Raw genomic sequence first — 72,089 nt, forward strand, 5'->3', positions numbered from 1 at the left:
CATTGGCCTATGTGCCTGTTTTTATGCCAGTACCAGGCTGTTTTGATTACAGTGGCCTTGTACTAAAGTTTGGTACCAGGTATTGTAATCCTTCCTACTTTGCTCCTCTTTCTCAAAATTGCAGCAGCTATTCAGGGTCATTTATGGTTCCATATAAATTTTTGAAGTGTTTGTTCTATGTCCGTGAAATATGCCATTGGTACTTTAATATGTATTGCACTGGATCTGTAAATTGCTTTGGGTAGTATGGACATTTTGATGATGTTAATTCTTCTGATCCATGAACACCTTGTATGTTTCCATTTGTGTCTTCCTTGATTTCTTTCTTCACTATTGTGTAGTTTTCTGAATACATATGTTTTACCTCCTTTTTTTCTCCAAAATATATAAAGAACTCACATGACTCCACTCTAAGAAGACAAGCAACCCAATTAAAAAATGTGCAAAGGACTTGAACAGACACTTCTCCAAGGAGGACATTCAGAGAATCCAGAGATACATGAAAACATGCTCAATATTGCTAGCTATCATAGAGATGCACATTAAAACCACAATGAAATATCACTTCACACCAGTCAAAATGGCCATCATAAACAAAGCAACAAACAACAAGTGTTGGAGAGGTTGTGGAGAAAAGGGGACCCTAGTGCACTGTTGGTGGGACTGCAGACTGGTACAACCACTATGGAAAACAGTATGGAATTTCCTCACAAACTCAAATGGATCTGCTGCCTTTTGACCCAGCAATTCCACTGCTACGATTATATCCTAAGAACTCTGAAACACCGATCCAAAAGAACCTATGCACCCCAATGTTCATAGCAGCACAATTTACAATAGCCACGGGCTAAAAGCAACCTAGGTTCCCATCAGTAAATGAATGGGTCAAAAAGCCATGGTACATTTACACACTGGAATTCTATGCAGCAGAAAGAAAGTAGGAGCTCCTACCCTTTGTGACAGCATGGATAGAACTGGAAAGCATTATGCTGAGTGAAATAATCCAGGCAGTGAAAGACAAATACCATATGATCTCACCTTTAACAGGAACCTAATAAAGAAAACAAACACGCAAGAAAAATATAGCCAAAGTCACTGAAATAGAAAATAGGTTGATAGTGTCCAGAGGGCAGAAAGGAGGGAATTTCAAGAGAAAAGGGGAAAGGTTTCCAGGAACAAGTAAAAAGGACAAAAGGACAAAACCAAAGGCGGGGTAGAAATGGGAGGGAGTTGGGAAGGCTAGGGAAATGAGCTGGGATGGGAATAAAAGGCAGAAAACTGTACTTGAACAACAGTTAAAATTAGGGAAAGATATCACACTGTAATTAAATAAAAACAACAATCAGTGCCTTTTCAAAAAATCAATTGGATTCCATTAATGTGTGTTTCTTGTACAGTGTCCTTAAATTATGGAGGAATAAAATTCTCCAGAACCTGTTGCTTCACGGCAGGGGAGGTCAAGCCTCAGTACCTCAGAGGGAATGTGGTGTTGCCAGAAATTTGCTAGATCTCAGTGCTGACCTGAAGGATCTTGAGAACCATTTGACATACTGAAGTCTGTGTTTTAGCATTTGTGCACCTGGGTTATTTGTTGTGGAGTCACTGGGAAAATGTTCTTCATGCAGACTATTCATTCTTAGGAACAAGGGAAGTCTCTTGTTCCTAAGCTAAAAAAATGCCTTGAAAAGAAGGATCATCTACTTCCTCTTCATCAACTATCTCATGATAGCTCAATTAAAGATCAGAAATTGTTTCAGTTTGGGCACCCTGTCTTTATACATGTGTCCCTGAAGAAACTCTGAGTTCCTGTAGGAGCCATTGTCATTCTTTTAGTGGTTTTTGGTGATGTTGTTTTACATTGTGTCCCTCTTTGTTTAACTAAATATGAACGTGAAACCTGATTATCACCTTGAGGATCTTTTAGAATGCATAATACAGAGTATTTTAATAATGTCCATGATAGCAGCCTACTCCTATCAAAACAGTTTCAAGATGATGACCCACCTGTTCATTTGCTTAGTATTTAGTACAGTACAACATATCTTAGACCAGCTTTTTACTACATGAGCATTGGACACATCCTTGGTACCACATGACACTTTCCAACACCAGGTTGTGTCCAGGGAATATCCCTTATCTCTCCACTTATATACAAAGTGGGTATTAGAAAACAAACCTTGCATTACTTTGGTAGGATCAACTGGATCAGTCACAGCAAGTCTTACCTAGTACCTGGTCTTATAGTATATACTGGGGGACCTGCTGTGAGCTTTCATCTAAATAAATTTCACTCACCCATGAAAAGCTTTCTGCCTTCTTCCTACTGGCTTGTGGACCTTGTGAGTCTGAAAAAGAAGTAGAATTCAATTTTTAAGGAATCTGAAATGGTTTCTATCTGGTTTTGATTTTTGTCCTTTCTATGGCCAGATTAAAGATCTTTCAGGGCAGTAGGTAAGTATAATGTCCACTAAGATAACTGGTACTATTTTGGATGAGGTTCACTGATTCAACTATTTATGATACATCTGGTGTGTTGTGACCATTCAAGGCCCAACAGTTTCATGAGAATCAGGCAGATGGAAGAATATTCATGGAGCCATTGGGACGTCTGACATGTCTTTATCCAAGACAGTGAAAAGCACACCCACTTCAAGCTGTATGTCCCCCCAATTGTCACCTGTCCCCTTTGTGTGGCACTCCAGCATGTCACCCACTGTGCCCCACTGCATGTCTCTCATTACCCAGCATGTCACCCAGAAGGATCCACTACATTCTTAAATACTAGATTATAGACAAAGCCAGCAAGGTGCCAACAGAATTATGCAACAGAGCTTCATACTATGCATACAAGCCCACTAAAGGCTATGGGAACAGTTTACCGGACCCAGTCTCAAGGCTATGAGAACAATAGTTATCAGGGCCATTCTCAAGGTTATGGGAAACTGTTTTCTTTTGTTTTTTCTTCATTAGGAGAGAATTTTATTTTAAAAGTGTCATCTTAAATTGCAAGGATGTCTGTTAACATCATGATTAAACATGCCAAAGGAGAAGCTGTGTTGTCAAAATGCCCACTTAACCCACCCAAACATCTCAAACCCACCCTTTGCTGACCTTCTATAACTCCCCCTTTTTTAAAGTTTTTTTCTTTTTTTAAACAAGAGAAAGTAGACAGATACATGTTAGTAAATGCTAACTGTCCATATTCACATAGAGACACAGTGTAATCTCTGAGCCCAATATACAGAGAAAGGAGGAAAAAAGCTAGAATTCTATGCACGACTACACAGAGGACTAGCACCCTCCAGCTTCCAGCAGAGCTAAGGAGGTGGAAGGTTTTTCTTTTTTCCCACAGAGCACAGTGGTGTTGATTCCATAAAGTTTTTGTCAAGATAGGAAGGGATAAAAATGAATTTGGAGCAGAAAGGGGCAGAGATTCTTTTCCCACTGTATTCTGCTCAAGGTACACCCGCCCCCCCCCCCAAAATCAGGTGAGAACCAAGGTGTAAAGGAGAGAAAAGATACCTCAAAAACAGAAAGACTGAGCACAAGAAGGGGGAGGGGGGGGAAAGACGGCAACTTGCTCCCAGGGACTGGAGAAAATTAAAAAAGGTTGGAATCCATCAGTGTTCCATTAGTCATCTCCTTCATCTCCCTCTCCTTCCTCCCCCTCACCATCATCTTCATCACCTTCACCCTCATCCCCTTCTTCATCAATATCTTCCAACCCTTCTTCCTCTTCATCATCATCATCATCTTCTTCTCCTTCCCCTTCGTCATCCATATCAGGGACCAAGTAGTACTGTAATGGATTTGGCCAAATATCATCTTTGATGACTTCTCCTAACTCATCTGCACCTGCATCAGAATGGTCAGTAAACCAGGTAAAAAAGCTCTCCGGTTCCTCCTGTTGCCTCTTCCTGCTGGCTTTATTCTGCATTTGACTTGAACATTTCATCAAATCCTTTCCAGATTTCCATTTGATTTCAGTGGACTTTGAAGATGGATTGCCCCTCTCATTCAGATGAAATTCTTTGTAAAGAACTTTATTTTCGAAGTAAGGATTTTCATCAAAATAAAAATCTATTCTGTAACCTGATTTAATATCTTCAAACTCTGTCACTTCAACTCTTGTCAAATAATGCAGCACCTCTTCATCCTCTTCCCCAAGCAGTGCAGACACTTGTGGATGGTTGACAAATGTTGTTACCCCAAAATTTGGGATTTTGGCGATCAATTCTGATCTCTTCTGAAAAAATGGTTGGCGGAGTTTGTTATATTTCTGTTCTACTTTCAAAATCTCTTCACTGGCTTATTCATTAAGTCTATTTCATTTTGTACTTCATCAATCTGTTCAATTGCTTCTTGCTGTTCTTTTTCTTCCTTTGGCGAGCCCAGAGTGGTCGGCTTATTCCCCAGCTTGGGGGCAGGAGAGGGTCTCGGTTTCTTCACTAGAGGTGGGAGCAAAGATGGGTGTTTGGGAGCCATGCTGGGTGAAAAGTCAGAGAATCTGACCAGGAGGAAGTTGCACAGCTGGAAGAAGCTGGGCGAAAATCAGAAACTGCTTTCTTTAGTTGCCCAGGTACGTGGGTGAGGAAGCCAGACTGCCCTCCTTTACCCTGCAACTGGCCCAAGTTAAAACACAAGGAGACTTAAGCATACTTGACATCAGTTAAAAAGGAGGGAATATAGGTAGGAATGGAGTCAGTTGGAAGGCAAAAAGTGGTGGGTGGATCTAGAATTATCTGTGTATCAGGGAATGGTAGGGTGCTAACATCTATTGAAAGGCAAGCAGATGTGGGTAAGAAAGAACCAGGGCTGGCATCAGTTGAAAATGTAGAAAAGGTTGGCAAGGCTAGTATCAGTTTAAGCTTATTTTTTAATATGATGTAAGACAGTATCCTGTTTTTGTTCATTATGTGTATTTTGTTTAGCTGGTATGAGCTGTTGAAAAGTCTGTCAACTCAGCAGTGTATATCTTGACCTTCCCTGCCATGCATTAGTTGTTCATATAAGAGGGTTTAATCCTGGCCACTCTATACCGTTCCAATGTTTTAAGTGTCTGCTTTGTGCCAATACCTTTCTGTTTTCATTATTTTAGCTTTATAGTATTGTTTGAGAACATGGAGAGTGACATCTATAACTTTGTTCTTTCTTTTTTATTTTTTATTTAAGGTATTTGTTGTTCTATATAAATCTTAATATTTTCATTTCTGAGAAGAATGTGTGTAGTAGTTTGATAGGATTTTAGTTGAACCAATTAATTGTTTTGGGAGATATCATAATTATAACCATTTAATATTTCCAGTATAAAGGAATTGTTTATCCTTCCATTTTTTGAGTGTTAATTTCAATTTCTTTCTTCAATGTCCTATAATCTTGAGAGTATAGGTCTTTAACCTCTCTGTTGATGTCAATTCAGAGACAATTATTTCTTTTTCATGCAATTGTCAATGGGATTATTTTCTTTACCTCTTCTTCCTGTGTTTATTATTGTATATCAATGTGACAGATTTCTGTACATTTGCATTTTGTTTCTTAATGCATCATTTTAATAATTCAACTAATTGTGTTGAATTCTTTAAGAAATTCTATATGGAGTACCATATCATCTACAAATAGTGACAGTTTTAATTTTTTTCATTTAGAGATGTTTTAGGTATTTTCCCCTCTGATTGCTAGTGTAATTATTCCAATGCTATTTCAAATAATAGTAATGAAACTGGAAATTCTTCACTTGTTTTTGATTTTTAAGAGAACACTTTCATTATTTCACAATTGAGTATACAGTTTGTCATATACAAACTATATGAGTATATGAGGTGGTCACATACACTCTTTGTCAAGCTGAGACTGTTTCCTTCTAAAAGCCTTCTTTGAAATATTTTTATCAGTATTGCATATGGTATTTTATTTCTTTTTCTGTGTCTCTTGATTTTTTGAAGTGGCAAATCACATAATTGTTTCCTGGATGTTGAGCCATTCCTGCATCAATGGTATAATTAACACTTGATCAGGGTATATACTCTTTTTACTGTATCATTCAATTTGGTTTGGCACTATATCATTCAATTTGGTTTGGCACTATGTTGCTGAGAATTTGTGTGCACATTTACCAAGAATATAGATCTGTCAGTCTCTCTCTCTCTCTTTTTTTTTCTTTTGCAGTTTCTTGCATTAGTTTGGGTATCAAAGTAATTCTGGCCTCATAAGATAAATTTGTAAGTGAACTTAATAATTTATGGATTAATTGAGAAGAATATGTACTAATCGTTTTTACATTTGTTACAATTCCCCTGTAAATCTCTTTGGGCCTGGGAATTTATTTTTGTGTGTTTTATTTACTGATTCAAATATATTGCTAGTAATTGGTTTGTTCAGATAGTGTGATTTCTCATGATTTAGCCTTCAAAGGGAGTATGATTTAAAATGTTTCCATTTTATTAGATGGTCAAATGTGTTGTATAAAATTGTTGATGGTATTCTTTAAAATTTCTTTGTGTATTTGTAGTGTTGATTGTTGTTTCTCTTTTTTCTGGTTTTATTTTTGTTCTCTTTACAGCTTGATGGGTCTTTTTAGAGACTTTTCAAACTTATTTACCATTTCAAAGGAAGAACCATTAGTTTTATTAGTCTTTACATTGTTTCTTATTTCTCCACTTTCTTTGTTATGGCACTGATCTTTGTTTTACTTTTATTTCAACTTAGTTTTTTTGTTTAATCCTTTTTTCATGTATTTAGAAATTCAATGATTTTACTGAAATTTTTCTGGTCTTTATTTAGAAATGTACAGTTATAGTCTCCTCTTATAAGAGCTATTCATAAATGCAGATTTTCCAAGACCATATTTGAATTTATATTTGTTTCAGTGTAGTTGTGGAATTTCTGTGTCTTTTAATTTTTTTAAAGATTTTATTTACTTATTTATTTAGACTTGGGGAAGGGAGGGAGAAAGAAAGGGCAAAAAACATCAATGGGTGCTTGCCTCTCACATGCCCCCTACTGGGTCTGCAACCTAGGCATATGCCCTGATTGGGAATTGCACCAGCAACACTTTGGTTCAAAGGCTGGCACTAAATCCACAGAGCCACACCAGCCATCTCCATTTGTTTTAATTTTTTATTTATTAACTATTTTGTAGTGATTACAAATGTATGCTTGTTTTTGTTTTCTTTCCTGTATTTTATTCCTAGTTTCTCACCATTGTTCTAAGAAACTTTTGTTAACATAGTGCTGGCTGGTGTGGCTCAGGGGATCGAGCACTGACCTGTGATGAATGCATCACCAGCTTGATTCCCTGTCAGAGTACATGTCTGGGTTGTAGGACAGGTCCCCAGTTGGGAATGCAGGAGAAGCATTATGCCTTCTGGAGATTCCTCAATTTGCAAGCCTCATCCAGGGACAAACTGATGTCATCCTCAAAACAAATGATCTAAAATGGACATAACGTCAGCCACGTTACATTTAAAAAGCAGAAGAATAAACTTCCAGATGTCACCCAGGAACACTCAACACTTCAAAAATGTTTTTGTAGGGACAGGTATGCACAAGATCAAAAAACTCTAAGCTATAAATGTACAATTTGAGTTTAATGGTAAGGAAAATTATTCAATTATTGTTTTCAAGGCATGTAGTTAGCTGAGGAAAACTGGCCCCCCTTTATCAGTAGTCTGTATTTAGAGCATTGTCTCAGTGAGTCTGAAACCAACAACCTGGTCACAGACGTAAGAATGGAAGACAACTGTACTTGGAAAACAGTAAAAAAATGAATAAAATAAAATTAAAAATAAATAAATGAGTTCATAAAAAAGAAAGGCCTAGTGATTATTAAGAAGGAAAGAAAAGAAAGGTGATGCGGACCCTGGCTCGTGGGGTATGCCACACTGAGGATGAGACACGAGACATTCACACAGACTACCAAGTCCCGTGGAGGAAAAGGGCGAGAATGGCCTTTCTCTCAAATGGAGCAAAAGCCACGGCCCTTGCCATGACAGGCCTGTATTGGGTTTCTCAACACTTTACATGATGGTCCTCATTTACTATGCACAGGTTGGCTTTAGGTGGTTACCTTTATAGAAAACAAAGGAGCCAATGCCATTAATCACATCACAGAAGAAGGATATTTGCAAATGAAAAGGGAAAAGTAATTGAATCGGTTACACTCCATACTGGGGAGTTTTAGCATGGATTTTAGGAAGTTACAGTAAGCACTTGCTGTCTCAATTCAGGGTGAGGGAGTTTTAGCAAAAGCAAGTCTCAAAGCAGCCTAGGCACATTGCAGGCCTGATTCCCCACAAGAAAACCTATCCGTGGGTGTGGGTCCTGTGCATCTCTGTCTGAGTGGGAGCTGGGCCCATGCCAAGCAGAATGGTCTCCTACATTTCCCTCCTTGTTTTTAGTTAGGACCGCTATAGATCCCACAAAGCTTGCTACTTGCTGGTCTCTCACAGGACCCCAGGAAAACAAATCCCAAATACATCAAAGTACACAGAGCATTATTATAATCAGTAAGCAACCAGCAGTTCCAAAGACCCACATTCTCAGATTAAGCCCATCAGTCATTATCAGGCAGTAATGATCAAATAGATAATATTCAAAGAACTCTGAGGGCCTATTTGGAGTCAGGGTCAAATAGCTAAAGTGCCACAAAAATTTGGGGAAACAAACTCATTTCAGGCTTGGAATGCCCTTATCATTTAAATTGAGGGTATTAGCAAAGCGGAGTTCACAGGATTTTATGCTTTCTTTCTTAGGCCTGATTGCCCCAGAGATCCTACCCTTTCCAGCACAGGGCTGCACCCACCTCCGGCATAAACAAGGAGGATTCTTAATATTTCCTTAACACGTCACACTTAGAGCATGCTTTAGATTGACAAATTTATGATCATAACTTTTAGAAACAGTTTTTTCTCTACTGGCAAATACATTTACTTTTTGTTTTTGTTGTTGATTCTTATTGATTAGTGCATTCCTTGAGTGTGCTCAAAAGTGATCTATTTCATTGTCTAGTGCCCTTGACAACTTTAGAGAGGCTGGAGAAGAGGGAGGGAGGATGCTAAGCTCCACACGGCTTGTTTCTAGGACTAAAGCAGTCCCTGGTCCTCCATAAGAAGGATTCATAGTGGTTAAAAGACACATTTTCTTGTTATTTTTCTCCCTGCACTTTTTACTGTCTGAGGGAAATGAGATCTTATTCCTATCTTTAAACAATCAATTTAAATTCTTTCTGAGTAGAATCCTTATGATGTAACAACATTAGAAATCCTATTCTATTTACCAGACGTTTAGCAAAGTATTTTGAGACTCAGCCGTTCCTTTCAAAACAAAGACAACAACAACAAAAAAAATCCAAGCAAACCAGTATTTTCAAATTAAATCCTCTAAAGGAGAGAGTGAGACACTAACCTCGAGTCTTATCTGACACCATCTGGTGTTATTTCAACTACTGCTGAACCTTTTCCTAAATAACTAAGTCTAACGATCCCTTACCAGGGAGACATTCAAAAGCCCTAAAATGCTGAACTAGCTTAAAACATTGCTCTTGTTCCTTAGAGAGCCCATTCCCCATGGTTGAGGATTCGCAGAAACCTTTAAAGAAATTTCTTTAACAAATAAAAGACCCTTTTTCTGAAATTCCTCCCACTGTGGCAGGAAAAGAAAACCCCATGAAAAAAAGCTTCTATGCTCTGCAGCTTCATTGATAAGCAGTGCTCTCTGTAACACCTGCAAAATTTCACAGTGCTTTTTGTTTTAATGTGACAGGACATAGCTGAGCAGTAGCTATTCTTAGGTAGGAGCTGACCAGCGGCCGTTTCCAAGGCAACAGCCGGTTATCTCAAGGTCGGACACTAACCCCTCCACATCTGGCTTCTGTAACTTTGCTTCGCCACGTGGGCAGGAAGCCCACGTGGAAGTTTGTGCCTCGCCATCTCCCCCCTCCCCCGCGAGAGTTATTTTCCGCAACACCACCGCAAGCACAGCAATTACAAAACCAGTCTCAATTATGCCTTTTCGCCACCTGCACCTTTAAATCCTTATGCCAGCGGAAAGAGGCAAAAGGTAAAACTGAAGGGACTGCAAGAGGCAACTTAAAAAAAAAGAATTTGCTGAGATGCTTGTAAATTGTCCTGTAACTAGCTGATCTTTTTAAAGCTGATTAAAGGGAAAATCTTTGCTCTTTCTCCCAAGCCTAGACCTAGATGGGGGGTTGTGCCTCGGGGATCGGCTTGTGGGTGTTTTTACAATGTTGCAGTGAGCACCCTCAAGTTTGTGGCAAAAGCTTGGGAGAGAGGGCAAGGCTCCTACTTACTTAAGAAGGTACACTTGCAAAGTGGTTGCAAGAGAGGGCGACCTAGGAAGAAAACCCTTTTCCTCTGAAATCCAACACACCCTTACCACCTTATCAAAAGTGCTCAGTGTCATCTGCCCTTACATGAGCTCATGTGTGCACTATAACCAAGTTGGTGTGTTGTCCACAACGACAGCTTGTAACCCTGGATCTCTGTTTCTGGGTGCCAGCTGATGCAGACTCCGGATCAAGTCTGCAACATTGTGGATGAGACACAAGACAAATTCACACAGACTAGAGAGTCCTGAGGATGAAAAAGGAAGGCTCAGCTTTTCTCTTAAGAGGAGAAAAGCCTCGGAGTGCCACACCACTCTCTCAAGAGGGGAGCGCCTAGGCCCTTGCCTCGACAAGCTTTTACTGCTTTTCTGGGCACATTACATGATGGTCTTCATTTACTATGCAGAGGTTCCCTTTAGGTGGTTACCTTTACAGAAGTCAAAGGGGAGGATGCCGCTAATCACATCATAGAAGAAGGATATTTGCAAATGCAAAGGGAAAAGTGGTTGAACTGGTTACACTCATCTTTGGAAGGTAGCATGGATTTTAGGAAGTTACTTTAAAGATATGCAGTAAACACTTCAATTCAGGGTGAGGAAGTTTTAGCAAAAAACAAGCCTCAAAGTGGCCTAGGTACAGTGCAGGCCTGATTCCCCATGGGAGAACCTATCCATGAGTGTGGGTCCTGTGCATCTCTGAGTGGGAGCTAGGTGCATGCCATGCAGAATGGTCTCCAATAATCAATGAATGCAGGAGCTAGTTCTTTGAAAAGATAAACAACAAGCCTTTAAGCGAGCTCATCAAGAAAAAAAGACAGGACCCAAATAAACACAATCAGAAATGAAAGAGGAGAGATGACAACTGAGACCATAGAAATGCAAAGGACTGTAAGAAATTACTATGAAGAACTATATGCCAAGAAATTTCAAAACCTAGGTGAAATGGACAAAGTTCTAGAAAAATATGATCTTCCAAAACTCAATAAAGAAGAAGCAGAAAGCCTGAATAGACCAATAACAGCAGATGAAACTGAAGCAGTAATCAAAAAACTCCTGGCACACAAAAGCCCTGTACCAGACCAGTTCACAGGAGAATTCTACAAAGTATTTAAGGAAGAGCTAACCTCTATCCTTCACAGACTATTCCCAAAAATCTAAAATGATGGAAGACTCCCAAACACTTTTTATAAGGCCAGCATCATTCCCATCCAAAAACCAGATAAAGACACAACAAAGAAAGAAAACTTCAGGTCAATATGACTAAAGAACATAGACACTAAAATCTCTAACAAAATATTGGCAAACCGCATCCAGCAATACATTAAAAAGAACATATACCATGACCACTGGGATTCATCACAGGGATGCAAAGATGGTACAATATTTGCAACTCAATAAACATGATACATCACATAAACAAAACGAAAGACAAAAATGACATGATCATATCAATAGATGTGGAAAAAGCATTTCAAAGGTACAGCACACATTCATCATAAAAACACTTAGCAATGTGGGAATAGAGGGAGCATTCCTGAACACAATAAAGGCCATGTATGAGAGACCTACAGCCAACATCATACTCAATGGGCAAAAACTAAAATCTTTTCCACTAAGATCAGGAACAAGACAAGGTTGTCCACTTTCACCACTTCTATTCAATATAGTATTGGAAGTTTTAGGCACAGCAATCACACAAGAAAAGGAAACAACAGGAATCCAAATTGTAAGGAGGAAACAACCCTGTCAACCCTGTCTGCATTGTTTGCAGATGACATCATAGTGCACATAGAAAATCCTATAGACTCCACCAAAAAACTGCTCAACCTAATAAATGAATTTGGCAAAACAGTGGGATACATAGTCAATATCCAGAAATCAAAGGCATTTTTGTATAACAACAATCAGAAGCAGAAATCAAGAAAAAAATCCCCTTGGATATTGCAAGAAGAAAAATAAAATGGCTAGGAATAAGCCTAACCAAGGAGATAAAAGACCTGTTCTCAGAAAACTATACAACACCGAAGAAAGTAATCGAGGAAGGCACAAACAAATGTAAACATACACAGTGTTCATGAATTAGAAGAATTAACATCATCAAAATGTTCACACTACCCACAGTAATTTATAGATTCAATGCAATGCCTATTAAAGTACCAATGGCATATGACATAGACAGAGAACAAACACTTCAAAAATTTATATGGAACCATAAACAATCCCAAATAGCAGTTGCTATTTTGAGAAAGAAGAGCAAAGTAGGAGGGATCACAATACCTGATATCAAACTGTATTACAAGGCCACTGTAATCAAAACAGCCTGGTACTGGCATAAAAACAGACAGAGAGACCAATAGAACAGAACAGAGAGCTCAGAAATAAACCCAAGTCTCTATGGTCAATTAATATTTTACAAAGGGGGCAGCAGCATAAAATGTAGCAAAAATAGCCTCCTCAACAAATGGTGTTAGAAGAGCAGGACAGTTACATGCAAAAAAATGAAACTCGATAACCAACTTACACCATACACAAAAATAAATTCAAGGTGGATAAAAGACTTAAATATACATCATGACACCATAAAAGTCCTCGAAGAGAACATAGGCAGGTAAACCTCAGATATTCCTTGCAGCAATATTTTCACTGATATGTTGCCCTAGAGCAAGGGACATAAAGGAAAGAATAAACAAATGGGATCTCATCAAAATAAAAAGCCTCTGCACAGCTAAAGAAAACAGTATTAAAATAAAAAGAGAACCAACCATATGGGAAGACATATTTGCCAATGATACCTCAAACAAGGGTTTGGTCTCCAATACATATAAAGAACTCACACGACTCCACTCTAAGAAGTCAAGTAACCCAATTAAAAAATGGGCAAAGGACTTGAACAGACACTTCTTCAAGGAGGATATACAGAGGATCCAGAGACATATGAAAAGATGCTCAGTATCGCTAGCCATCAGAGAGATGCAAATTAAAACCACAATGAGATACCCCTTCACACCAGTGAGAATGGCCGTCATAAAAAAAATCAACAAACACCAAGCTTTGGGAGAAGCCGTGGATAAAAGGGACCTCTACTGCACTCTTGGTGGGATTGCAGGCTGGTGCAGCCACTATTGAAAACAGTATGGAATTTCCTTAGAAAACTAAAAATGGAACTGCCTTTTGACCTGGAAATTCCACTGCTAGGATTATATCCTAAGAACACTGAAACATCAGTCCAAAAGGACCTATGCACCCCAAAACAGCCTGGTACTGGCATAAAACAATGTTCACAGCAGCACAATTTACAATAGCCAAGTGCTGGAAGCAACCTAAGTCCCCATCAGTAAAGTAAATGAATCAAAAACTATGGTACATTTACATAATGGAATTCTACACAGCAGAAAGAAAGAAGGAACTCCTGCCCTTTGTGACAGCATGGATGGAACTGGAGAGCATTATGCTAAGTGAAATAAGCCAGGTGGTGAGGGACAAATACCATATGATTTTACCTTTAACTGAAACCTAATCAACAAAACAAACAAACAAGCAAAATATAAGCAAAGACAATGAAATTAAGAACAAACTGATAGTAACCAGAGGGAAGAGGGGAGGGGAAAATGGCTGGGTGAGAAAGGGTGAAGGTTTTATAGGAACTATAAAGGACACATGAACAAAAACAAGGGGGGTGGAAACAGGGGAGGGAGGTGGGGATGGCTAGGGTGGTGTGGAGGGGTGGGGAGAAAAGGCAGAAAACTGTACTTGAACAATAAAATTCAAAAGTTTTAATAAAAAAATCTTAGAGAAGATAAGCAGGAACATCTCAGATATTCCATGCACCAATATTTTCACTGATATGTCCCCCTGGGCAAGGGTTATAAAGGAAAGAAGAAATGGTACCTCATCAAAACAAAAAGCTTCTGCACAGCTAAGGAACACATCAGCTAAATGAAAGGGGAAGCAACCGTATAGGAAAATATGTTTGCCAATGATACCTCAGACAAGGGTTTGATCTCCAAAATATACGAAGAACTCACACAACTACAGTCCAGGAAGACAAACAATCCAATTAAAAAACGGGCAAAGGCCCTGAACAGACACTTCTCCAAGGATCACATAGAGAGGGACCAGAGACATATGAAAAGATGCTCAGCATCACTGCCATCACAGAGATACAAATTAAAACCACAATGAGATACCACTTCACACCAGTCAGAATGGCTATCATAAAAAAATCAACAAACAAGTGCTGGCATGGTTGTGGTAAAAAGGAAACCCTGGTACACTGTTGGTGGGTGCAACCACTATGGAAAATAGTCTGGAATTTCCTCAGAAAACTAAATATGGTACTGCCTTTCGATACAGCAATTCCAGTGCTGGGAGTATACCCTAAGAACAGTGCAACACCAATTCAAAAGAACCTACGAACCCCAATGTTCATAGCCACACAATTTATAATAGGCAAGTGGTAGAAGTAACCTAAGTGCCCATTAGTAAATGAGTGGATCAAAAAACTGGTACATTTACACAATGGAATACTACAGAGCAGAAAGAAAGAGCTACTACCCTTCAAAACAGCATGGATGGAACTGGAGAGCATTATGCTAAGTGAAATAAGCCTGGTGATGAAAGAGGAATAGCATATGGTCTAACCTGTAAGTGCAACCTAATCCACAAAACAAACAAGGAAGCAAAATAGAACCAGAGACTTGGAAATAAAGATCAAACTGACAGTAACCAGAAAGAGCAGGGAGATAATGGGGGAAAGATGGGGAAGGGTCATCAAGGAACATGTATGAAGGATCCATAGACAAAGCCAAAGGGGGAAGGATTGAGGTTGGTTGGTGGGTGTGGGAAGGGCCCAGAAAAGGGGTGATGGGAAAATGGAGACAACTGTACTTGAACTACAATTTAAAAAATTAAAAACATTTAAAAATAAAAATAACCTATATAAGACATTTGGGAATCACTTTGGGAAAATTTGAATATGAGTGAATTGTGAAATTATTGATTTCCTTGGGTCTGATCATGGAGTTGTATTTAGACATGCATAGGATGTGCTACTGTGTTTGCTGTTAAGTGTTAGAATTGTTTTGTGATAAGTGATGAAATATGTGTGTACCCTGTCTGTAGTGGTGTGTTTTGAGAAAAATGTCCTTTTTTTTTAGGAGCCACATGCTAACATATTTAGTATCATTACTTTATATTTAGAACATAAAGTATCATGATACTTATATTTATTTTAACAATTGGTGAATTCAGGTTATGGGCATTTATAAAAGTTCTTTTCACTATTCTTTTAGTGCATCTGAAAATTTGAAAAATTTCAAAATAAACAATTGAAGAAAATTTGCCTTTTAGGTGACTCTGGTCTATCATATGGAAGAAACAAATTTGGAGGGCACTGAGCCACTTGAGGAGGTACTAAAAGACCCCACTGAAACAGAAGAACTAAACAAGTAGAAGGTAGAAATAGTTTCTCAATTTGTTTCTGTAAGAGAAAGACTTTCAGAAGAGTGAATGCAGAGTATCCTGGTAGGATAGGTAACAGTGTCTCAGGAAGTAAAGCATAAGAACTAATTTACAAAGGACATGGCTCTCTGACGAATGACAGGTCATTCCATTCTCTTCCTTCTCGGTGGGCAGATTTCCTCCTCCAGAGATTGGGGTCAGAAGTCTGAAATGGCTCTTATAGGCTAAAATCAAGGTGTTGGCACAGCTGCATTCCTTCTGTAAGCTCTAGTGCAGAATCTATTTCCTTGCCTTTTCCACCTTCTAGAAGCTGCCTGTATTTCTTGGTTCAATGGTACTTTACTCCGTCTTCAGAGCACATCATTCGAACTTCAGATGCCTTCACTTCTCCTACCTGACTTTGACACTCCTACCTTCCTCTTATGAAGACCTTTGTAATCACATTAGGAAATCTTTTAATAAAATTCAGTGTACAAATTTTATACAACATTGTTGAAATAGCCTCTTAGATTTTTTCATCAATAATCAAACACAAATGTTGAAGTTATTAAGTAAGAAAGCCATTGGACCAAAGTGGCTGTAATGCCTTCTTTCCCTACAAAAGCAAACCAAACACTAATTCAGAGTCATTTCAGGGAAAATAAAATTTAAAAACTACCAATTGTTACAGGGTGCAGCCAAGAGGGGGGCCCCAAATAGGCATTTGAAATGCAGTCCAGAACTTAAGGTGTCCAGAAGATTTTAAGATGTCTCCATCCCCCACCCCAGGGTGTGGGTTGGGGGAAGGGACAAATGAAGCAGGGCCATTGAGAGCTGTTTTGCATAGCAACAGCCTTGCAGCTAACCTCTGGGTTGGTCATTTAACATATCTATAGCCTTTGGCTGGTTGCATAGATAGGTTAAGTAGCTGTGATCAGCTCTAAGACAGGGGAACAGAAGTAACTTCCCCACCTAGATGTAACTGGGTGGGCGGGTCCCCTGAGTTACAGCGCCTGCGTGGGAGCTCAGAGAGGATCAGCTCCAGGACATGGGGCCACACCTGCGCAGACTCATGATGGCAGCCCAGTAAAGCTGGAAGGATACGAGTTCTGGCATGTGAAGCCGAGTGTGGGAGGAGTCGGAAATGAGGCTGCAGAGGAAGATTGGCCTCGAGGATTTAAAACCCAGATTGGGCGGCCATTGAGAGGAGAGCCATGCCCATCCCAGAGAGAGAGAACCATGCTGCTTTAGGAAGGAGAACCTTGCACAGCCCCAAGGAGGAGAGCCATGCACAGCCCTGAGAGAAGGAGAACCATGCTGCTTTAGAAAGGAGAGCCATGTGCAGCCATGGGAGGAGAACCATGCTGCTTTAGGAGGGAGAACTGTGCTGCTTTAGGAAGGAGAGCCATGTGCAGCCCTGAGGAGGAGAACCAGGCTGCTTTAGGAAGAAGAAGCACGCGGACTTGACAGAGTGTAGACTCCTGCAGCCCTGAGAAGAGAACCACGCGGCCTGGCAGAGTGGGGACCCCCACAGCTTTAGAAGGGGGAACCACCACCTGGTTTTAGCAGAGATCCCGGTGACTCAGCCAAGGGTGCTGGGAACCCAGGGAGGTCTCCCAGTCGAGATCGAGTACTAACTGGGAAGAACCAGAGGACCACCTGAGCCATGGACTTCTATTTCCTTTCCTGAGACACAGTACTCTGGACTGGGCAAAGGGGAAAGGAAGGAAGGACTGTGTGTTTGTGGATGTTTTAAGGGACTTTGGAATTTTGGTAAAGACATTAGGTCACTACTTTAAGTTAGTATAGCATTAAATAAACATTTCCTTTCCTTTTCACGAATCTCTGGCATTGAGAGACGTCTTTCCTCTGGCGGCGGACATAATGGACCCGGGGCCTTCTTTCAATAATAGTATACCATCCCAGGCCCCCTTTGTTGTGTTCTGTAACACAATCACAAACTTAGCTTTCCCAAATAAAGCAAGTGTTTAAGCTATACCAAATAAATAATTTCTTTGCTTTGCTTGTCGTTCTTCTCTATAGAAATCTCTCTTCTAGTTGCCCTCCCTGGCATGGCTTAGTTGGTTGGAGCATCATTCCATATACCAACAGGTTGAGGGTATGATTCCTTGTCAGGGAACATGCCTAGGTTGTGGGTTCAATCCCCAGTTGAGGTGCACACAAAAAGAAATTGACTGATGTTTATCTCTCACATCGATGTTTCTCTCCCTCTTTCTCTTCCCGCCTTCCTGTCTCCCTAAAATCAATAAGCATGTCCTTCCATGAGGTTTTAAAAAACCAAAAACCTCTTCACTAGTTCCTTTTGATGGAGCACTCCTAACCATTTTGGTTTGATGCTGCCTAATTCAAATCTATGTATCCTCAGATAAACTCTTGAAAATTATAACATGCCTCAATTTGTCTTTTAATAGAAAATGGATAAGACTTTTCTTTTGGCCTGTCTTTATCAGATTTTACATTAGTTAGACAAAATTAATTAGAGAGCTTGTCATCTTTTCCTACGATCTGAATATACTGCACAATCATTATGAGTTCAAAAATTAGCTAAAACTCAGCTATAATCATTTGGAACCTTTTCACTATTATATATTTTAAGATATATTTAAATTTTATTATGGGTTCTGGCCAAGATAGAGGTGGAGGTAGAAATGCTTCGCTTCCTTGCAAAACCAAAAGAGGTATAACAACCAATTTAAAAACAATAAACTACATGGAACTCTGACAACCAAGGAGTTAAAGAAACATTCATGCAGACCAGTAGGAAGAGAGGAGATGGGCAGCTGGGTGAATGGAGAGGACCCATGGCAAGGCAGCAGACAGAGTGGGTGAGGTGGGGCTGGTTGGGAAACTCAAGATTCAAAACCTTTAGCTGTAAAACACTGTGGGGGTTGTGAAGGCAGGAGAAACTCCCAATTTCACAGGAGAGTTCATTGGAAAGTGGGGCTAGAGCAAACCAAGCAAGCAGCATTGTTTCCTCTGACCCTCGCCCACAGACTGCCACAATGCAGCAAAGTGAGTTGCCCTGCCCTGGCAAATACTTATGCTTCCGCCCCTTCCAACATAGCAGGTGCATGAAGACAATGAAATAAGGCCCAACTGAAAGAACAGATCAAAACTCAAAAAAAAGACCTAAGTGGTGAGGAGGTAGACAACCTATCTGATGCAGAATTCAAATCACTGGTAATCAGGATGCTCAGAGTATAGATTGAGCTCAGCAGCAAAATGAAGGAAGAAATGAAGGCTACACAAAGTAAAATAAAGGAAAATATACAGGGAACCAACAGTGAAGAGAAGGAAACCAGGAATCAAATCAATGATTTGGAATGAAAGGAAGAAATAAAAATCCAGTCAGAACAGTATGAAGAAACAAGAATTCAAAAAAATGAGGAGAGGCCAAGGAACCTCTGGGACAAATTTAAACGTTCCAACATCGGTACCACAGGGGTGCTGGAAGGAGAAGAGGAACAGCAAGAAATTGAAAACGTATTTTAACAAATAATGAAAGAGAACTCCTCCAATCTGGCAAAGGAAATAGACTTCCAGGAAGTCCAGGAAACCCAGAAAGTCTCAAAGTAATTGGACCCAAGAAGGAACACACCAAGGCACATCATAATTACATTAGCCAAGACAAAAATGAAGGAGAGAATCCTAGAAGCAGCAAGAGAAAAGGAGACAGTTGACTACAAAGGAGTTCTCATCAGACTGTCAGCTGATTTCTCAGAAGAAAACTTGCAGGCAAGAAGGGGCTGGAAAGAAGTATTCCAAGTCATGAAAGGCAAGGACCCACACTCAAGATTGCTCTATCCAGCAAAGCTATCATTTAGAATGAGAGGACAGATAAAGTGATTCCCAGATAAGATCAAGTTAAAGGAATCCATCATCACCAAGTCCTTATTATATGAAATGTTAAAGGGGCTTATCTAAGAAAAAGAAGATGATCAAAAACTGTGAACAGTAAAATGACAACTGACTCACAATTATCAACAACTGAACCTAAAAAATAAATCAAAACCGAAAATAAACTAAGCAAATAGAACAGGAACAAAATCACAGAAATGGAGATCACATGGAGGGTTATCAGTGGGGTGGGGGGATGTACAGGTAATAAGTAGCGTAAATGGCAGGTACAAAATAGACAGGGGGAGATTAAGAATAGTATAGGAAATGTAGAAGCCAAAAAACTTTTATGCGCCACTCATGGACTTGAACTAAAGGGTGGGGTGGAATGCAGGTGGGAGGTTAGGTGCAGAGCAGAGGGGGAAAAGGAGGGGAAATGGAATAACTGTAATAGCATAATCAATAAAATATATTTAAAAAAAAGAATATGGGAAACAGAGAAGCTAAAGAACTTATATGTACAACCTATGGACATGAACTAAGGGGGGGATAATGCTGGAGGATTGGGGGGTACAGGGCAGAGTGGCAATAAAGGGGAGGAAAAATGGAACAACTAACAGCATAATCAATAAAATACACTTGAAATATTAATAAATATTAATATTTATATGGACTATTATAAATATTAATATTTACACTTGAAAATATTAATAAAATACACTTAAAATAATAAAAATATTATTATGGTTATTGTTCTGTTCAGGTTTTACACTTCTTACTAAAATTAATCATTGAAATTTTACTAGAAAATCTACAATTACTTCTGCTGTGGTTGTCAAGTGGCACAGAACAGCCTCAAAATTCTTTTAAATTCTATGTGGTTTAACCTTTCTTATTTCTAATGTTTTAGTTATTATTTAATTTTTTGTTTTGTCATTGTTTATCAATATTGTGCTTCATTGATCTTTTAGAACCAAATTACAAATTTTTTAAATATAGTTCACTTTTTGTTTTCCAGTTCATCCATTTCAGAGTCTATATTTACTCATTTTATAACAAAATTTAGCAAGTAATGTTTCATAAGGACATGTTAATGGCCAAAATATGAGAATAATCTTTTTTTTAAAGATTTTATTTATTTATTTTTAGAGAGGGAAGAGGGAGAGAGAGAGAGAGAGAGAGAGAAACATCAATGTGCGGTTGCTGGGGGTTATGGCCTGCAACCCAGGCAGGTACCCTGGCTGGGAATCAAACCTGCGACACTTTGGTTCACAGCCTGCGCTCAATCCACTGAGCTACGCCAGCCTGGGCGAGAATAATCTTTTTTAAAATAAAGATTTTATTTATTTATTTTTAGAGAGGGAAGGGCGGGGAGAGAGAGAGAGAGAGAGAGAGAAATATCAATGTTCGGTTGCTGGGGGCCATGGTCTGCAACCCAGGCAAGTGCCCTGACTGGGAATCGAACCTGCGATGCTTTGGTTCGCAGCCCGCGCTCAATCCACTGAGCTACGCCAGCCAGGGCAATAAGAAAATAATCTTAAAGTAAAAAGAAAAAAAATATCACATCCTAGAAATTAACTACTGTTAATAAATGTTAGTGTTACTTTCCAGAGAGCTTATCAATGCCTTTCTATCTGTATTTACGTACTTATAAGAAGTCTGAAAACAGTGTTACCTGTTATGTAGTTTTGTTGGTACTCCATTATTTCCACTTTGGACTCAGGGGTGTCTTCCAACCCCAGGGCTCAATTTCTGCAGACTGTCGCGGCCAGAGCTCAATTTCTGCACTTCCACACTCTCAACTCCCAAGGCAGGAACTACATTTCCTGGATGCCTCCAGGGTGAACCCATCAGCCACCTGGTGCCTGCTAACCCCATCGCTCAAATTGCACTGAAAAGCCTGGACCTCTGACTGCGGCGTTATGGCTTTGCACACTGAGGACTACACTTCCCAGCGGCGCCCGGGACTGGAGTATAAATTCCTAGCGGAAAGTTCTGCATCCAGCAGAACCTGGACTGTGAGGCGCCAATGCTTGAACCGCCCAGCTCTCTGGGAGGACTCCTAGTTCCAGGCGTGGTGGGAAGTTGTGTTCTTCGGGTCCAGCGCTGAGAGCACGGCTCCCTGTGGAGAGGACTCTGAACAGTCGGCTTCCGGCTTTTAGTTACAGTTCCTTGAGGCCTCTGGGCATCTCCTAGGACGGTGGCAAACAAGTTAACTTCGGGGTCCTGGGACACTCTGGTGGAGGACCGCCCCGCCCTTTCCCAAACTGTGGGTTACAAATCCCAGAAGCCTCCACAGTCCGTAACCTGTTCTCAATTCCCAGCAGCCACCTATTTTTGCTGTCCGGACCTGTCGGTTCGCCCAGGTCCTCAGAGAAAGCTCAGGCGCACTGAGCTATCAAAACTGAGCTGCATCGAAGGCATGGAATGAGACGGCAAAGAAGACTGTCGAGCCGGCCAGACCCTAGCTGGAATTTTGCTCTTCTGGACTACATTTCCCTGACGGCCTCGCGGCATGAGCCATTTCCAGCTAGACTTGGCTGGCCGGTGGTGAGTTTAAAGGAGTTCGGACACAAAGCGTAGGTGTGTCCTGGGCGGCCTAGCTCACTAATTTGCTGCGGATCCGAAGAGACTGGCGTGCGAAGACTACGGAAAAGTGGACATTAAGGACCCCTGGGGCGGGACAGGGTCTGTCTGGGGTCTTAAATGTGTGTGTGGGAGGGGGGACTGTTGGGCGTGCCCAGGATGCGTGTCCACGCCTGGAAAATAAAGGACGTCGGGAAGGGCAGAGGTGTCGACGCTGCATGTCCTCCCTCCGAGTAGGGAGGTATCTGCCGCGCGACTGTACTGAGTGGGTGTAGTTTCAGGCTGGGGGTGTCGGGAGGTCAGGGGTATGGCAACGGTGTGATGTCTGGCCTGGGTGGAAAGACCATGCGATGCTCCCCGGACCAGCAGTACCTGCAGGGCCGCTGTGAGTGCACTGTCAGAGAGAGACTTTCTTCCGCCTTGTGCGTGAGTAGCCTACGTAGCCACGACCCTGCGTCCGCCTTTGGGGCTAGAACTGGGAAGGGTACCTTCCTTGTTTGTATGTTCTTGGTAAACGCCGGGCGGAGTCGGACGGTGGGTGGCTTCTGGGCCTCTACTTCAGACCCCGAGTGCATTTCGAGCCTCTAAGCTCCCTTTGAGCAGCCGAAACTGATAACCGTCGCCTTTTGCTCTCCAGCACTGTGACTGGCCTCCCAGGGGCTATTTTGTGCTGTCCAGCGGACTTGTAAAACTTGGGCCTGGGAACTCCTCTCATACTTTTTGTCCTTTCACCGTGTGTTCGCCAGGGATCCAGTCTCATAGAGGTTCCTCCAGCCTAGAAGACAGGGTTATGAGGACACTGACAGATGGGTCCACATAACTTTATCTTGGAGCCACATTTTTGACAGAAGAACACAAATATAATATATTGGGCTTACAAGAACCCAAAGTCAGGGTCTTATGGAAGAAGGCAGCCACAGTCTGGGACTTGTTTCCCGGTACTCCCATCTAGACCCCTAAGGTTACCTACTCTTTGCGCTGACCGGAGAGAATGGTGGAGTTGCAGGCTTCTTTGGCTTTGGGCTCCCTCTTAGTGCCTGGGGTGGGGCAGGGATTTATTCTGACTTGGCCTCCTCTGGGAACCAGGGAAGAACTCTTCTCTCCTAGTTCCTTAATCTTTTTCCCACCTTTTTTCTTCTTTCAGAATCAGAACTGGAGAAGAACTGCTGTGCATCAGAAGTCATGGCGGAGGTAAGTTGTATGTGGCACTTTCTTCTTGGAAAGGGCTTGTAGTTTTTTCAGAACAATCTCCTGTTTCAGGATCCTATATAAAAGATTTACTGTAGTGATTTGAAGAAAGAAGAAGAGAAGAGGAAAGCTACATTTAGGGAGCAGTTTTCCTAACCCAGACAGGAGCCTAAACCAGGGCTCTGAACTAGAATTTTCACTTTCCTGGATTTTGTTCAATACCATAGACAGTCTTGATAGAATATGCCTCAGTGATTTGGCAGGAAAGTTGGCCAACAGAATAAGATTACTCCTATCTCACTAACTTCTTTGTTGTCCCTTCCAGGGTCACATGCAATAGCCAATTCACTTCCAAATTTCTAATAGCCTGGTATTCCTGCCTGCTCTCTTCAGTTCTAGATATTATTTTCCTCATGATAGAAGTAACCAAATTGCTGTCTTTCTAACGATTAAGGTAATACAGGATTCTTGCAAAAATTTCAATATTTGAGAAGCTTATTAAGAAAGTTTGTCATCCAGGGCCCCACCATTTAGAGATAGTCACTTTACTAATTTCAAATTATATTGTCTACGCATATGTTTAGGTGTGTAATTTGGTTTTTAAAATGGGATTATGTTACTGATAGAAGCAACTAATTTACTGTTTTAAGCCACTTGTAGTTTGAAATACTTTATGTGTGTTAATTTGTTGAATCCACATAAGACAGGTCTGACTATATTTCATTAATTCTATGATACACTTTCCTTTCACATCAGGATGAATTTTCCAGTTTCTTGCAATCGTAGTTTCATAGATGGTATATTTTTTTTCCTTCCTAGTGTATAAAGTAATGATAACTTTACAATAATGCCATCTCAGAATTGATGAAATATGTTATTATTCTAAGTTAAAAGACGAAATAGAGTCCGTTGAGTCACTTGCCCCAAAATTACACATTAATAAATGATACAACTGGGGATTTCTAAATTGCCTACTGATTTTCTTTACCCACTTGTCAAAGAGTGTTATCTTTCTTAATTTATTTTAAATAAGCATATACATCAAGCATATTTTCTCTTTGTTATTTATAAGTTGTTTTAGAAATATTTTTTTTCAAGTCTAATTAGTGTGTGTTTTTAATTCAGAGTGTTCAGGAAATGTTTTCTTCCCTTGATGTCATGCCAGATGGTATTCCTTACTATAAAAATAGAAAAGTCACTCATATTTTCCTAAAAATTTTTTTCTTTTGTCTGTACAATTTAATCCTTAAGATATCTGGTGTGAGATATGATCGAAGAATGTTGGCTGTCAAATTCCTAGTTTGGGGTGTTTATTTAGGTTTTTAAAATGACTTTGGAGTAAACGGTTTTAAAGAATAGTATACTATTTATAGTTTGTTCAGGGGTTTTTTCCTAGATGTATCTGAGTGTAGCTCTTGACTAGTGCTGGCCAGTCAATTCTCAAAAATTCCTTTCTCTCTAAAGACTAAGAATATAGTCTTTATATTCTGGATTTGTCTGGATTTTTTTTTTCCTTTCTCTTTGAGTTCTAAATTCTGTGAGGACTTGTTGCATTTATCTTCCCATTCCCATCCTGGCCAGAAACTTCCTAAGATTCTCAGGAAAGGACTACATTTCTTAGTACATTTTGGTAAGACACCTCAACGTGTACTTAAACTGGCAACCTGGAGATTCCCCAACTCCTATCTCCTGATCTTCCCAGCATTCATAAGGTGCCAAATGTCATTGCTTCTGATCACTTTCTGCCCTACAGCTTTAATCCATTGTCTGTATACCAGATCAGACCTTTGTCAAGTGAATAGCCCATTGACCTTGTAATAGGGTTTCCTGGCTCTGCTTTTACTTCTCACCAATAAAATAGTCTAGTCATGTGACTTCTTGTATTTAGTGAATCCCTGTTACCTTCAGCATAATGTGCCAACTATTTCACATTCACTATATATTGTTTTGCATATGTATTATATTCATTGCATACATATACTAAAAAGTACATTCTGTATTTACCAGAGCACCAATCCTAATGTTGGAGTAAAACATTGAGTGAAATGTTTTTATTCCTGCCAGGGATGATCTGTCATCCAAGACCTGGTTGTCCTGACCTTTTGGACTTCTACAGCATCACTTCTAGACAGACTCCTTTTCCAGAATCCCTCACCAGTTACCCCAGTTTGCTTGTTTTTCCAACACAGGATGCAGCTAAGCTCTTCATTTTAGCCTCATCTTTCTATGCTCCCTCTGTCACTATCTTCTAGTAGTTCCCAGAATTCACAGTGCTATCTCTTGCTTCTGTTGCACAAGAAATATGAGGGGTGTTTATTCTATACAAACCCTTTTTTCTGCATTCTGCGAAGCCTGCTTCAGTCTCCTAATTATGCTTGGTGACTCTGATTATATTCCCCAATGCTGCATCTGTTGTAGTTCTTATCACACTGTGGTGTAACTATGTTTTTGAAACTGGTTTTATTAACTATTGAATAATAGAAAATGTATAAGGTATGATAAATGACTGAGCACCCATATTTAAGAAGTAAAACATTAATTATTGTTAAAAACCCCATGTGTGCCAAGAGTTATCCCTGTGCAATCCCCTTCTCTACCCAGAGGTAACTGCTCAAAATTTCATGTTTTCATTCCTTTGCTTTTGCTTATAGATTTAACTATATGTATTGTTTTCATTTTTAAATTTTATGTAATAAAATCATACTATTTGAAATCTTTTGCAACTTTATTACTTGTCTCTCAATGTATATTGAGGAGATTCATTCATTTTGTGAATTTATCCTACTGTATAATCATTTATTCTTTAAATATATCTTTTTCTTTTATATAACAAACATTTATGTGGACATCGTTGAACTTGTTTCTTGTATCATATGCAAAGATTTCTCTAGGTATACAACTAGAAATAGAATCATTGGGTCGTAGGGTATGTGCATCTTCAATGTTACTGACATTGCCCAGTTGTTTTTCAGTATTTATACCCATTTATAAATCCTGTTATTTCATATCCTCATTAACATTTGGTATTGTCAGACTTTTACATTTTCATCCATTTGGTGGGTGTGAACTGATATATTATTCTGATTTTAAATTTGCATATTTTGGTGCTAAATATGATTGAGCCCTCTTTCGTGCTTTTATCACCATCAAAGAGGTTCTTGCTTGCCTCTATTCAACATAAAGATCAAGCCCTGACTGGTGTGGCTCAGTTGGTTGGACATTGTCCCACAAAGTGAAAGGTCTCTGGGTCAGTTCCTGGTCAGGGCACATGTCTGGGTTGTGGGTTCCATCCCTGGTCCAGGCACATGTGATAGGCAACCAATTGATGCTTCTCTCTCACGTTGATATTTCTCTCCCTCACTTTCTTCCTTCCTTGCCTTCTCTCAAAATACATAAATAATTTTAAAAAAAAAGATAGAAACCAAGAGAGGGGCAAAACAGATACAAAAAAAGAGGCTTACTGAAAACAGGGTGGAGGGTTCTGAAAACAGGGTGGAGATGAAAAAGGGAGGGTGCTTGTTGGATCAAGGGAGCAGACACTAACCAAGAACATGGCTCCACAATCTGCTGGATTCTTCATGCAGGTGCAGAGTAGATTTCTTTGCTTTTCAGGTTCTCACAATGGGCTGGCATCGGCAGGCACACAGCAGTTTTTGGGGAGTGCACAAAAAGAAACTTTTAACTTATTTGGAAGAGGATTAAAAATAACATGAAGAGTATTCCCTTCCCAAGTGACACTCAGTCTGTCTCACTTTCTGTCCTCTGAAATATTATTTCATGTCATTTTCTAATTTTTCTATTCTTTTGTATTTCCAGTGTTTTGTTGCCTTTGATGCTTTGAAGACATTTCTTAAATATTAGTGTTTGTCTTCCTTTGTCAGTTGTGTGTTGCTGTACATGCTTTCTTTCAGTTTGTGGCTTGACTGCTATCTAACCTTTAAATAATGGTAGAAATTCTCACTTTTCATGCCATCAAATTTAACACTTTTACTAATTTTTTATGTCTTATTTAAGAAGTTTCATTTCCCTAAGAGTATAGTTATTCTCCCTAATGTTATTAACCATATTTTATTGCCTTTTGTGTTTAAGTTTTTAATTCACTTAGTATTGATTTTAGGACATGCTATATAATAGGGGTCTAGTTTTACTTTTTTCATTTGGATAACTACCTAATGTCCCAGCATCATTTATTGAAAAGACCAGTAAGGGATTAGGCAAACTACACAGCCTGAAGGAGTAGGTTCCACAAGGCTGCCCTCACTTCAGACCATCTGGCTATAAATTCAGGGGTTCCCACTCCATCGTCAGGTTCAGTAACTCACTAGGAAAACTCACAGAACTCACTGAAAGCTATTGTACTCACTGTTACATTTATTACAGAAAAAGGATACTTTAAAATTGACCAAAGGAAACAGTGAATAGGGCAGAATCTTGGAGGATTCAAAACTCCAAAGTTTACCCTCAATTATTAATGTTAGAGTAGGCAGTTAGTTAGATAAAGACCAGCCAAGACAGGGAGGGGGAAGAAATGGGGAAATGCAGAGTTAGCCACCTAAAAAGAGATAAGGAACTAAGCCAGACTTGCTAGCCTTCCCAGGGCCTCAACCCATAACTAACCACAATTATATTGAAGAACAACCTTGAAATAGCTAATGTTCCTAGGGGTTGGAGAGGAGTAAGAATAGAAAAAGCAGAGGTAGCATTCTTAAGGAAGAGGGAAAAGTATAAAACCCCCAACCCTTTGTTTCCATGGGGCGTCTGACTAGCTGAGTTGTCCATTTGGATTCATCTGAGTATATTTCTGTTAGCATAAACTTTGCTTGCTTTGCTCACTGTATGGTTTCTCTTGTTTGAATTCATTCCTATAAACAAGAGCTGAAATAAAGTGGGTTTTCAGCCCACCAGTAACATTACTATGTGACAATATGCAGAGTATAGCCAGCCAGGGAAGCTTGCCCAAGCATGATGTAATCATTTCCTCCTAGTTGAACTCAATTTCCAGCTTCTCCCCTCTACTTGCCTGGAGATCCAGCTGATATCACATGGCCTAAAGCCCTAAGGTTCTGATTACATAGTTGATCTTTCTGGAATCACCAGCCTCAACCTTGAGTCATCTAATTAGGAAAAACTAACAGGTATGGTCTTCCAGCCCACCATAAATAACAAAGACACTTCTTTTGTAACAGGGGGATACCCCTCAGAAACGGGGGGGATAGGAATCACCAAGGACTGAGCATGAGCAGCAGCCACTGTGCAGGTACAGAAACCAGTATGCATTGCCCAGGCAATAGGGACAATGAATGGGGCATGACTCAGTAGAAAGAAGCATATAGAGCACATGCATGAGCCAGGGAGGTTGGACAGAAATACATAGCTTCCTAACTATTTCCTCCATACAGGGGATTCTGGATCTTTTTTAAAATCAGAGATTGTGAGAACCCCACGCTCTTTGCTTTCCCATCCCTTTGCTGGTCTGGTTGGCTTCCAGCCCGAGTTCCTGTGCTGGCGGGCCTTGGAGACATATGGTCCAGGAATGTTCCCAGTGCCCCACCCTGAGTGCCAGGAACACAGCTGACACTGGGCTGGTATGACAGAAGAGTGGGAGGCCCAGCCAATGGGTCTTGGAGATCACGTAGCCAAGCAGCAAGCTCTGTGCCCCTCCCCCACATGAAAGCCATGCTAGTGTTGGCCACTGGAGCAAGCACTCTCAAGGCCTGCCTGACCAGGAGCACAGCTGCACAGACAAGCTGAGACTGAAGAGACAGGGAAGAAGTACTGGACCAGGAGGCAGAAGCCAAGAAAGGAGCAGCACGTGGGACTTTGGCTAGTGCACACAGACTTCAAAGGATGTTTGGAGCAGACTGACCAGAAGCATGCTCCAGCTGCCTAATCTTTCCAAGGACAGTACCTTTAAATGGGAAAAAGAATTCCAGATGCAGCCTAGGGCTGGGCCTTGCAGAGGGTGGCAGGGCTATTTTTCTTTGGATATTTTAGAAGGATGGACTCTGAGGCAGAAACCTGCCTTATTTCAAATTGTATGGTTGATAAATAAAAGACTTCTTTTCCTTTCCACTGACCTCTGCCTCCAGAGTTTTGCCCTTTTTGTAGCAAGCGGTAGGACCCCCACTGGATGGTTCCATAACACAATCACTGGGGAAATTCCAAGTGCTTTGAAATTACAGCTCATGAGATAGGCAAAGGCAAGGACCTCTCTTTGAAAGTCAGATCTTAATATAATAGTCTCTCTTCCTCTGTACTTCATTGGCAGTCCTCTCATTAACTAAGTTTCCATATATATGCATTGGTCTATTCTGTCCTTTCTAAGCAACTGGTCTATCTTTCTATCCCTGTACCAAAACCACATTATATTAAGACAGCTGTGTAATAAAGCTTGATACTTGGTAAGTCATGTTCTTTTTATTTAATATATTTTATTGATTATGCTATTACAGTTGTCCCCTTTTCCCCCTTCACTCCCCTCCACCCTGTACACCCTCTCCCACCCATATCCCCCTTTTAATTCATGTTCATGTGTCATAAGTTCTTTAGCTTCTGCATTTCCCATACTATCCTTACCCTCTCCCTGTCTATTTTCTACCTTCCATCTATGCTACTTATTCTCTGTCCCTTTTCTCCCTCCTCCTACTCCACTGTTGCTAACCCTCCATGTGATCTCCATTTCTGTGGTTCTGTTCCTTTTCCAGTTGTTTGCTCAGTTTGTTATTGTTTTTGTTTTAGGCGTGGTTGTTAATAATTGTGAGTTTGCTCTCATTTTACTATACATGTTTTTTATCTGCTTTTTCCTAGATAAGTCCCTTTAACATTTCATATAATAACGGCTTGATGATGATGAACTCCTTGAACTTGACCTTATCTGAGATGCGCTTTTATCTGCCCTTCCATTCTAAATGAAAGTGTTCCTAGATAGAGCAATCTTGGATGTAGGTACTTGTCTTTCATGACTTGTAATACTTCTTTCCAGCCCCTTCTTGCCTGCAAGGTCTCTTTTGAGAAATAAGCTGACAGTCTGATGGGAACTCCTTTGTAGGATACTGTCTCCTTATCTCCTGCTGCTTCTTGGATTCTCTCCTTCATTTTTATCTTGGCTAATGTAATTATGATGTGCCTTGGTGTGTTCCTCCTTGGGTCCAACTTCTTTGGGACTCTGAGCTTCCTGGACTTCCTGGAAGTCTATTTCCTTTGCCAGATTAGGGAAGTTCTCCTTCATTATTTGTTCAAGTAAGTTTTCCACTTGTTGCTCTTCCCCTTCCCCTTCTGGTACCCCTATAATTCAGGTGTTGGAACGTTTAAAGATGTCCTGGAGGTTCCTAAGCCTCTCCTCATTTTTTTGAATTATTTCTTCATTCTTTTCTGATTGGATGTTTCTTCCTTCTGGTCCACACAGTTGATTTGAGTCCCAGTTTCCTTCCCATCAGTATTGGTTCTCTGTACATTTTCTTTTATGTCACTTTGCATGGCCTTCATTTTTTTCATCTAATTTGCAACCAAATTCAACCAATTCTGTGAGCATCCTGATCACCAGTGCTTTGAACTGTGCATCTGATAGGTTGGCTATCTCTTTGTTGCTTAGTTGTATTTTTTCTGGAGCTTTGATCTATTCTTTTCATTTGGACCATTTTTGTGTGTGTGTTGACGTGCCTGTTATGTAGTAAGGGGCGGAGCTTTAAGTGTTTGCCCAGGCCTAGCAAGGCAGTCACTGGGTCATGATGCTGTGTGTGGCGGAGGGGTCTGAGAGGGAAGTATGGGGTTGCTTCGCTCTGTGCTGGATTTCAGTCACTTTGCCACGTCCCCCAAGCAAACTGTGCCCTTCTGGTGCTGATTCCAGTGTGAGTGGGTTTGTGTACATTCTAGGACCCTGTGGGTCTCTCCAGTGAACTCTCCTGTGAGGCTGGGAGTCTCTCCTGGTACCTCAACCCCCACAGATGTTTTTAATTGGTGTTTTGAGGCTTTATTTCTCTGCAGTGGAGCCCTGGGTTGCATGGTCTGTCTCACTCCCCAGTTTTGCCAGGTTTATCTTCATGTGAATGTGGAACCGCCCGGTTCCGTGAGCTACCCTGTGCGCTGTGCCCCTCCACAATCCGCCGCCTTGCTGGGTCCTCCTGCTGCTGTCCTGTGTGCTCAGGATCCGCCAACTGCTGCTTTGCACACCCGGGGTCTGCCAACCACTGCTTTTTTTTTTTTTTTTTGCCGGGACCCCTCTCTGCCCAGCCTCCCAACTCCACCCCTCCTACCGGTCTGGATGAATGTGTCTACTTTCACTCCTTCGTTATCAGACTTCCATACAGTTCAACTTTCTGTTAGTACTAGTTGTTATTTTGTTTCTAAATTTTTGTTGTCCTTATTTTGGTTGTGCGAGGAGGCACAGGTGTCTACCTATGCCTCCATCTTTGTGGGAAGTCCTCGATACTTGGTAAGTCATGTTCTTTTACTATAGTGTTGTTCTGCAGGAGTCTCATAGCTGTTCCCTGGCCTTTGGATTCTCATATAAATGTTAGAATAGGTTGATCAAGTTTCCTAGAAATCCACTTGGCATATTAACTTGTACTATTGACTCTGTGGTCAGTCTTGAGAGGGTTGACATTGTTAAAGCTGTTTTCCTCTCCCTCTTACTGGTATAACTGCTTACGTAGGTCTTATAAAATGTTTTTTTAAGAGATTCTGCTTATTTATTTTTAGAGAGAGGAGGTGGGAGAGAGAAAGAAAGAAGGGGAGAGAAATATCAGTATGCCGTTGCCTCTCATGTTCCCCTAACTGGAGACCTGGCCCATAACCCAGGCATGTGTCCTGACTGAGAATCAAACCAGTGACCTTTTGATTCACAGGCCGGCACTCAGTCCACTGAGCTATACCAGCCAAGGCTATAAAATACTTTTTAGTAAAATTTTATAATTAGAGTTTTACACATCTTTTGTTAATTTTATTCCTAGTGTTAGCAACCTCAAGGGTTTGCCACTTGGGGTGTTCTATTAAACAATGAAACATGACTATTGATAGGTAGTTTTATTTACTTGCAGCAAGTAAAGGAGACAGAGGATTCACAATCAAAACTCTGTCTCCGGGAAGAGAGGCTTAGCCATTGCTTATATACACTATTTAGTTAATTAAATGTTGACACTGTCTTTGCTATACTTATCTGGTTGAGTTCTTGTCAACCCCATCCTGTTTACAACTGCATCTACAAAATACTGTGCTATATTTTAACATTTAACAAGAACCTTGAGGCCCTTGTCCTTTCTAACAGTGGGAATTTTTGTATTTTGTGGTATTTGTAAATGGTATTAAGTTGTAAACATAATTTCCTCATTGTTTCTGGTATACAGATAAGAAACTTATGTTTAGATATTGATTTTATATCATCCAGGCTGCTGAACTTTAATTCTAATGTCTTGCAGATTCCTTTGAATTTGGGAGTCTTCTAACTAGATAATTATATCATTGATGAATAAGGACACTTTCTTTTTTTTTCTTTTTTTTTAAGATTTTATTTATTTATTTTTAGAGAGGGAAGGAAGGGAGAGAGAGACAGAGAGAAACATCAATGTGCGGTTGCTGGGGGTCATGGCCTGCAACCCACGCATGTACCCTGGCTGGGAATCAAACCTGCGACACTTTGGTTCACAGCCCGCGCCCAATCCACTGAGCTACGCCAGCCAGGGCTTAAGGACACTTTCTGTCTGTAAATAATTGTATTATATGTAGATACAGTGTTTTCCTTTTTCAGCCTTCATTTTTGTTCTAATTTTTGTCTTACTACACTGGTTTCCCTTGGGAGTGTGGGGAGATGCATCAAGTACATTGTTACATTATTTGTAATCTTTACTTCATGGGATTTTGTTATCACTGGTCTGAGGAAGGTCATTTTCTTGTTCTGATTACTTATTTCTTATCTTTCAGTTAATTTACTACCTCTCCATAGGCTATCTTATTAATGTGCATCTTTTTATTAGTATGTATTTGTGCAAAATGGTTATCTATGTTAAAGCCCAATGTGTCCACTTTTTCTGAATCCTGCACATATGATTGATTTTGAATGAATGCATTGTTCTCTATTTGGCCATTGTATCAAGCTTGTTCATTTTTTTACTGACTTTTTGTCTGCTGTGTCTGTCAATTTTGACTGATTTGTTCTCCCGTAATGATGAGGATTTGTTATTTTTTTATATGTATCTGTGTCTGCATAGAACATATTTATTTTTTAGGTGTGTATGAAAGTTAGTTTTGGCCTCTTCTAGTCATTCTGGATATTTATGTTTTGTATATGTCTCGTAAACAGAATATAACTGGGCTTGGTTTTTTCTACCAACTTATCTTTTATTTTTTTAAAGATTTTATTTATTGTTAGAGTGTGGGGAAAGGATAGAGAAAGGGAGAGATTGACATCAATGTGCAAGACAAACATTGCTCAGTTGCTTCTTATATGCCTGACTCAGGGACCTGGCCCATACCCCAGGCATGTAACCTGACTAGGAATACAACTGGCAACCTTCACTTTGCAGGATGATGCCCAACCCACTGAGCCACACCAGTCAGGACTACCAACTTTATCTTTTAATGAGAACACTTAGTCCATTAGTGGTTGTAATTACTGATGTAATTGAAAGTATCATTCTTGACTTAGTTTGTGCTTTTTATTCTAACTTTTCTGTAATTTAAACATCTCATTTCATTTCCACTGTGTGAGTTTGAAAGTTAGAAACTAGTCTGTTTATTTACTGGTTACCTTAGAAATTTTAACATACTTTCTTAACTTACCAATGTCTAAAACTAAAGAACATATTTTTGCTCTTGTTGAATAGTATAAAGAAGTAGGATATTCCACTTGCTAAAAATAAGTTATATTGTTGTCAGATATTTTTCTTCCATCATTTTTTAACCTATAAAACATTTTTATTATTTTATATTTGAATGTTAGCTTAGGTTATCCACACTTTACTACCACTTTCTTCATTCACCACTGTTATGTCTCAAACCCTCTACCTGGTATCATTTTTCTTCAGACGGAAGTATGTACATACTTGAATGAATTTCTGCGGGGTTTTGCTTGTTTGTTTTCTCTTAAATATCTTTATTTGCCCTCATTTATCAAGATGATTTTCTTTTAACCTACTGAGATAGTCTGCTGTCTTCTGGATAGCATTGTTGCTATTGAATAATCAGATAGCATTGTTGCTATTGAATAATCATCTGTTTTTCTTTTGTAGACAATTTCTCTTTAGTCTAAAATTGCTTTTAACATATCTATTTGCTTTTAATGCTCTGAAGTTTTGATATAATTGTCTAGGATTTCTTTTTTATTTACCCTGTTTGAAATTCATTGAGCTTCTGAATAATGCTTTCTTTCACCAGTTCTGAAAACTTTATGTCTTCAATTACTGACTTTTTAAAGTTTTTTTTCTTTTTCCTTCCAGAACTGTAGTTTGATATCTCTTAAACCTTCTCACTTTATATTCTTAACTTTTATACTTTTTTACATTGTCTTTCTCTTTTTTTTTAAAATCCTCACCCAAGGATATGCTTACTGATTTTAGAAAGAGGAGAAAGGAGCGGGGGGGGGGGGGGGGGGGGGGGGGTGCGGGTGCGGGGGAAGAGAGAAAGAATGAGAGAGAGAGAGAGAGATTGATTGGTTGCCTCCTGTATGCACCTCAACTAGGGCCCAAACCTGCAATCTAGGGATGTGCCCTGCCAGGAATCAAAAACAATGCCCTTTCAATCTACAGGACAATGTTCCAACCAACTGAGCCACACTATCCAGAGCTCCATCTTGATAGCATAATTACTGTGCTATCAGTAATTATTGATAAGTAAGCATATAACTAATTATGCTTACTAAGCAATAATTAGTAAGCATAATTATTGTGCTTACTGTGATTGCATAATATTTTTATATCTTTTAAACCAGTATTTTTTCTCTTCAGAGAATATTTATTCCAGTCATTGTGTAATTTAAAGTATTATGGTTTTTCTTCTAGAAGTTTTTCTTTGTTTCTTTTAAATCTACCTGTCATTTGTGGACTTTTGTTTCTTACCATCTTACCTCCTGTTTTAAAAATATGTTAAGTGCCTATTTTATATTTTTTGGCATTATCTATTGGATCTTTGTGGGTATGATATTACCCTCCAATATTTTATTTAAATTTTTTTCAAATATAATGAAAAGTTTAAACATTTATATATTTTTCTGACTATTTGATCATAGAATTATGCCTCTTCACATGTTTCATTTTTATTTAAGTGAAATTTATGTAACAGACAGGCATTTATAATGTAGTGTGCAGTGGCATACAGTACATTCACAATACAGTATTGTATTATTTTTGACTCTTGGGTCATTTTCCTTGGTATTTTACCCATGGATTCTTGAGACCTGGTTGTTTCTCTAGGATTAGACAATGTTCCCTTCTGCCAATAACAATGCCAAACCAGACTGTCTTAAAGTAGATTCATAGAGGGCAAGTTTTTTAGATTCTCTTTAGTAATGTGAATGTGAGCCACAGACCTGTGGGAGAGCTGACTTGTTGTTACATTTCCTTAAGGAAGAATGTTTTTCTCCCAACAACTGGTAGGGTTCAAGTTGGGCCATTTTCTTTGCCGTCCCCAGTTACAGTGTTACCCTTCCCAAGGACAACCTTATAGTATTCGCAGTGTAAGTGGCATTTTCATTAATTCCCAGATACAGATAGTACAATAACAGAAGAATCTTCTCTGCTCACCAGTTGTGCCAGGCTTATTCATCTCTAGATTTCCAAGCTGTTTGTCTTTTCTGCATCCTGCTCTGGGCCAATTCAATGAACCAGGAACATAACAAGAGCAAAGGGAATAACCCATGCAGCAGGATTCCTGCATAAAGCTTTAACACTTTAGACAGAGCATCTGGAGAACAAGCATCTCTCTGTCTCAGATCAGTCTTCTTGGTTTTTCAGTAGTCATGTTAACTATCTGAAGTCATGCAATTAACATATCATGGAACAGGGATTCACATGCAAGCATCCTAGCCCTAAAGTTGTATTCTTTGTTACAACCTCTTATAAATGGTTACCATCGTATCCTCCATTTCCATGCAGATTTTGTCAGAATTACATAACATTTTCATTGTGTATGGGCAAGGTTCTAAAGGTCCCAGGTTTTTGCAGTACAGAACAAATTAGACTTCTGTCTTGAACAGCTATGGGTTTAGTCTCCTATCCACCTACTCTTTAAGGTTATGAATGTCAAAGCTTGTGGTCATCCGGGCTCAGCAGAGTTTTTCTGGTAATAAGGTCAGTGGCTCAATACGTCCCTCTTATTTCCCATTTTGACTTAGTTTTAGCCATGGAAGATTGTTTTCCTTGTTTACCAACTCATCACTGCATTCCAAAAATACTTCAATATATTGTACGTTTACATTATTTTTCAACTGGTGATTTGGAAATGGTAATCAATCCCCCACAGAGTTTAATGCCCTGTGATTGTTTACTTTTCTGGTTCCCTCCCCTCGCCCCCCATTCTGAGCTTTTTAGGGTCGGTGCTGGGTCAGAGTTACTGTGTCCCCAATGTCCACACTGAACCAGAGTAATGGAAGATTTTGAATGATATTTTTGGATAAAGGAATTTTGTTTGCACAACTGCTTCTTACTTTTTCTTATCTAACTTTGATTTCCGCTTACAGAGTTCTGTGCCCTGCACTAACAAACAGAGACCAAACATTTTCTGCTCCCCTAAGTACAAAGCCTAGAGCAGGGTTCTTTTGAATGACCAGGGAATTCTGGGCTGCATCTGCAAGAGACAGAAGTGTAAGGCAATCAACTCTAGAGTTGGAGAAATTTAGATTCAAAACCCAGCTATACCACTGTTAGCTGCAAATTTGAGTAAATGACATTACTTTTTTAAACAAGTTTCCTTTAAGTTAGGATTCATTGGCCTCTTCTCAGGATTAATATATATGTATAAGATACCAGGAACTTAAAGTGATTAATGCACAAGAATTGTACTTGAGATATAATGAACATTGCCTATCAGCAGTAAGGCTTCAGTGTAGGTGTGAGAGGGAATAATGTCAGGCAGGAAATCCATGGGTGATCTTGATTGGGAACCAGGATATGCTGCCTATGAGGAATCTGAGCATCGTGGGTCATGTAAAGCCATTGCAACCTGCATGTAGGTAGTTGATTTCTGCTTTGGCTGCTCAGGGCTCGCTGATCTTGGTGGATTGTTTGGCTCAGTATTGGTGACTCTGGACAGGGTCTTTGTGGGTGGACGTTTCAGTCTGAGTTCTGGGATAGGGGAACAAAGACATCCCATAAGGGAGTTACCTTATGCACTGAGTCTATTAACTCTTGGGTGGCTGGCAGAAACCATTTTCTGTTGCAAAAACCATTGTCTAGGGTTGGGCCTGCCCAAGTATCCTGTGTTACTGGGCCTGAGGACTCAGTCAAGTCTTTAGGGTGCCTCTGTTGACGGGAGAGACCTGGTTCTTCTTGCTGACACATGTAAAGAATTACATGTCAGCAAATATAGTAGTATGTAATTAGTTTATTAGTGGTCCATTTCCATGGAAGAGAACAGGACTGGGTAGAGTAGGGGATGAAAAGCAAGGTTTCAGGGCAGAGCAGGGTGAGGAAAGTGATAGAGGCTGGAGACCAGAGTGGCAAGCCCCTGGGCCACCTGAGGCCAGGTGGCCAGAGGCCCTGTGGCCCAAGAGCCAAGGGCCCCTGAGAGAGAGAGAGCAAGTCCTTTGTTCTCAGGACTTAATATAGTTGGTGGGATAGGAGGGGGAAAAGTTACATTTTGATTAACAGGTAAATGTGGCACCAGCTTTCCTGGGGAAATGTGACTACCCAAACTTAGGTATATGTGGGGGTCTGTTAGCCTGAATCCTTATCTTGCTCCAGACCCCCTTTGTTCATCTTGTTGTAAAACAAATTTGTGACAGGAGGCAGTTAATTAAAACTGGGGCATTTTCCAAAGTTATTTATGGGCTCTTTCTGTGAGCATCGGGGACTCCCTCATAAAACAGATAGTGACCAGAGGTAGACAATTAACCAAAGTTGTTTTATGGGCTCTTTCTGTAAGCACCAGGGACCCTCTCCCACATTCAGGCCTTGGGATGAAAGCAGAGTTTCGAGGCTTTCTCTCACAGATAGTGGAAATGTTACATAGAATTTCAAGGACTTTCCTTCTTTCTTGCTAATACAGTGTTTCTTGTGATTTTGGAACACCTGGCAATATTATTCGACCAGGCTCAGAACTGCTGAGTTAGCATGTGAGACTTGTCTCCTTCCTCCTCCCTGCCTCGGTTTACTATTTATTCTACCTAATTGGTAAAAGCCATTTCCTGGCAACCAGGGTGCTAAATGCTGGCCAGTGACAGTATTGCAGTCTCAGAGTTCTTCCTATGCTGTCTCCTGTTTCACCTCTATAATTGAAGAGGTCAGTGTCTTCTAGAATGTAGAACAAAGGTCTGCCCAGGAGAGTTCAGAACAGACCCTTCTGGGCTCAGATCAGCTCCTGATGGTGAGAAAGTTGTTTCTTCTAACATATCATGTACAGTTGGATTGTGTGTGTGTGTGTGTGTGTGTGTGTGTGTGTGAGAGAGAGAGAGAGAGAGAGGGAGGGAGGGAGAGATGGGGTGCCAAAAGCAAGAAGATTGGAACAGGGTGTTACAGGGTGCAGTCAAGAGGGGGTCCCCATATAGGGATTTGGAATGGGGCCCAGAACTCAGGGTGTCCAGAAAATATTAGAAAGACATATATGATGTCCTCTCCCCTTCCCCCTTCAGGTGTGAGTTGGGGGAAGGGACAAATGGACCAGGGCCTTTGAGAGCTGTTTTGCGTAGCAACAGTTTTGCAGCTAACCTCTGGAGTGGTTATTTAACATATTATTGTCTGGATGGGCAGGGTAGGACAAATGGGAATCTAGTTACAATTAGCATTTTGGACTACAAATATGGCCACCATTTGGACTACAAGTAATATGGCAACTGAACTCTGACCCAGAAGAGGTGACTGACATCAGACCAGGAGCCACCAATGCTAAGTTGCTTCTTTGTTCACCAAGAGCCAATCCTTGGCTCCCGCGCGAAGTCCAGCCATATAAAACTCCCAGCCTTTCCCTTTTCATGCGCGGTCTTTTCTTAGCCCCTTCTCTGGGCAGGGAAAACGTCGCCCGGGAGCACAAACTTCCACAATAAAGCTCATCTGCCTGTTTCCATGGCTGATTGGCTGTTTATTTCGTCGGCGGGGTCTAAGAAAACCTTACAATTATAACCATTAACTGGTTATTCCCAGTTAGTACTCCATCTTGACTGGGAGACCTCCCTGGGTTCCTGGCACCCTCAGCTGAGTCGCCGGGATCTCTGCTAAAACCAGGTGGTGGTTCCCCCTTCTAAAGTTGCGGGGGTCCCCACTCTGGCAAAGGCATGTGGTCCTCTCTCCCAGGGCCATGGGAGTCCCCACTCAGCCAAAACCGCGTGCTTCTCCCCACAAAGCTATGGGAAGGGGGAGTCCCTGCTCTGCCAAAGCCGCGTGGTTCTCTCCCTCAGGGCTGCGGGAGTCTCCACCCTGTCAAGGCCGCATGGTTCTCTCTTCAATGGCTGCCATGTCTGGGTTTAAATCCCCGCGCCAATCTTCCTCTGCAGCCCCATTTCCGACTCCTACAATCAGCTACACATGCCAGCACTCATATCCTTCCAGCTTACTGGGCTGCCATCATGAGTCTGGGCAGGTGTGGCCCCATGTCATGGAGCCAATCATCTCTAAGCTCCCACGCAAGTGCTGTAACTCGGGGAACCTGCCCCCCAGTTACATCTTGGTGGGGTAGTTACTTCCATTCCCCTGGCTCAGAGCCTAGCCACAGCTATTTAACATATCTAAGCAACCAGCCAAAAGCTATAGATATGTTAAATGACCACACCAGAGGTTAGCTACAAGGCTGTTGCTATGTGAAACAGCTCTCAAAGGTCCTGCTCCATTTGTCCCTTCCCCCAACCCACACCCTGGGGGATGAGGGTGAGGACATCCTAAAATCTCCTAGACACCTTGAGTTCTGGACTCCATTTTAAATGCCTATTTGGGGTACCCCCTCTTGGCTGCACCCTGTAACAAGGGGAGAGGAGAAAAATTCATTGTCAATCCTTTGGGGACTGTGAGGTCAGTCTGGTGACTCAGAGCTGCTTTTGCTTCTTCCTTTTTTGTCTTTTCAAGTTCTGCATTTTCTAGCATGAACCCAGGATGCAAATGATTATTTTTTTCAACTCTAAAAGCCATTATATATATGAATTGATATTTCTCTTGTCTTTCATTGAATGCATGTTTTATCTTAGGAAATTTAACAGTGGATTTCTTTTTCCTGAAAATTACTGCTTCCCTGAGCCCATCAAGGAACTTGCTCCCCAGTACTTCCCATTCGAATGAACAATGCTACCAAGGGCTGCTTTCTCTCTGTTCTCTAACAGATGTTTAGGTATTCATTTTGCATACCACTTAGCTTTCCTTAAGTGCATATCCTTCCACCAGGAGTATGATGGAGTAGGAAAAACAACCCTTGCTGGGAAACATATACTTCTTTTGTTAGGGCTCTGATTTAATAAGTGGAGATGAGTTGGCTAAGTGGGATCCTATATTCGAAACTTGGGTTTTCCAATTATATAAGAAGGTAATTGATATAGATTTGTTGCAGACTCAATATTTGTCCATAGCTCTAGCTCTCTGAGATTTTTAAGACTTGGGGATATGGTAGATTTCATGTTCGGAGTTATGTGATATTCCAAGGAATTGATGCCAGATAGGCATCATAAGTGGGTCCATTTTGAAATTATGTAGTGTATGTTTTTCTTGGGTTACATCAGTGTGAGTCTGGATCTTCCTCCATCAGTTCTGGTAGCTCAGGGACAAGGAGAATACAGTTAGGGATAATTTATGGTAACAGGAATAATATAGCCAGATATATAAATTGTTGAGGACTATGACTCTCATATCTGCAAAAGAACCTTAATGAGCTTGTCCAACCTACTGCTCCAAAATAATAACATTGAATACATAAGGATGGGGTGTCATACCACCTATAAAAATGATGTCTGATTCAGACTTTTTTTTTTACTTCTTTATTGTGAAAATAGGAAGGAGATGATCCCAAGTGTTATGTTCTGAACATAGAGTGTGCTGTGTACTTCAGTGTACAGTTTTATTTAATTGGGAAACACCAGTTATACGGCCTTTATTTATTCCCAGACTTGGGTGGATAATGGAAGAGGATAATGCCAAGAGGTTATATTTATAGTTGCAAGCATGTTTAAGAATGATGTGTGCTCTGATCACTCTCATTCCCATACTGACCCATCCATGTTGAAGGGTCCAACATAGCCTCTTTTCCCAACAGTGTTCCCTTACTGAATTGTTTTCTCCATTTTCTTTTATTCTATCATAAATATTTTGTCCATTAATTTCACAAATAGTATATTCATCTGTGGTTTCAGGGCTTGAAGTTCAAAGATGTGGCCATTTTCTTCTCTCAAAAGGAGTGGGAATGCTTGCACTCTGCTCAGAAGGATTTATACCGAGCTGTAATGTTGGAAAATTATAACAACTTGATCTTACTGGGTAAGTTTATCTGCCTCTCAAAATTCAGAATTTGCCTTCTGGAATGTTTATGTTATTTGTTATCAATTTCTTGTAAGTGGTTTTTCAAGTGCCTGGCTGAATTAATAATTCTTGCTTACCAAAGAATGGTTGTTTCTTGTGAAATTAAAAATTAGTTGCTCCATTTTACAATTTTATCTTTTTCATTCCTCTGACCTTCACCTTTAATCTACCTACTCCTCTTTCTTGATAATCATGGACTGATTTCAATTCTGAGATACCCACAATATACCTTCGTCCCCTTTTTTACCTTGAATAGGACTTTCTGATTCTAAGCCGGATGTGATCTCCTTATTGGAACAGGGGAAGGAGCCCTGGATTGTTAAAAGGAAGGAGACAAAAGAGTGGTGCCCAGGTGAGTGATGGTAACTAATATGGAGAAGGCCATGACAGGTAGGTCACATAGCTGAGCTGTGAGAAGGCAGCACTTCTGAGATATTGGCAGGACAGCTCCATGAAAAGGCCCGAGATCTGGAAAAGAAAGGAAGATGTTTCATCATGAGACCTCAAATTTTTTACTTCACTTAATATTCTTTTGCGCCTTTTCCTCATATTTCCCTCTGATTTCATGAAGGAAGTGCCTTCGTCCTCCTCAGGAGATAATCATTTTCTCCATACTTTGGGTCCTGTTTTATCCCAACTTTTCGAAACAACTCTATTGAGATATAATTCATTTACTGTAAAATTCATTTATTTAAAGTATACTTCATCGGTTTTTAGTAAATTCAGAGTCTTGCAACTGAGACAACAATCTTAGTGTAGAACATTTTATCATCCCAAATGACACCTCATACCTGTTAGTAGTCACTACCCACACTTAGACCTAGGCAACCACCAATCTACATATAATCCTTTTTTATTTCTGTAAGGTTGGTGGTGATATCTCCTCTTTCATTCCTAATATTTTTATGAGTCTTCTCTCTTATTTTTCTTGGTCAGTCTAGCTAAAGGTTTGCCAGTTTTATTGGTCTCTTCAAAGAATCATCTTACAGTTACATTGATTTTCTCTATTTTGTAGTCTATTTTGTTCATCTCCCTCTAATCTTTATTATTTCATGTCTTCTGATTATCTTTGGTTTGCTCTATTTTATATAGTTTATTAAGGTGTATAAGTTTATTAATTTGAGATTTTTCTTTTTTCATATAGGCATTTTAAGCTGTTAATTTCCTTTTAAGACCTGTTTTAGCTGTGTTCCATGTGTTTTGGTATCCTGACTTTTTCTTTCAACCAACTCAAAAGTATTTTCCAATTTTTCTTACAATTCCTTCTTTGATCTGTTAGTTATTTGAGTATGCTGTTTTTTCTCTCCTTATGGATCTTCTGGCTAGTTTATCTATCTGTTATTGAAAATAGGGCATTGAATTGTTGAATTGTCTTTCTCTTCATTTCTGTTAGCATTTGCTTCATGTATTTTGAGGCTCTTTAATTAGTTGCCTGTATGCTTATAGGTGGGGGAGCTTTGCCCACAGAGCCCCGTGTCCACCATGGATGAGAATAATTCTACCAAGACATGATCTGTTTGGGAGCCTTTTCCTCAGTGGGCTTTTATTGGGTTCAATTTGCACAGGAATACAGGTAAAGCTCATCAATCATCGTCAGGCAGTAAGGATTAAACAACAGATAACATACAAAGAACTATGAGGGCTTATTTTGAGTCAGGGTCAGTTAGCTAAAGGGCTATAAAACTTTGGAAAACAAACGCATTTCATGCTTGGACCCTTATCATTTAAGTTGAAGATATTCTTAGCAAAGCAGGTTTCACTGGATCTTAGGCATTCTTTCTTAGGCCTGATCACCCTCGGGAACCGCCCATTCCTGCCTAGGGCTGCACTGCCCTCCAGCATTGTTTCAGGCTTAAGTCAGGCAAGGGAATTAAGGCAGCCAAGAGAGTAGGAGACTTCTCACAGACAGAATGAGGACTCAGGCTATGTCAAATCTATAGCCCCCCAGGTCCTTCCCTAAGGGCCCCTTTGTGACCATGCCTGTTTTAGGTCGTCCCTCCCTTGAGAAATCTTACCTGTCATTGGCTAACCAGTCATCTGCTCGGGGCCAGGTAGGGTGAAGTAAAAGAGAACAGAGGCAGCACCCTTGCCAGGGAGGTAAGCTTTGTCTCCTTAGTGGCTTATGGTCCCAAGGTCTCTCACCCAGGGAGCTATAGCTTCTGAAACCAAGCAGGGTGGTTCCCAATACTTACGACTTACAATTTCCTGAGACTGACCTTCTTACTACGAAATGTTTTTTTCTCTAGTTGCAATTTTTGTCGTAATGTCTGTTTTGTCTGATAATAATACACCTGTTGAAGCTAACTTTTGATTAGTCTTTGCATAGTATGTCTTTTCCATCCTTTCAACCTTTTTGTGTCCTATAATTGAGTGTGTCTCTTGTAGACAGCATATACTAAGATCATGTTATTTTTATACCTCCTGCCTATATCTGCCACCTGTTTGAGTACTTAATGTTTACATTTAATGTGATTATCAATAGGATACGATTTATGTCTGACATGGTGTTTGTTTTCTACATATGTTATTTTTATTTTATACTTCATTCTGTCATTACTGTAATTTATATTAAATATATGTTTTCTAGAGTCCCAGTTTAGTTTTATGATTGTCTTTTACTATCGTTTTTAGAGTTATTTTCTCAGTGGTTGCCCCCCAAATTTCAATTACATCTTAATTTAAAACAATTTAGTTTGGATTAAATCATAAGTAAAATCATAAGTAAATTAATCCTTGGTAGGCAGAGTAATGACTCCCCCAAATATATCCATATCCTAATCCCTAGAACCTGTAAATGTGTTGCCCTTACAAGGCAAAGAGGAATTAATGTTGTGAATGAGCAGGCCTTCTGTTAGGGACCCTAGATTATCCACCTGGGCTCAGTACAACAGAAGAAATGCACAGAAAGATACAGTATGCTGACTTTGAAGATAGAGGAGGGGAGCCATGATGTGCTAATAAAATAAGCATTCCTTAGGAGTTGGAAAAAAACAATGAAATAGATTCTTCCTTTGAGCCTTCAAAAGAGAACACAGTCTTGCTGTGGACACATTTATTTTAACCTATTTTAACCTATTATTTTAACCTATTAAACCCTCTGTCAGACCTTTGAACTCCAGGACTGTAAGATAATAAATTTGGGTTGTTTTAAGCCACTATGTTTATGTTAATTTGTTATATCAGAAATACGAAATTAATATACCATCAACACATTTTTATAATTATTGCTTTATATGGTGATCTTTTAAATCAGATAGAAGAAGCAAAGAGTTCCAAACAAAAATACTTTTATATAGTCTTATATTTCTCTATCTACTTACCTTTACTTGGGTTCTTTTTTTGTGGATTCAAGTTATCTCTTGTTCTTTAATTTCAGCCTAACTCCCTTTAGGCCAGTATAGTGGGTGCATGGTGAGTGAAGGTGAGAGCACCTTAAAATGAAGATGAATAGGAAGCAGGTTCCAGACAATGCATTTTTGCTGGTCTAGTAAGGAATTTTTTATTGGGTTGGCCAAAGCTTTGTTGTTGTTGTTGTTGTTGTTGTTGTTGTTTATAAAATGGCTCTAATAGCACTTAGTTTTCTTTAATTTCTTTTGAAACAACTTTGTTAGATTGTATTGTAACAACTGTCATATCAGCATGCATTTTTAAAAAGCTTATCAAAATTGGTGAATTTTTTAAATATATTTTATTGATTATGCTATTACAGTTGTCCCATTTTTCCCCCTTCACTCCCCTCAACCCTGTACACCCTCTCCCATCCATATCCCCCCTTTAGTCATGTCCATGTGTCATACTTATAAGTTCTTTAGCTTCTACATTTCCCATACTATTCTTACCCTCCCCCTATCTATTTTCAACCTACAATCTATGCTACTTATTCTCTGTACCTTTTCCCCCTCTCTCCTCCTCCCACTCCCCTGTTGCTAACCCTCCATGTGATCTCCATTTCTGTGGTTCTGTTCCTGTTCTAGTTGTTTACTTAGTTTCTTTTGGTTTTGCTTTAGGTGTGGTTGTTAATAATTGTGCGTTTGCTGTCCTTTTACTATACATGTTTTTTCCTTATCTTCTTTTCTTAGGTAAGTCCCTTTAGCATTTCATAAAATAAGGGCTTGGTGATGATGAACTCCTTTAACTTGACTTTATCTGAGAAGCACTTTATCTGCCCTTCTTATTCTAAATGAAAGCTTTGGGGGATAAAGTATTCTGGGATATAGGTCCTTGTCTTTCATGACTTGGAATATTTCTTTCCAGCCCCTTCTTGCCTGTAAAGTCTCTTTTGAGAAATCAGCTGACAGTCTGATGGGAACTCTTTTGTAGGTTACTGTCCCCTTATTTCTTGCTGCTTCTAGGATTCTCTCCTTCATTTTTACCTTGGCTAATGTAATTATGATGTGTCTTGGTGTGTTTCTTCTTGGGTCCAACTTCTTTGGGGCTCTCTGAGCTTCCTAGATTTCCTGTACATCTATTTCCTTTGCCAGAATAGGGAAGTTCTCCTTTATTATTTGTTCAAATATGTGTTCAATCTGTTGCTCTTCCTCTTCCCCTTCTGGTACCCCTGTAATTCGGATGTTGGAATGTTTAAAGAAGTCCTGGAGGTTCCTAAGCTTCTCGTTTTTTTGAATTCTTATTTCTTCATTCTTTCCTGGTTGGTTCTTTTTTTCTTCCTTCTGGTCCACTCTATTGTTTTGAGTCCCAGTTTCCTTCCCAATATTATTGGTTCTCCGTGCATCTTCCTTCATCTCTTTATGGTAACCTGTATTTTTTCATGTAATTTGCACCCAAAATCAACCAATTCTGTGAGCTTCCTGATCACCAGTGTTTTGAACTGTGCATCTGATAGACTGGCTATCTCTTGGTCGCTCAAAAGGATGAGCCCTGGGGCATTGATCTGTTTTTCTGTTTGAGACTTGTCTCTTTCTCTCTCTCTCTTTTTTTTTTTTTCGTCTGGTCGCTCCTGTTATGGTGAAGGGTGGAACCTTAGGTGTTCCCCAGGGCTGGGCACCCCAGTCGCTAGATTGTGACATTGTATGTGGGGGCGGGGGCGGGAGGGAACGATGGCGGTAGCTCCGCCCTCTTGAGACCACAGTTCCTTCCTTGGGATCCTGGGCTGCGCACTCTGCCCCGGCCCACAATCGCCGCCTCACTGGGTCCGCCAGCTGCCACTCACATACTCAGGGTTGACCCGCTGCGATCCTGCATGCCCTGGATGCCTCACACGCTCCCAGTTGCCTTCTGTGCCCACTGCTCTCCACGTTCCGCAACCCATGCTGCAACTCAGCCCAGCTGCTTGTCTCTGCCTCTCCTACCAGTCTGGATGAACAGGTCTACTTCAACTTCTTGGCTGTCCGACTTCCATTCAGATAAATTCTCTGTCAGTTCTGGGTGTTATTCTGCCTCTAAATTGTTGTTGTTCTAATCTTGGTTGTGCGTGGAGGTACGGTGCGTCCACCTATGCCTCCATCTTGCCAGAAGTAAAATTGGTGAATTTTTGTGTAAACATTTTAATATTGAAGATGGAATAAGCAACATTTTTGGCATATTATGCTTTATTATATCAAGAAAGATAAAAACACGACTGAAATGCAAAAAAAAAAGATTTGCACCATGTCTGGATAAGGTGTTGTGACTGATCAAACGTATCAAAAGTGGTTTGCCAAGTTTCTTACTGGAGATTTCTTGCTGAACAATGATCCATCAGTCAAGTAGACCAGCTGAAGTAGATAGCGATCAGATCGAGACATTAATTGAGAACAATAGCCAACATACCCAAACCAATAAGCCACTCAAAATACCCAAATCAATAAAGTAATTGGTGAAAATGAAAAATATGTGTTTTATTTTACAGGAAATCCATACAGACTTTTTGGACAACCCAGTAATTTTATTGTTGAGTACAGGGGGCACGCACTATGTTTAAACAACGAGTCCCACTCTTTGAGTTGCTTCAGAATCACTCTTGGAGATTAATAAAAATGCCAATGACTATTCATTCATCAAACAAATAGTTATAAGTGTATACTAAATGTAAGTACAATAAAGAGCAGACGGACAATACAGAGGTAAAGAAGTTAAAGTATAATATAATCTATTGAGGTTAGAAGTGAATATACTGATTTGTGCAAAATGGGTTAATGGAGGGACACATATATGATCAGGCAAGTAGAGCCATGTTTATTTTATAATTTGGTATTGGGAATATGGGGTTTCATGGGCTAATTCTTTTAATGTTTTTGTTTGAAAGTTTTCATAATAATGTTGGGGAAATAGAAATATGACATGTGATGAAAGTGCACTGTAAAAAATAAAGTAGATTGATGAGGTCCTGTTTTCTAAAGAGTGATCTCATAAGTTGGCATTTAATTAGAGGTTAGAATGAAGTAATTGAACGAGTCATAGTGTTGTATTAGGGAAGGTATGTACATGTAGATTGTATAACAGGGATATGCTTGGCAAGTGTGAAGAATATCTGCTTGGTCAAGGAGTAAGAACAGAGTCAGCTAAAGGGAGAGGACAGCTAGACAGTGAGGTCTGAAAAAGGTAGTGCAGGAAAAGTTCAGGAAAGGCCTTCCAGACCACAAAAGACTGACTTTTACTGAGAGGGAAATTTAGTGGAGTTTTTGAACAGAAGAATGACATGATCTGACTTTATTTTTTTATTGTTGTTTAGTTACAGTCATCCTGCCTTTTTCCCCATTTCTCTCCCCTACACCATCACCCCGCACACCCACAATGCCCCCACACCATTCATTGTTCATGCCCATGAGTCCTTTATTCGTGTTTCATATGTTCATATGCCTCTTCCCTTTGTTTCCCCGTTATCTACCTTGCCCACCGCTCTGGTAACTGTCAGTTTGTTCTTTATTTCCAAGTCTCTTTGCTCATTTGATTGTTTTGTTGATTAGGTTCCACTTATAGGTGAGATCATACGGTATTTTTCACTGGCTGGCTTATTTCACTTAGAATAATTAATGCTCTCCGGTTCCATTCATGCTGTTCTGAAGGATAGGAGTTCCTTTTTTCTTTCTGCTGCATAGTATTCCCTTGTGTAGTGCACCACAGTTTGGGAGGTTTTTTTTTACATTTTTATATTGTTGTTCAAGTACAGTTGTCTTCCTTTTCCCTCCACCACTTTCTGTTTCCACTCTACCCCTACCTCCGACCCTAAATATTTCCCCCTTTGGCTTTGTCCATGAGTCTTTATACATGTTTCTTGATGACCTTTCCCCTACTTTCCCCCTTACCTACCTAACCACTTCTCTCTGGTTATTTTCAGTTTATTCTTTATTTCAGTGTCTCCAGTTATATTTTGCATGCTTGTTTGCTTTGTTGATTAGGTGCCACTTATAGGTGAAACCATATGTTATTTGTCATTCACCACTTGGCTTATTTCACTTGGCATAATGCTCTCCAGTTTCATCTATGCTGTAGAGAAAGGTAGAAGCTCCTTCTTTCTTTTTGCTATATAAATGTACCAAATGTATCATGTAAATGTACCATATTTTTTGATCCATTCATTTACCAATGGGCCCTTAGGTTGCTTCCAACACTTGGCTATTGTGCCACTATGAACATTGGGGTGCATAGGTTCTCTTGAATTAGTGTTTCAAGATTCCTAGGGTATAATCCCAGCAGTAGAATTGCTGCATCAAAAGGCAGTTCCATTGTTAGTTGTCTGAGGAAATTCCATACTGTTCTTGACAGTGTCTGCACCAGTCTGCATTCCCACCAACAATGTATTAGGGTTCCCTTTTCTCCACAACCTCGCTAGCACTTGTTGTTTGATGAGTTGTTTAGTATGGCTATTCTGACCTGTGTAAAGTGGTATCTCATTGTGGTTTTAATTTGCATCTTTCTGATGGGTAGTGATGCTGAGGATCTATATCTCTGGGCCCTCTGTATGTCTTCCATGGTGAAGTGTCTGTTCAAATCCTTTGCCCATTTTTTAATTGGATTGTACGTCACCTGGACTGGAGTCATGTGAGTTCTTTATATATTTTAAAGTTCAAACACTTGTATGAGGTATCGTTGTCAAACATATTTTCACATACAGTTAGTTCCCCTTTCATTTTGCTTATGTTTCCTTTAGCTGTGCAGAAGCTTCTTATTTAGATGAAGTCCCATTTGTTTATTCTTTCCTTTACGTCCTTGCTGTAGGGAACATATTGGTGAAAATTTGCTGTATGGAATTTCTGAGATTTTCCTGCCTATGTTCTCCTCTAGGGCTTTTATGGTGTCCCGACTTATATTTAAGTCTTTCTCTATTTTGAGTTTACTTTTTTACATGGTGTAAGTTGGTCGTTGAGTTTTATTTTTTTGACTGTAGCTGTCCAGATCTCCCAACACCATTTCTTAAAAATGCTATTTTTACTCTATTTTATGCCTTTGCCTCCATTGTTGAATATTAATTGACCATAGAGACATGGGTTTATTTCTTGGCTCTCTAGTCTGTTCCACTGATCTATGAGTCTGTTCCTATGCCAGTACCAGACTGTTTTGATTACAGTGGGCTTTTAATATAGTTTGATGTCAGGTATCGTGATCCCTCCTACTTTGTTTCTTCTTTCTCAAATTGCTGTAGCTATTTGGGGTCGTTTATGATTCCATATAAATTTTTGAAGTGTTATTCCATATCTGTGAGATATTCATTGGTATTTTAATAGGGATTGCATTAAATCTTAAATTCCTTTGGTAGTATGGACATTTTGATGATATCAATTCTTTCCAATCCATGTAACACGGAATATGTGCTTCCATTTATTTGTATCGACCTTAATTTCTTTCTCAGTGTTGTGTAGTTTTCTGAGTAAGGTCTTTACCCTCCCTGGGCTAAGTCTATTCCCAGGTACTTATTTTTCTTGTGCTATAGCAAATGGTATTTTTTCCTGATAGATGTTTCTGGTATTTCATTGTTGGTGTATAAAAATGCTCTTGATTCTGAATATTGACTTTGTGTCCCACTGCTTGCCAAATTCCACTTATTAGGTTGAGTAGTTTTTTGGTTAGACTCTCTAGGGGTTTTATATGTACACTATCATGTCATCTGCAAACAATGGCAGTTTTGCTTCCTCCTTTCCAATTTGGATGCCTTTTATTTCTTTTCCTTGTTGGATCACTATGCCTAGGGTTTTCATTACAATGTTGAATAGAAGTGGTGACAGCGGGCATCCTTGTCTTGTTCCTGATCTTGGTAAGAAAGCTTTTAGGTTTTGCCCATTGAGTATGATGTTGGCTATCAGTTTTTCATATATGGCCTTTTTATGTTGAAGTATGCTCTCTCTACTCCCACTTTGCTGAGTGTTTTTATCACAAATGGGTGCTGTACCTTATCAAATACTTTTTCCACATTTATTAATATGATCATGTTATTTTTGTCTTTCGTTTTGTTTATGTGATGTATTATGTTTATTGATTTGCAAATATTGTACCATTCTTGCTTCCCTGTGATAAATCCCACAATCATGGTTTATGATCTTTTTAATGTATTGCTGGATGTGGTTTGACAGTATTTCATTGAGGATTTTAGTGTCTATGTTTATCAGTGATATTGGCCTTTAGTTTTCTTTCTTTGTTGTGTCTTTATCTGGTTTTGGGATTAGGATGATGCTGGCCTCATAAAAAGAGTTTGGGAGTCCTCCCTCTTCTTGGATTTTTGAATAGTTTGGGAAGAATAAGAGTTAGCCCTTCCTTAAATGTTTTGTAAAATTCTCCTGTGAAACTGTCCAGTCTCGGTCTTTTGTATGTTGGGAATTTTTTGATTACTGCTTCAATTTCACCAGCTGTTACCAGTCTGTTTAGGCTTTGTGCTTCTTCTTCATTCAACTTTGGAAGATTAGATTTTTCTAGAAATTTGTCCATTTCACCCTTGTTTTCAGATTTCTTGGCATATGGTTGTTTATTTTAATTTCTTACACTCCTTTGTATTTTTGTGATCTCATTTGTAATTTCTTCTCTTTTATTTCTAATTTCATTTGCATCCTCTTCCTTTTCTTCTTGGTGAGTCTGATTGAAGGCTTATCTTTTGGGAGCCGTCCTGCCTTATTGCAGGGTCTGTAGCCTCATTAACGGACGTTAAGGGTCCCATGGCTAGAGCTGAGTGAAAAGGCCTTGAGGACATGAGCCATTAAGGAGATATAACATTTCCTCCTGGCAGGAGTGCAGCCCTCGCCTCCCTCACTTCCCCCTGCTTGGCCTGGGTAGATGACTGGTTAACCAATGACAGGTAAGACCCCCCAAGTGGGTGCAACCTAAGGCAGGCTCAATTGCAATGGTATATCAGGGAAGGACTTAGGGGTCTTCAGAGAAGGGACAGAAAGACCCTCACCCCTTGGCTTTCTTATAGCCTGAGTCCTCACTCTTCCTGTAAAAGTCTCCTAGTCTCTTAGCTGCTTTGCTGTCCCCTCCTGACAGCCTGAGAACTATGCCAGAGGCAGCTGCGACCTTGTACTGGAACAGATACTCCGACGGAGGGGAGGGGGGTGAATCTGGCCAGAGAAAGAATATACATTGTTTCCTTTGAGACTTGCTCTGTCCTGTTGCTATGAAACAGACACTTGAGCTAAAGCCAACCATGACCAGAGATAATCCCTGTGTTTCTTCAACTATCATCTGTAAATGATGTCAATAGCATTTTGATCATTGGCTGATGAGCTTTATGTGCATAGTGTGTATCTCTGTGTGAGCTGAACTCAATAAAAACACAGGGAAGAAGGTATTCAGGACCTTTCTCCTTTGAGGGACTCCTGTCACCTTTCCTCCTCAAGCAGATCACACATTGGGTATTTTTATTTCATCTGTGACTTCCCAGGGGAGCTCTGCAGGCAGAGACTGCAGGTTTTGTTTATCTTTTCAAAGAACCAGTAACTGGGTTTATTGATTCTTTGAATTATTCTTTTAAGTTTCCATGTCATTTAAATCTGATCTGATCTTGGTTATTTCCTTCCTTCTGTTTGCTCTGGGCTTTGTTTGTTGTTGTTCCTCCAGTTCTTGTAGGTACAGGTTTCGGTTGTTTATTTGAAATGTTTCCATCTTTTTAGGTAAGCCTATGTTGCTATGAACTTCCCTCCCAGAACTGACTTTGCTGTGTCCTGTACATTTTGGGTTGTTGTGTATTCATTTTCCATTTGTTTCCAGAAGGTTTTTTATTTCTTCCTTAATTTCATAGTTTACCCATTCACTGTTTAATAACATTTTATTCAATCTCCATGTATTTGAATGTTTTCGAATTTTTCCATATAGGTTGCTTTCTAGTCAGGCCATTGTGATCAAAGAAAATGCTTGACATGACTTCAATTTTCTTGAATTTGTTCATGCTTTTTTTGTATCGTATCATGTCCATTTGAAAAGAAGGTATGTTTTGCTTTTGGGGGGGGTGGAAGATTCTATATCAGTTATGCCCATTTAGCCTTGTGTGTTGTTCAGTGCTGCTATGTTTCTGTTGATTGTTTGTTTGGAAGATCCATCCATTGTTGACAGTGGGGTGTAAAAATGTCCTACTATAATTGCGTTGCTGTTTATATCTTTCTTGAAGTCCTCGAAGATTTTCCTTATATATTTGGGTGCTCCTATGTTGGGTGCGTATACGTTTGCAACGTTTATAGCTTCCTAAGGCATTCTTCCCTTTAGAAGTATGAAATCTTCTTTGCCTCCTTTTATGACCTTAATTTTGAAATCTACATTGTCTGGTATATGTATTGCTACCCCTGCTTTTTTTTCCTGTCCATTTTCTTGGAATATTTTTTACCAGCCCTTCACTTTCAGTCTGTGTAGGTCTTTTGTTCTGAGGTGGGTCTCTTGTGGACAGTATATATGTGGGTCATGTTTTCTTATCCATTGAGCTACAGTATATCTTTTGATTGGAGCGTTTAATCTGTTTACATTTAAGGTTACTATTGACAGGTATGTATCCTAAGCCATTTTTTCCTTTTGTACCTGTGTTCCCGTCTCTCTCACTCTATACCTTCATCTTCTTAAAGCATTCCCTTTAGCAAGCCTTGCAAAGCTGGTTTGGTGGAGGTGTATTTTTTTAGCCATCTTTTGTCTGGGAAATTCCTTATTTTGCCTTCCATTTTAAATGACAGTCTTGCTGGGTAGAGTAGTCTTGGTTGCAGGCCTTTGCTTTGCATTAGTTGGAATATGTCTTACCATTCCCTACTGGCTTATAGTGTTTCTTTTGAGAAATGAGCTGCTAGCCTTATTGCAGCTCCCTTGTATGTCACTATCTCTTTCTCCCTTGCTGCTTTTAATATTCTCTCTTTGATGATCTGACTTATTTTAACAAGGACACCCTAGCTATTATGTTGGGTATGAGATATTAGGAAGGCAACAGTGCAAGTAAAGAGACTCATTTAGAATAGTGTATTAATCTTGATATGGGATGGCTTTGGACAAGTGCTAGCTATACTGTTAAAGACGAGTAATTATAATCTAGATATATTTTGAGTCTATAGATGAGCCGACTTGCTGTTATTGTAATATCCTATTTCTTTACATTGTTGTTTTATTAGTTTTAGGTGGTTCCTGGACATTATATTTGTATAAGTTCCCCACCATTCTGATTCTTACCAGAGGTTAATAACCACTTCCTTTATAAGTTCTCCTTATTTTCTCTATCCTTACTTTCCTCTGCCCTCCTTTTTCAAATCGTAGTGCAATGTTAAGAGCTATTTATTTCCTATTTTTAGTTTGTCATTTTTACCCAAGAACTTTTCTTTTTCCCGAAACATGAAAGAAAATACCTCCCTATTTCTTTCTTGTTTTCTTACAGATTGGGAATCCAGAAGAGAAACCAGGAATTTATCTCCAAAGGAGGGCTGTTGTGAAATGAAATCATTGCAACCAGAGATAAAAACACCTATAAGGTCTAACCTTGTGTGCGTTAGGGTCAGAGATAATAGTGAAATCAAATGCTATCTGGAGACACAACAGGATGGACATTTCAAACCAGCTCTAATAACCTCTGAAGAAATGTCTGTTTTCATTCAAAGCACAGTTTATAGAGTACCTCAGATAATTCACACTGGGAGGAAGTCATGTGAATACAAGGAATGTAAGGAAATTTTCACGTACCAATCAGACCACATTCAACATGAAAGCAGTCATAATAAGGAAAAAAACTCTCAATGCAGAGAATGTGGAAAAGCCTTAAATAGTAGGTCAGACTTGAATAAGTGTCAGAGAATTCATGAAAGAAAAGAAAGTAATGAAAGTAATAAACATGCCTTTATACATGATTCTGAAATTACTGAACCTCAGAGCATTAATACTGGTGAGAAGGTTCTTAAATGTAAAGAATGTGGGAAAACCTTTCCTTCTAGCTCACAGCTTATTAAACATCAAAGGATTCATATTGGTGAGAAACCCTATGAATGTAAGGAGTGTGAGAAGGCCTTTCCAACTACTTCACAACTTAATTTACATCAGAGAATTCATACAGGTGAGAGATACTATGAATGTAAGGAATGTGGAAAAGCTTTCACCCGTCCCTCACACCTTTTCCGACATCAGAGGATCCACACTGGTGAGAAACCCCATAAATGCAAAGAATGTGGTAAAGCTTTTCGTTATGACACACAACTTAGTCTTCATCAAATAATTCATACTGGTGAAAGACGCTATGAATGTAAGGAATGTAGAAAGGTATATAGCTGTGCCTCACAACTGAGTCTACATCAAAGAATTCATACTGGTGAGAAACCTCATAAATGTAAGGAATGTGGGAAAGCTTTTATCTCTTATTCACATCTTATTCGACATCAGAGTGTTCATACTGGTGATAAACCATACAAATGTAAGGAATGTGAGAAGTCCTTTCGTCGTGGCTCAGAACTTACTCGACATCAAAGAGCTCACACTGGTGAGAAACCCTATAAATGTAGGGAATGTGAAATGACCTTCACTTGTAGCACAGAACTTATTCGACATCAAAAAATTCACACTGGTGAGAGACCCCATAAATGTAAGGAATGTAAAAAATCTTTTATTCGAAGGTTAGAACTTACTCATCATGAGAGAACTCATAATGGTGAAAAACCATATGAGTGTAAGGAATGTGGAAAGGCCTTTGGTCGTGGCTCAGAACTTAGTCGACACCAGAAAATTCACACTGGTGAGAAACCTTTTGAATGTAAGCATTGTGGAAAAGCCTTTATTCGTGGCTCACACCTTAGTCAACATCAAAAAATTCATGCAGGACAGAGGAATGAATGAAGGTATGTGAATATTCAGAATTTAATTGACATCTGAAATTCTTACTAGGAAAATAGAAACAAACAAACCCCTACAATTATAAGGAAAGTGGGGAAGTATTTAAGGATAACAGCTTAATGTCAAGAGTTTGTACTGTTAATGTAAAGTGTTTAAGGGCCAGAATGTTAGGAATTGGGAGGGTTTATTTGTGTTTCAGAATCCCTTTGCTAACAGAGATCAATTGGTAAAAAAAACCTCTATGAATGCAAGGAAAGTGGGAAAGCTTAGGATGGTAGCAAATGTGTTAAGAGTCATTAATCATTCAAACCTTTCTCAACATCAGGATCATTAGCCCTTAAGAGAGATTAGAGGATGTATAACATAAATAGCATATATATGGGACACCAATTTCTTTAGCTATAAAGTTACTCATCTGATAATTCATACTTGAAGGCTATGTTAATATTAAAATTATAGCAGATTACTTTGTCCTTCCTAAATCTTGTTCATATTTGCAAACTCATTGTCTAAAATTAGCCTAAACCGAATAAGAGTGGGGAAAGGTTGAACCAATGTTTAGTCTTTATTTGTCTTTACTATTATAACTCACTTCTTACACGACAAATTATTTCACAATATCTAAATTTTCTCATTTATAAATTAATAACACCACATATTTCTTAGTAGCATTGTGAAGATTCAATAATTACATTATGTCTTTTATAAGTGTTTGGATTGTATTGAAAGTGTATTAGGTAAGAGATGCTTTTATTATTATTTTTACTTTGATAATGTTGTATTACTAGAGATTAATTTTGTATTATTAGAGAATAGGGCCTTTTGGGTTCATTGACTACATGAACATCTTGCATCATACCTTTTTTTATTTTTGTACATATTTTTTGCATTTTTTGGTTCAAATACAATTGTCTCCATTTTCCCACCACCACTTCCACCCACCCACCCCCGTACCCACCCCCATCTCCCACCCTCAATCCTTCCAACCTTTGGCTTTGCCCAGGGGTCCTTTATACATGTACCTTGATGATCTTTCCCCTTCTTTCTCCCCTTATCCCTCTCCTCAGTCCCCTATGGTTATTGTCAGTATGTTCTGTATTTCAAATTCTCTGGTTGTATTATACTTGCTTGCTTGTTTTGTTGATTAGGTTCCACTTGAAGGTGAGATCATATGGTATTTGTCTTTCACCTCCTGCCTTACTGCACTTAGCATTATGTTCTCCACTCCCATCCATCCATGCTGTCATGAAGGTTAGTAGCTCCTTTCTTTCTGCTGCATAGAAATCCATTGTGTAAATGTACCATAGTTTTTTGATCCATTCATTTACTGATGGACACTTAGGTTGATTCCAGCACTTGGCTATTGTAAATTGTGCTGCTGTGAACATTGGGCTGCATAGGTTCTTTTGGATTAGTGGTTCAGGATCCTTAGGATATCATCCTAGCAGTGGAATTTCCAGGTCAAAAGGCAGTTCTATTGTTAGTTTTCTGAGGAAATTCCATACTGTTTTCCATAGTGGTTGTACCAGTCTGCAATCCCACCAACAGTGCACTAGGGTCCCCTTTTCTCCACATCCTCTCCAACACTTGTTGTTTGTTGCTTTGTTTATGACGGCCATTCTCAATGGTTTGAAGTGATATTTCATTGTGGTTTTAATTTGCATCTGACTAATGGCTAGTGATGCTAAACATCCTTTTGTATGTCTCCGGGCTCTATCTGTATCCTCCTTGAGAAGTGTCTGTTCAAGTCCTTTGCCCAAGTCCTTTAGTTGGGTTGTTTGTCTTCTTAGAGTGGAGTGATGTGAGTTCTTTATATATTTTGGAGATCAAACCTTTGGCCGAGGTATCATTGGCAAATATCTTTTCCCATCTGGTTAGTTCCCTTTTCATTTTAATGCTGTTTCCTTTAGCTGTGCAGAAGCTTTTTATTTTGATGAGATCCTATTTGTCTATTCTTTTCTTATATCCCTTGCTCTAGGGAACATAACAGTGAAATTTTTGTTGCATGGAATATTTGAGATTTTCCTGCCTATGTTCTCCTCTAGGATTTTAATGCTGTCATGACTTATATTTAAATCTTTCATTCACCTTGAATTTATTTTTATGTTAAATTTATTTTTGTGTATGGTGTAAGTTGGTACTCGAGTTTCCTTTCTTTTTGCATGTAGCTGTCCAGCTTTCCCAACACCAGTTGTTGAAGAGGATATTTTTATTCCATTTTATGCTTCTGCCCCTCTTGTCAAATATTAATTGACCGTAGAGTATTGGGCTTATTTCTGGGCTCTCTGTTCCATTCCATTGATCTGTCTGTTTTTATGCCAGTACCAGGATGCTTTGATTACAGTGGCCTTGTAATACAGTTTGGTATCAGGTATTGTGATCCTTCCTACTTTGCTCTTCTTTCTCAAAATTGCAGCAGTTATTAGGGTTTGTTTATGGTTCCATATAAATTTTTGAAGTGTTTATTCTATGTCTGTGACATATGCCATTGGTACTTTAATAGGTATTGCATTGAATCTGTAAATTGCTTTGGGGAGTGCAGACATTTTGCTGGTATGAATTCTTCCAATCCATGAACAGGGTATATGTTTCTATTCTGTCTTCCTTAATTTCTTTCTTCAGTCTTGTGTAATTTTCTGATTACAGGTCTTTTCAATAGTTGCTTAGGTTTATTCCTAGGTACTTTATTTTTCTCGTTACTATATCAAATGGGATTTTTTTTTCCTGATTTCTGCTTCAGCTGTTTCATTGTTGGCATACAAAAATGCCTTTGATTTCTGGATATTGAGTTTGCATCCCACTGTTTTGCCAAATTCATATATTAGGTCAAGCAGTTTTTTGTAGGAGTCTATCGGATTTTCTATGCACACTATCATGTCATCTGCAAACAATGCCAGTTTTGTTTCCTGTTTTCCAATTTGGATGCCTTCTTGTCTGATTGCTGTGGCTATGACTTCTATTAGTATGTTCAATAGAAGTGGTGAAAGTGGACAACCTTGTCTTGTTCCTTATCTTAGTGGGAAAGTTTTTAGCTTTTGTCCACTGAATGTGGTGTTGGCTGTAGTTTTCTTGTATATGACCTTCATTATGTTGAGGAATGCTCCCTCTATTCCCACTTGGCTGAGTGTTTTTATCATAAATGGATGCTGTACCTTATCAAATGATTTTTCCGTATCTATTGATATGATCATGTGATTATTGCCTTTGTTTATGTGCTGTATTATGTTTATTGATTTGCAAATATTGTATCATCCTTGCATCCCTGGGATGAATCCCCCTAGGCCATGGTGTATGATATATTTAATGTATTGCTGGAGGCAGTTTGCCATAATTTTGTTGAAGATTTTAGCATGTATGTTCATCGGTGATAATTGGCCTGAAGTTCTCTTTCTTTGTTATGTCTTTATCTGGTTTAGGGATTAGGATGATGCTGGCTTCATAGAAAGAGTTTGGGAGTCTTCTATCCTCTTGCATTTTTTTAGCATAGTCTCTGAAAGGTAGAGGTTACCTCTTCCTTAAATGTGTTGTGAATTCCTCTGTCCTTGTACGGTAAATTTGTATGGTAGGAATTCTGTGAGGTTCAGTGGTGTGATCTCTTTGATCTCCTTGTCTGGACACTGTAGGTTTGCCCTTTCTTCTGTTTGTGTGGGCTCTCTTGTTGTACTTGGGGTTTTACCTTTTGGTGGTTCCTTTGTTGGTGGGGTTTCTCCTCCAGCAGGTACACTGATGTTCACAGTTGCCACCTATTCTTGTATGTGATCAGTTGCAGGGGGAAGGCAAAATGGATCAAGACAGTGGGAGGGTGTTTTATAGGATATAAAGTACCAGCATGTAGAGAAAAAACAGGAGATTCTTTGGATACGGACAGCATTAACTTTGATATTTCACCCAACTAGCCACTTTTTATAAAAGGTGAAGGACAGATAAGATTCTTGTTAGAAGAGAGGAGGATTTTGAGCTGAATCCAGAAAACAGAGCTCTTGTGCAAAGTTAGATGATGAGATATAGTGAGAATAAAGGAGAGAAAGTAGGTGTAGTCTGAGAGAGAATAGAGTTAACCACAACAATATTAATGCTCAGGAATAAAGTGAAGTGGGCTAAGTTCATGGAGGGTTGCTGTGTAGTATGTACAGTTGTATGGAACAACAATTATTTATAAGAGTACTGGAACAACAATAATATGACAGGAAATATGTGATTTGGATAACCAGAATAGAATGTACCCAATCAAGAGTAGTGTGTTATTGGAAGACAAGTGAAGAGAAAGAAGGAAAATTAAAATACATTAAAGAGAGAATAAGGAAAACCAGTCAAACCAGTCAATGCAATTACAAAGAAAAATAAAACAAGGAAAGGTAAACATAAGGAAGAGCAACCAAAAAAAATACTACTAAAATAAAAGTGGTAAAACTAATGAAAAAATAATAATACACATAAGCAATAAAATGCCAGATGTGTGGGATAGCAAAGTCACTTTTGTCTCAGTTTCTCAATATTTGGTGTAAGCCTTGTGCTCTCCCTTTGTATGTCTCTGGACCATTCATAACTCCATATCTTATTGTCTCACTTTGGGGGGGAGGAAAGAAAGGGGGGAAAGAGAGGATCCAAATAGGAAAAAAGAAGATACTAAGCTTCTGCTGACTTTAAACCTGTTCAGCAAGTTCTATTGGTCTTCCTAGATGCCACAGAAAGAGGGGAGCTGGGCTGTGCTTTTTCCCCTTCCTATGGTTTTAAGAGGGTGGAGATCAGGTCTGGGTTGCAATATTCAGTTTCCCAGCCTGTGGCCCAGGTTCTCTGTAAGCTGCCAGGCTCAAATCAGCCACTCAGTTGCTCACAGGGTGAGTTGGTCTCTGGTGCACACCCAAGACAAATAGGACATACAGTTCTCCTCAGCCACTCACTCTGGGCACACAGTACAAGACAAGTGGTGTGTACAGTTCTGCTCAGCCACTTAATCTGGGCAAGCACAGCTAAAATCACCCTTGGGGCAATCCTGCCACTTCTTGAGAGTCCGTTAAAAAGCAGCTGCCCGCAGTTCTTAACAAATGCACAGTTTTTCACACAGCCCAAGTTTCCAACCAGTCCAGAGACTGAGTCATGGTCCAACACAGCCCAACTCCTCCCTTCTCCAGGTGTCACCTGGCACCCCGGTTTATCTGGTACCAGTGTCCACAGTCCCAGTGGATGTGTACCGCATCTATGTGTCTCCCACTTTGTCTCCATTCCCCCCAGCCACTTCTAGCATCCAGAACCCTCCTGGTGCCAGGCTGCCCTCCCTGGTCTCGTAGGGGAGGGAGCTGGTGTTCTAACTCTCCTCCCTATACCCTGCAGTAGGGGCTGCAGCAGCTCTGGTCCCTGTGCAGATCCCAGGAACCTTATCACCTCACTGTCTGTTTTTCAATGTCCTCTACAATTTTTGCCCTACAAACTTCATATAAGCTGTGATTCTGTTGGTTGTTCGCTCTTCCTCAGAAGATCGGCTGGATGTTCCAGCTGGGCACAGGGAGAACTGGGCACTGCTCCCACCTACCTCACCACCATCTTCCCACCTCTCCTCTAATAATATGTCTCCCAATTTCTTTGAATCTCTCTGACCTTCCTGTAATTGCATGCCTATTTTTCATCACCATATTGTGGAAGTTTCCCTTCATTATTTTTTAAATAAGTTTTCAATTTCTTACTCTTACTCTTCCCCTTCTGTCACCCCTATGATTCAGATATTGGTATGTTTAAAGTTGTCCCAGAGGTTCCTAAGCCTCTCCTCACTTTTCCCTGTCTTTTTTTTATTGTTGTTCAAGTACAATTGTCTCCATATTCCCCCCATGACTCCTACCCTCAATCCTACCCACCTTTGGCTTTGTCCATGTGTCCTTTATCTCTGTTCCTTGATGACCCTTCCCCTTTTTCTCCCCATTATCTCCTCCCCACTCCCCTGTGGTTATTTTCAGTTTGTTCTGTATTTCAAATTCTCTGGTTATATTTTGCTGCTTGCTTGTTTTGTTGATTAGGTTCCACTTAAAGGTAAGATCATATGGTATTTGTCTCTCACCGCCTGGCTTGTTTCACTTAGCATGATGCTCTCCAGATCCATCTATGCTGACGTTAAGGGTAGGAGCTCCTTCTTTATGCTGTGTGGCATTCTATTTTGTAAATGTACCACAGTTTTTTGATCCACTCATTTACGGATGGTCACTTAGGTTTCTTCCAACACTTGGTTATTGTAAATTGTGCTGCTATGAACACTGGGTGGTGCATAGGTTCTTTTGAACTGATATTTGGACTTTTAGGACATAATCCTAGGAGTGGACTTGCCGGATCAAAAGACAGTTCTATCTTTAATCTTTTGAGGAAATCCCATACTGTTTTCCACTGTGACTACACCAGTCTGCATTCCCACCAACTAGGGTTCCCTGTTCTCCACAGCCTCGCCGGCACTTGTTTGTTGATTTGGTTATGATGGCCATTATGACTGGTGAAAAGTGGTATCTCATTCTAGTTTTAATTTGCATGTCTCTGATGGCTAGTAATGCTGAACATCCTTTCACATTTTTCTTTATTGAAGGTTAAGTAATTCCTTCTGGAGAAAATTTTAAAAATGAAACTTTCATTCATAACTTGCCTTTTGTCCCATCAGGGGATTCATATTGTAAAGAACCCCAATAGAATTAGAGTGTGTAGCTGTGAAGTCAGGGGGAGATATATTAAAACCTTTCAAATCAGAAATGACTTAAGGCACCCACCCCCTCTGACTTTTGTTCTGGAGAATTAGAAAATAAGAAAGCCTTAGCTAAAATCCTTTTTTCTCCTATAAGGAAATGTAACAGATACCTGTATAAATAATTTTTATATTAAAAGGAAATTAAGGTAAATTATCATTAGTAATGGACAACAAAGAGAAGAGTACATGTTGACATTTGTAGGATGCAGCAAACTTACTCTAAGGAAAATTAACTTCCTTCAATATGCATGAAAACATGAAAAATTAACACCAGCATACATTCTCACTTCACTGTAATTGGTGCACTGCCTGTTCCTAACAGGCTTCTAATAATGAGAGAATCAGTGAATAAGCATTTGACTCTAGTATGTTGAAAAGTTCTAACAAAATATGTGCAGATCCAAAAAAAACCTTGAAAACATTTTTAAATGAAAAACATTATATGCCCCTTCCAAAAAAACATGAATGGAGAGGATATGTAACTATAAATAGAGGAGATTTAAAAAAATAAGATAAAATGGTTGTTTGCCTATGCATTGGTATTAACTATTCTTTCTTTGCTAGATTACCTGTCACCCACTTAAGTCTAAATTCCAGTTGCTTACTTACCTACCTTGCTTTGCATTTAGGCATATATATTACAGTCTTAGCCATAAGCTGAGCAAAAGTCTGCAAGTGAGTTTCAGTTAAATTTTCTTTTCTAACAAAATAGTAATTGGTCCTCTTATATACAGGATGTCTTTCTATATGTCTGTGTAATACCTGGAATTGTGGCCATTTTGCAACCAGGGAGGTGAGGTGAGGCTGAGATTGACACAGAGTATATATATATTGGAATTACCTGTGTCTTCAACATTGTTGAGATGGTGAAACAATTGAGAACTGCCCTGTTTCTGGACTTATATGAAATAAGAAACTGTGCATATTTGTTTTAAACTTATACTCAATATTTTAATAATATATCTGAGTCCTGGGGAAAATATTTTTATAAATCTATACATGTATATTTATTCAACTTTATTAAGATGAGAAAATGTTTATATTCATCTCTCTATAGTACAACTGAAACTGGGAAAGCATTATTTTCCTAAACATATACATGCATACCTCAGACATATGGGTTTGGTTTCAGAACACTGCAATATAGTGAGCATGGCATTAAATCTTATATGATCTTTTTGCTTTTGGAGAGTCTTGCGATTTGTAAAAAAAAAATGCAACAAAAGCAAGGTACAATATGCCTATGTGTGTATATACATGCTCAACTGTGACTTAATAAGATGTAGAAATGTGTTTATAGTGTGTGTTTATATTCAGTATTTCACTGTGTGACTGTTTATATTCAGTTTTTTACAGTTGTCTGAAATCCTAGAAAAACACTATTTTCCTGAATAAAGTAAGAACCAGGAAAAACTGATTAAAGGACTATACCATGTTATTCTTCTACTACCAGAGTATCTTAAAGATAAAATCTTCCATGTCTCCCAATATAAAAAAAGTCACAGTTATGAGGCTAGCATAACCTTTTAACTACATTTGGTTAAAGACTGCATACAAATTCAAGTCAGCTATAAAAAATAATCCATCATACTCATGGTATGTGACTATTCCAATTAAAATACCAAATCAAATCTAGCAGCCTTTTGGGGGCGGGGGAAGATTTTTTTTTCTCTCCAGAATAAAATCACCTACCCCGTCCAGTTGTTTAAAAAGATGTAATGTGTATATATAGTGTTTACATATTTAAAACTAGACACTGAAACAACTTGCCACTCAAATGAGTAAAGAAGAAACTTTTACAGCATAAGCATATTCAACTTCTGTGAAATCACTGCAGTTGTCCACTGAAACTTCATACTCACTATATAATATGATTTAAGGTAATGATCCAGTGGATTTCACTTTTGTACCTTACCTTAGAAAAATAATAGATATTTTAAATAAGTTTAATGTAAACATGCATTATCTGGTAAATTAAATCAGTTGTAGTTAAATATCAGGCAACCCAACAGTGAATAATATATAACAAAATTTCAATTTTTTAGTGGAAGATATGATCACTAAATTGTGTCTCCACAGGTATATTTATTTCATAAATCTGTTTTTAAAGTTGTACATATTATTTTAAAATGTGTGCCTTTTAAAAGAATTGAAGAGTTACTACAGCCAGGTAAAACAAGGGATGATTACATAGTAATCAAACATGATAATGGCATATAAACAGACATATAGATCAGTGGAACAAAATGGCCCAGAAAGAAAGCCTATATGCTCGATTAATATTTAACAAATGAGGCAATAACATAAAATGGAGTGAAGACAGTATTCAATAAATCGTGTTGAGAAAATTGTACAGATACATGAAAAAACGAAACTAGATCACCTTACATCAAATACCAAAATAAACTCAAAGTGGTTTAAATATTTAAATGAAAGACTCAAAACCATAAAATTCATAGAAGAAAATATAGATAGTAAGTTCTGACATTTCTCTTAGCAAAATTGTTTCTGATATATCTCCTTGGGCAAGGCAAACAAAAGAAAAAAATAAGTAGAACTACATTAAACTAAAAATTTTTATACAGCAAAGCAAGCCATCAACAAAATGAAAAGACAGCCTACTGAGTGCAAGAAGATATTTGCCAATGATACATCTGAAGAGGGGTTAATATCAAAGTTTTATTTAAAAATTCATACAATTCAACACCAAAGAAATCCAATTAAGAAATGGGTAGAGTGACTGCTGGGTCAACATGATGGCATAGGTAAACACAGCTCACTTCGCACAACCACATCAAAATTACAACTAAATATAGAACCATCACCAAAAACATCAGAAATGGAATTGAATGGAAGTCTTGACAACTACAGAAATAAAGAAACCACATCCATCCAGATTGGTAGGAGGAGCCAGGATGTGGAATGGTCTGGTCCCACATCCACATGTGAAAGGAATTTGGGAGGGATATCTTGGGATTGATGAGTCCTGGCCCCCTAACCAAGGGTTCCATTTACAAGAACTCATTGTAAAAACCAGTGGGGACTTAATCAGTGGAAGAAAATTCTAGAGTCCCAAGCAGTTCCTCTTAGAGAACCCACACAGAGACTTAGACTCTCACCCTCTGAGCTCCAGCACCAGGGTAGCAGCTGGAAAGGAACAGTGGCATACAGGGAGGAACTGAAGAGTCTGGAATCAAGGTGATAGCTGGGAGTTAGCTTTTGCTCAAACACAAAGGCAGGCAGAGGCCACTATCCCTTTTTGAACCCTCCCCCAATCAGACTCCGTACCACGCTACTTATGGACCCACCCGAGCTGTTAAAACACACTTTTCCACATGAAAGGCTGGTCTCGGCTCCTACTTCACAATTTCCCAAATCCTCTCAAACATGCCACGGCTGGCCTCAGTGAGACCTCAAGCCCCTTACCTCTTGCTAAGCAGCGTCAAGCCCAGCATTAGCATCAGCCAGCCAAGATTCACAATTTGGCTTAGCCTGGGAATCTATAAGCCCAAAACAAGTAGCAGCCATATCAGATTGCTTTATAGCCCAGGCAGGGTGGCCCCGGGCAAAATAGTTGGGAGCTGACTTTGGCCTGCACCACCAGGGAAACCCCAGGGCCTGTGCACCCAGTGGAGAGCTACAGACCACATTGGAGCACCACAACCCTGCCCTTATACAGCTAATCCTCCACAGATCATAGAGGTTGGTGGTCAGTGGTCACAGCCAGTCTTTGCAGCTGACTGGCCTGGGTAAAACCCTCACAAAGACCTTCAAACAGCTAACAAGACTCAAACTACAAGAGGAGGGTGTGCTCAGCCCACACAAAGGATACCTCTAGTGTCAAGCTTGGGTGAAAGGGGATGCTCTGCTACTGGATCCTACAAGACACATACTACATTAGGCCATGCTACCAAGACAGGGAGTCATAGCAGCTCTACCTCATACACAGAAGCAAAGAGAGGCTGCCAGGATAAAAGACAAAGAAACATGGCCCAAATGAAAGAACAGATTAAAACTCCAGAAAAAGAACTAAACAAAAGGGAGATGAGCAATTTATCGGATGCACAGCTCAAGACACTAGTTATAATAATACTCAAGGAACTTAGTGAGGACCTCAACAGCATTAAAAAAATCCAGTCAGAAATGAAGATTTACTAATTGAAATAAAGGACAATTTACAGGGAAACAACAGTAAGCAGATGAAGCTGAAAATCAAACCAATGATTTGGAAGACAAGGAAACAAGAAATAAGCAATCAGAACAAGAAGAAATAAGAAGAGAAAACAAGGATAGTGTAAGCAGCCTCTGGGACAACTTCAAGAGGTCCAACATTCACATCATAGGGGTACCAGAAGAAGAGAAAGAGTAGAAAATTGGGAATTATTTTTAAAAATAATGAAAGAAAACTCCCCTAATTTGGTGAAGGAAATAGACATTCAAGTCCAGGAAGCACTGAGAGTCCAAACAAGATGGATGCCATGAGGCCCACTCCTAGACACATCATAATTAAAATGCCAACTTAAAGACAGAGATTCTTAAAAGCAGCAAGAGAAAAGCACTTTAGCTAACTACAGGGGAGTTCCCATAAGACTGTCAGCTGACTTATCAAAATCAACTTTGTAGACTAGAAGATATTGCCAAGAAAAAAAAAGCAGGGACCTATAGCCCAGATTGCCCTACTGCAAAGATATCATTTAAGATCAAAGGGCAGATAAGTTTCCCAGAGAAGAAAAAAACTAAAGGAGTTTGTCATCACCAAATCATTATTATATGAAATGTTAAAGGGACATATTTAAGAAAAAATCAATTTTTATTTAAGAACAATAGAATGGCAATAAGTACATATAAGTACATAAGTACATATCTATCAACAATTGAATTTAAAAAAAAAAAAAACAAACTAAGCATACAAGAAGAACAGAGACAGAATCATGGATACAAAGAGGGTTTTGATGGTTGCCAGATCAGAGGAAGGTATGGGGGAATGGGTTAAGAGGTGAGTGGATTAAGAAGTACAAATAGGTGGTTTCAGAATAGCCATGGGGGTGTAAAGTACAGTATAGTAAATGGACATGAACAATCATGTGGGGATAGTCTGAGGGAGCAGGGAGTGCTGGGTGGAGGGGGGCAAAGGGTGGGAAGTTGGGACAACTATAATAGTATAGGTAATAAAATATAATTTTTAAAATGCAGATTAAAAATAAATGGGCAAAGAATCTGAATATACACTTCTCCAAAGACATACAAATGGCCAACAGACATGAAAAAAATGTCAACATCACTAATCATCAGAGAAATGCAAATTAAAACCACAGTGAAATAACACCTCATACTTGTCAGAATAGCTATCATGAATAAATCCACCAATAACTAGTGCTGGTGAGAATGTGGGAAAAATGGTATTTTCCTGCATTTTTAGTGGGAATGCAGAATGGTGCAGCCACTATGAAAAACAGTATGGAAATACCTCAAAAAATTTAAAAAGCTGTGTTATAATCCCTCAATTCCACATATTCAAAAAACCACAAACACTAATTCAAAAGAATATATGTACCCCTATGTTCATTACAGCATTATTTACAATGGCAAAGACATGCAAGCAACTCAAGTGCCCATCAATAGATGAGTAGATTTAAAAACAAAAAAAGCTGTGCTACATTTATATAATATTACATTGCTATAAAAATAACCTTACTATTTGAAACTTCTGGCCAAGATGGAGGTGTAGGTAGCTATGTTTTGCTTCTTTGCACAACCAAAAGAAGGGCAACAACCAATTTAAAAACAAAACCAACCAGATCTGTTGAAAATAGAATTGTATGGAAGTCCAACAACCAAGGAGTCAAAAAAGAAATACTCATCCAGAGTGGTGCGCCAAGACAAAGAAATATGGCCCAAATAAAAGAACAGATCAAAACTCCAGAAAAAGAACTAAACAATGAGGAGATAGCCAAACTATCAGATGCAGAGTTCAAAACACTGGTAATCTGTGAGAAATGATTGAGTGTGGCCACAAAAAAAAAGGAAGTGAAGGCTATACAAAGGGAAGTAAAAATATACAGGGAACCAAAAATGAAGGGAAGGAAACTGGGACTCAAATCAATTATTTGGAACAGAAGAACTAGATAAACATTCAGCCAGAACAGGATGAGAAACAATAATTCAGAAAAAGTGAGGGTATCTCACATCATCCCAAGGAAGCCAGAGTGGAGGCTGGAGGCATTATGGGTTTTAACAAACTTTGGTTGTTCCATCAAGTAGGCTGATTACTGAGAAAACATCTAAAGCTTCACCCAAGTGACTCATCACTCAAATCCAACACAGAGTTGATAAGTCGATTAGATGTGCAGCCTGGTTTCCAATGTAGCCACCAAGAGTGAGATAGAAAGGTGATTGTTGAATTCCTGCACCTGCTGAAACTTGTGCAGGATTTTGATAACAGGGAAATTATTAGCAGTGTAAAGCAATAGAAGGAGAAAAGCTAAATGGAGGAGACAAGAAGAGAGAAACAGGAGGAGCAAGTCTATCTACAGCTGAAGCAAGGGGTACCACTGAACTTTTTACTAATGAGAGCCAGTTATTGCCACTGGGATTAGGACTTTGGTGCTATATCTGAGGTCATTGCTAAAGCTAAGGACACACCAATTTTCTCCTGATGTTTATTTTTATGAGTACAAATCATTCACAGTACAGGAAGCACCTATGATAATGAGAATAAATGATTTTAAAAACTGACACAAATCTATTTTTTATTTAAAATGAAAACAGTGAACTTAAAATTTTGTACAAAGGATGTTCATAGAATTACTGCTTTTTGTGTGTGTAGAAATAGTTATTAAGGAGAGGCAAGATGGCTGAGGAGTCACACTAACCTCCTCCCAGGGCCAATCTGGAATTACAACTAAATTCTGGAAAAGTCACCCAGAACAAACTACTGAATAGCAAGAGAGTGGCCTTATAACCTCGAACAAATAGGAGAATCATCTTCAGCACTAACTGACTGGTAAAGAGTATGGTGGAGACTCAAGAGGGCTGGCTGGGTGCCTACAGGTGGCAGTGCCAGAGGGATAATTAAAAATCTGGTTGGACCCCCTCCCTGAGAAGTGTGCAGCCTAAGCTCTGACATGGGATGCTCAACCTAGAGCACCAGAAACCAAAAAGTATGCAGATAACAACTGGTGGTGAAAATCAGTATGGTTGCTCTATGCCAGAGATGGAAAGCTAGAGCGGCAAGAACCATTGTGGGAAACACAAATTTTCATTTGCAGCCACTTACCCTGGGCTCCAGCAAAGGTGGGGGTACGGTGGGCTGGAGATGCCTGAGGAGAGACTGAGTACAGAAGCTTTGTGGAGAGAGCTGAGAGAGTAGCTTGGGAATCCTGGTGCTGAGTCATCCCCCATATGGCAGCAGCCACCCTGCTCAAGCAGACCACTCCCCTCTAAGCAGCAGCCTGAGGGAAACAACAGCTCCACCCACAGGAGAGACTCCACCCTGGCTCTGTGGAGCTTAAGCTTGACTACTGAGTGAAGAGTGACAAGATTAACAACGGAAGGAGACAGCCACAGAGAGTAGATCCTTGGCAAAGGTGGGGGGGCAGAATGGACTGGAGACACTTGAGGAGAGACTGGGAATGGTGGCTTTAGGGAGAAAACTGAGAAAGTAGCTGCTGAGATTGGTGCTAAGCCAACCCCCATACACAGTAACCATTGTGTTTAGAGTACTCCCCTCCGAACCTCAGCAGTCTGAGGGGAAACAATAGCCCCCACCCCAGGATGGATTTGGCCCCTCCCTACAGTGCTTAAACCTAACTGCTGAATGCAGAGTGACCAGATTAACAATTGAAGGAGACAGCCAGTGACAGCAGATCACTGGAATTATTGAACAGGCTGCCCAAGGTCTGATGGGGTCAACATCTCACATCACCAGAGGCAGATCCAGAAAGAAAAAAAACAGTGCTAAATATGAGAGGCTACTGAGACAAAAGCCATGTGGTCATCTTCATGATTTGCAATATTTTCTTTCCTGCATGGCTTTGTAACATTCATTTCTTGTCCAATGAATTTGTACATAGTAAGTCACTTGATTTTATACTATAGTGTATTTCAATTCACATATTTTGCCTCTCCCTTCTCTTAGCACATTTTACCTCCTCTTTCCTTACAATATTTTCATTTCAAATTTGGTTTTCTCTCTAGCTTCACTTGTTTCTATTCCACATTCTTACTATTCCTCTGCCATCCACATACACAAAATGAATTTTCTTGTCAAGGGTCGTTTCACATCCTTTTGCCCAGATCGTAAAATACCTGCATTCTGACTTCTGGCCAAGGTGGAGGCATAGGTAGACACACTGTGCCTCCTCCCACAACCAAGATAGGGACAACAACAATTTAGAAACAGAGTAACAACCAGACCTGACAGAAAATTGAACTGTAAGAAAGTCAGACAATCAAAGAGTTAAAATAGACATGTTCATCCAGACTGGTTAGAGGGCAGGAGTCCAGCAGCTGAGAAGAGAAGGGCCAAGGAAAAAGAGCATTGGGACCAGTGTGAGGCATCCCGGGCATACAAGATCACAGCAGGCAGAGCCTGGGCGTGCAAGTGGCGCCTGGCAGACCCCAGCCAAAAGGTGGCAATGAGCAGACCCAGCAAGGCAGAGATTGTGAAGCAAGGCACTGCGAGCAAAGCAGCTGGCTGGCTGGACGGTCCCAGGGTCCCAGTGCCAGGAAATAGAGCCTCAGAACACTGATTAAAAACACCTGTAGGGGTTGAGGCACAGGGAGAGACTTTCAGCCTTACAGGAGAGGTCATTGGAAAGCCCCACAGAGTGCACGAGCCCACCCACACAGGAATTAGCACCTGAAAGACACAGTTTTCTTAGGGAAAATGGCAGAAGGGACTGAAGTCTGACTGACAGCAGAGCAAATTCCATTGTCCCCTCTCAAACCCTGCTCCCACATACAGTGTCACAACCTAGTGACTGGGCTGACTCACCCTGGAGAACACCTAAGGATCCACCCCACATATGTAACAGGTGCGACCAAAAAAAAAAAGGTTGAAAACCAATACTTTTCAGTGACCAAGAGATAGCCAACCTATCAGATGCACAGTTCAAAGC

At 39.6% G+C, this 72,089-nt stretch overlaps 1 protein-coding gene and 1 pseudogene across 5 annotated transcripts; one reads left to right on the forward strand and one right to left on the reverse strand.

Annotated features, from left to right (window-relative positions):
• Positions 1-3,137: 3,137 nt before the first annotated feature.
• Positions 3,138-4,500, reverse strand: LOC114511005 (annotated as a pseudogene).
• A 17,041-nt stretch (positions 4,501-21,541) lies between these two features.
• On the forward strand, positions 21,542-56,504 carry LOC114511251 (zinc finger protein 568-like). 5 transcript variants are annotated; one of them, XM_036013597.1, is made up of 5 exons: positions 21,543-22,326; positions 23,369-23,415; positions 41,882-42,005; positions 42,348-42,399; positions 54,814-56,504. In XM_036013597.1, exon 5 carries the CDS (start codon positions 54,870-54,872, stop codon positions 56,253-56,255), a length of 1,386 nt encoding a protein of 461 aa, XP_035869490.1. In that variant the 5' UTR covers positions 21,543-22,326; positions 23,369-23,415; positions 41,882-42,005; positions 42,348-42,399; positions 54,814-54,869; the 3' UTR covers positions 56,256-56,504. The 5 variants fall into 5 exon arrangements, with proteins under 5 accessions (XP_035869489.1, XP_035869490.1, XP_035869487.1 ...); XM_036013594.1 differs by having other exon boundaries at positions 21,543-22,188; positions 42,304-42,399; XM_036013593.1 differs by having other exon boundaries at positions 21,544-22,326; positions 42,304-42,399.
• The last annotated feature ends 15,585 nt before the right edge of the window (positions 56,505-72,089 follow it).

This window comes from Phyllostomus discolor, chromosome 12 (assembly GCF_004126475.2).
Source record: "Phyllostomus discolor isolate MPI-MPIP mPhyDis1 chromosome 12, mPhyDis1.pri.v3, whole genome shotgun sequence".
In the NCBI taxonomy this organism is placed as follows: domain Eukaryota; kingdom Metazoa; phylum Chordata; class Mammalia; order Chiroptera; family Phyllostomidae; genus Phyllostomus; species Phyllostomus discolor.

Bases quoted from the DNA above. Each gene is read 5' to 3' on its own strand.
- LOC114511251 (XM_036013594.1), top strand. The intron at 42,006-42,303 runs GTAAGTTTATCT...TACCTTGAATAG, and splicing joins TAACAACTTGATCTTACTGG to GACTTTCTGATTCTAAGCCG. The intron at 42,400-54,813 runs GTGAGTGATGGT...GTTTTCTTACAG, and splicing joins GACAAAAGAGTGGTGCCCAG to ATTGGGAATCCAGAAGAGAA.